Below are 72,089 nucleotides of genomic sequence, written 5' to 3' on the forward strand. Positions count from 1 at the left end.
TTAGAGTCCCTTGGACTGAAAGAAGATCCAACCAGTCCATCCTAAAGGAGATCAGTCCTGGGTGTTCATTGGAAGGACTGATGCAAAAGCTGAAACTCCAGTACTTTGGCCACCTGATGCACAGAACTGACTCATTTGAAAAGATCCTGATTCTGGGAAAGATTGAGGGCAGGAGGAGAAGGGGTCGACAGAGGATGAGATGGTTGGATGGGATCACCAACTCAATGGACATGGGTTTGGGTGGACTCCGGGAGTTGGTGATGGACAGTGAGGCCTGGCGTGCTGCAGTTCATGGTATCTCGAAGAGTTGGACACAACTGTGCGACAGAACTGAACTGAAGTGAACTGAATTTCCAGTTCTCACATGTAAATGTTTAAGGAGAATGCAAAGTAGGTTTCCTTTCCTTTTCTCTGAGAGTACAATGCTTTTCCATTCCTAATTTCATGTAAGCAAGTTCAGGAGCATTAGCTAAGCAGTTATGGCTTTGATATCACCCTTTTCCTAAGCTATACATATATATCCTTGACTAATTTTGTCTGTTACCTTCTTTTTATTTAACCTCATTGTTTTTTTCTAATATTTTATTGGACTTATTCCCTATAAAACCAATTCAAAATAATTTTAAGATAAAAGAATATAAAAATATATTTTTTATTATTCTTTTTTTTAATCAAACTTTAAACTATTTATTTTGTATTGGAGTATAGCCGATCAGGAGGAGAAGGGGATGGCAGAGGATGCAATGGCTGGATGGCATCACCAACTCAATGGACATGAGTTTGAGCAAACTCAAGGAGAAAGTGAAAGACAGGGAAGCCTGGCGTGCTGCAGTCTGTGTGATCACAAAGATTCAGACACAACTGAGAGACTAAACAGCAGCAACAAATAGCCGATCAAGAATGTTGTGGTAGTTTCAGGTGAACAGTGAAAGGACTCAGCCACATATATATATATATATATGTGTGTGTGTGTGTGTATCCATTCTCCCCCAAACTCCTCTCTTATCCAGGGTGGCACATAACACTGAATAGAGTTCCATGTGCAATACAATAGGTTCCCATCAGTTACCCATGTCAACCTAGCAGTGCATACATGACCTTCCCAAAGTCCCTAGCTATCCCTTCCCCCCAACAACCATAAGTTCATTCTCTAAATCTGTATCTCTTTCTGTCCTGCAGGTAAGTTCACTTGTATCATTTCTTTTTAGGTTCCACATATAAGGGATGTCATACAATACTTATTACTTCATACTGAGTGACTTACTTCCCTTAGTATGACACTCTAAGTCCATCCAGGCTGCTGCAAATGGCATTTTTCATTCTTTTTAATGACTGAGTAATACTCCATTGTATGTATGTACCGCATCTTCTTTATCCATTCCTCTGCTGGTGAACATTTAGGTTGCTTCCATGTCTTGGTTATTATAAACAGTGCAGAATATATTTGACAAGCAGGTCTGAGAATGCAGTACCAGACCAGTTACTTGTACATCTCTCAAAAGAAGCCTACATCTGTTGCCTTCACGTCTATTCTTCATTTTTTGTACTCACTGAAGTCTAGTTTTTGTCCACTAATTCACTGATGCTATTTCTAAGTACAACCATCTTTTAAAAATCTTACCCAACTGTATTAAAGCCAAATTCTGATGGCCCTGCCCCAACTGGCTTCTCCTGCGCTTCATCTAAGAAGTACTGTCTTCTCACTCAGCTATTCCTTGAACTCTTCCTTCATTTTCATTTCATTCATTCAGATAACTTTTTGTTATATCAAATCTACTGTTAACCAAATTATCTGGACTTTGTCCCTCTGAACAGCACATTCTCACTTTCTTGGTTCAATCATTTATGATATGTCACCCAGACTATTACAATAATCTTTTAAAATGTCTTCTTGCTTGTCTTCCTCTCAATCCATTGTTCATGTTGTCACATGAGTTATCTTCTTTTAACATGATTATCATCATGCCATGTCCTGAAAACCATCAGTGGCTCCTCATTTAGTACAGAATAAAGTTAAAATGTCTTAGTGAAACAGAAAGTTCTTCTGTGATTTGGACCTGTTACAACTTTCCAGTCTCAGCTTCCCACCTTCTCCTTTTCTATACACCTTACATTCTAATCACACAATTCTACTTTCTATGCCCGGAACACTGCAACTTCTTTAAAGCCTCTTACCTTTGTTAATGCCATTGGAATACCCCTTTACTTGTAATTCTACTTTTCTCTCAAGATTCAGATCAAATTCTTCTTTCTTATGAACTATCCCTACTGTGCTAGTCAGAAATTATCATTCATATTTTTGGTAACATTATGTTAGTACTTTTACTGTTTCATAAACTGACCTCTGCTTGACTACAGTGTTATGATCTTTTGCTTTATTAGAGTATAAGTGTCTTAAAAGAATAGCCTGGGTCTATCCACAAGGGTATCTCGAGTGGTCAGTACTTATGATTCTGACCACTAGTATGATTCATAGAAGACTATCAATGCATGTTTGCTGAAGGCTTCCAATTACTGTTCAAAATCACACTTTTCAAAGGTATCCAATTCTCAATATTCATTAAGCTTTTGATCAGAAATATAGTAAAGAACCACTTTTCTGTTGAAAAGCAGATGCAATAATAAGTTTGGCTTGACCTAAAAGGCTCTGTGAAGGACAAATTATTCCTAGTCTATTGCACTATTGATATTGTTAAGGCAACGGGGGGCCCCAAGGCATAGTTTTAAATTAATTCTGTAGGTTTATATTAGCTCTTGTTTACATATGAATTTTTAGCAAAAATATAGAATACAGAATAAAAAAGTTTACACTGTGAAAACTGGCACTTAACAACTGTTGGTAAAACTTTTGAGTTAGTGGTATTCAGGAATGGTTAAAGAGGACTGTCTTCCCACATTGAAAAGAGGGCATGATTACCATACACCATCTTAATATATCAAAAGAAAAAAAAAATGGCACTTCAAGTCTTTCCTCCTTTTCAGCTTTTCCATTTCCTTACCTCAAAAATGGACTCTGGTAATTTCCTGCCCCCAATATCACATAGCAATATCACAAGCAAAAAGAAGTCAGCTGCCCTTTAGAGCTATCATGCTGACAGATTTCCTCTGCTTGCATTTCCAGATGTGCTTAACCATCAACTGAACTCCATTTGGCTAAAATCTTATTCGAGATCACTTCTAACATGAGACCCAACCTCAGCCAGAAGAACTAATTTGGGATGCTTCCAGGGATTATCTTGTCCTTTGAATATTGAGGAAGGAGAGTTTGGGTGATCCAAGACCCTGGAACTCCTTACTATCTTAGAGCTCACAGTGTCAGAGCTTTTGGCTCAGAATCTCTGCCAGAGTGAGGCTGTGATTCTCCGAGAGATGGGGTCATTGTTATTATTCTTCCAGTCTCCAAGGCAAAATACATTGTGTGACCAACCATGTAGGTAATGCCAAAAACCACCTGGAAAAGACCCACAGTTGTCACTGGGCCATGTTGAAATGTGAATCGCTGGAAGTGCTGACCACTACAAAGCCATGACAATTTTGTTTTCTACCCTTTGCCAGATGATGGTTAAATAAAAGGACCAAAGAGAAGGCAGTTAGAGATAGAATTCAACTTGCTAAAAGTGCCATTTATTTTCTTCTGACTTACTATGGCCCACATGATGTTATTCTAACTGACCTATTTAGAAACGTTTAAGAGTAATATAACAGGCAGTTGGTGGAGGGTTGGCAATTTTCTTAAGCTGGTTCATGCGTCACTCTGCTTTTGTTTGTCCAGCTGCCAGTATAAATTATGATCTGTTGAAGTGGATCTTGCTTGGCGCCCTCTAAAGTTGGCCCAAACATTTGGACAGTCACATGTATCTCTTTCTGAACAAGTGCATCATTCAATGGACTCATGTAGCTCAGATGATGCACAGATATTCTGTAAGCACACAGGCAATCACTATGATGGGAAAGTGGACCAAGGGGAAAATCCAAAGGACATCTGAGTCTGTCCTGTCCTAGCTGTTACTCAATGTGCTGAGATAGTGTGACATCAAGCCTTCTCTCATGTGTTCAGCCATCCAGGCTTTTCCCAGACGTCCTAATGAATTGTATCACTGCCCATTACTACACATTCCTGCTCACTTTCTCCCTATTAGTTCTATCTTTACCTTTCCCATCTCAGTCTTTCTTGAGATTTGGCACATGCTTCATTGGCAGCTGGTCTGAGTACCTCACTCTGAAGCTGAGAATCGCTCTAATGAACAGCTGTGGGAGACTGTGTTCCTTAGTGATAACTGTATCCTTTTGACCCTCTTTCTTTTCTTGCATTAAATTCACACTTCATAGTCACACACATTCAACTCAAGCTTTAATTCTATTATACCCTTTATTATTGTCTTCTCAACTCCATACTATTTGAAGAGATTTAAAAAGAAAAAACTGTTAGAGATGATTCTTTTTTCTTTTAAACAACAGTTTGGGTTTTCTCCTTCCTTTCCTCCCTTGTCCTCTCCACTTGCCCACTCCCTCTTCTCAAGGATCTTGGGCATAAGCAGAAATGCCCTAAATGTGCTATGGTATATGTGTGTGTGCATGTGTATAAAATTGTGTGTTAAATGCTTTCAATAGGTTTCTTCTTTTAATTCTCATAACAACCCCATAAGGTAGATTATTATCCCTCCTTAAGGAGAAAGTCTTAGGAAAACCCAGAGCTGGGAAGTCATACAGCAGGATGTTTCCTGGAGTGTGGCTCTGTATTTCTAGACTGTATGCTCTCAACTGCCTGCTGTATTGTCTAGTTTTTCCCCTCACAATATATGGAAAACTTGTGGTAAATGTGAGCATTGTACAAGGTTGAGTTTTTTTAGAGCTTGAAGAGGAAGAGATAAAAAAGAAGAAGCCTTGCTGCCTGTCTTACTAATTAATTCCCACCACTTTCTGGAACAGTAAAATATAATTTTCTGTGTCACAGGGCTTTCCAACTCTGAGTACCACTTGTTACTTTTCAGATCTTTGAAAATTTGGCTTGAAGATGTGGCCCTAGGCCAAGAACATGAACTTGGAGGAGTTAAGAGATTACATGGCTGACGTTATACTGTAGTCGGAGTATGTACACATAAAAAAAACTGTTTAATAAACAACAGAAAATTGCAGAAAAAGTGGGTATTATGGGATGATTTTCCCACCACAATGTTGGGAAATTGTTCTTTTTGTTTTGGTTACTGTTAGTCAGAGATGGAGACTGCACATAGTAGTTTGTGCAAAACAATTTCATTTCAAATATTAAAGGGCAGTCACTTAAAAAAGAAAGATAACTTTTATTTAGGTTTTAAGGGTGTATATTCATCACAATTTAAAATATTTTACAGTTTTTTATCCCCCACTCATATTAAAATCTGTAATTTTCATTAAGGTAAGACATATTCTTCTTGACTCTCATGTGCTCAGTGCTCAGTCACTTCAGTCGGGTCTGACCTTTAGCAACTGTATGGACTGTAGCCCACCAGGCTCCTCTGTCCATGGGATTCTCCAGGCAAGAATACTGGAGTGGGTTGCCATGCTCTCCTCCAGGGGATCTTCTCAACCCAGGGATGGAAACTGTGTCTCCTACATTGCAGATGGATTCTTTACCATGGAGGCACTGAGTAAGCTCCTTAACTTTCATATGTCTAAACAATTCAACAGCCAAAAAGTATTTGTTAAGTACAAATTATTTTTCTAGGTATTCTAGAGCTACAGATGATATAGTCCTTGTCCATAAGGAATTTATGATTGTGTGGTAGTTAGAACACTAATGTATGTTAGACACAGAAGGAATAATGAAAGAGATGATCTAATACAGAATAAAAATGGCATCAGTTATAGGTGAGGTAAATGTTAGTTTGTACTTCTTTATCTTGTCTCTGGAAGGATCTGAGACAATTTGTTGAAGTACTCTAGAAAGCCTATAGAGAGGATTTGCAGAGGTGATGAGGGAGTGAGTTTATGCCACTGGGGACAAATTCTGAGCAAATCTGCAATGAACACAGGCTTCATTTCATAAGGAAGCAACTGGCTTCACTAACAAAACGCTAATGGTGAATAGGAATAGATAGTACAAAGGAGAAAGACAGATTTATATTCCTAGGGTAAAGGACTTTTGTAATTTTAAATAGGTGAATAATAAGATAGGAATCGGAGAAGGCAATGGCAACCCACTCCAGTACTCTTGCCTGGAAAATCCCATGGACGGAGGAGCCTGGTAGGCTGCAGTCCATGGCGTCGCTAAGAGTCGGGGACTACTGAGCAACTTCACTTTCACTTTTCACTTTCATGCACTGGAGAAGGAAATGGCAACCCACTCCAGTGTTCTTGCCTGGAGAATCTCAGGGACCAGGCAGCCTGGTGGGCTGCCGTCTATGGGGTCACAGAGAGTCGGACACGACTGAAGCGACTTAGCAGCAGCAGCAGCAAGATAGGACTATTTGTGAAATTAATAATAATAATAAATAAAAATGTTTATAAAATTCGGGTAAACAATGGGCTGGTTATATAGGCATTAGGAAAACCTTACGTGAGGTAGTTAAGCGTGTATTTGAGCATCCATATCATGAGTGTGTAAGATGGAGTAATCAAAATTTATAAATAGAGAGGCTGAATTGGTCCATTCAGTCCATGTTTGTTATTGTACTGGGTAGGGTGCCAGCCCAGTGGGAGTGCAGAGATGAACCAGAGACAGGCCTCCCCTTACCTCATTACCCTGTGAGAAAGCTCAACATGAAATTAACTAGCAACTCTAATTATACAAATACCTACAATCTTCTTCTAAGTCAGTGGTTCGCCCAAAAGGCAGAATCAGTATGACTTGAGAATATATTAGAAAAGCAAATTTTTGAGCCTATTCCAGTTGTTCTAAGAAACTCTGTTTCAATATTCTGTGGTTTAACCTGCCTTCTGGGTGATTCTATAATAATATTGGTAAAGCCTGTGAGCCTCCGTTCTGAGAAAATTAGGAATATGCAAATTACAAGCCAGGGGTAGGATGCAGTGAAGGTTGAGAGGTCCTTGTGGCAGAAAATCTACATCTTTCAGGGATTATCTAGCGAAATCAACCTACTGTATGAGTGTGCTGATTGGGAAAGAAGGTTAAATGTTGTTTTTAGGTATCATAAGTGCATGTTACCATGGGCCTATGGAGACATTTGCCTCACATTTGTTACCTAGTTTGTTAGCAACGCCAGTTTGGGTATTATCATAACAGCCAAGAGGTTACCCTGAAGTAGAGAGTAGGGAGATTAAGTGATAAGCAAAGCCTTAAAATTTCTTCAAAATATACTATAATCAGTCTCTATATGTTCATGGAAATCTAGCCCTACCCAATGATTTCTTCAGATTAGTCAAGGCCTTTATTTTCTATTATATTAGCTTGTATATGGACAGCATGATGGACACGGAGGCCTGGCGTGCTGCAGTCCATAGGGTTGCAAAAAGTCAGACACGACTGGGTGACTGAACTGAACTGAACTTAATAAAACACCACTAAGACTTACTGACGGAGAAGGCAATGGCACCCCACTTCAGTACTCTTGCCTGGAAAATCCCATGGACGGAGGAAACTGGTAGGCCCTTTCACTTTTCACTTTCATGCGTTGGAGAAGGAAATGGCAACCCACTCCAGTGTTCTTGCCTGAAGAATCCCAGGGACGGGGAGCCTGGTGGGCTGCCGTCTATGGGGTCACAGAGAGTCAGACACGACTGAAGCGATTTAGCAGCAGTAGCAGCAGTGACTCAGCAGTAAATAATCCACCTGCTAATGCAGGAGATGCAGAGTCAATCCTTGGATTAGGAAAATCTCCTGGAGACGGAAATGGCAACCCACTCCAGTGTTGTTGCCTGGAGAATCCCATGGACAGAGGAGCCTGGTGGTCTACCATCCATGGGGTTGCAAAGAGTCGGACATGACTTGGCGACTAAACAGCAACATTATAGCTTATACTTACTCATGTTCATGTAATCTTTACATGCAGATAATTTAGGGTGAAACGTGTATAACCAGAGTTAAAAGCATCCCAGGATAGTTCCTTCTTCTTGTTGTCTTAACCATTCCCCATCTCTACTCTTTGACTTTCTTCCTTTTACTTCCTAACACCTGTCATTTTCCAAGGACTGTTTTCTGAACTGTATATTTTTTCCCTTTACCATCACTACCTTAAAGAGCTAGTATATTTTCACATATTTCACTCACATCTAGATTTTGAAGATTATATTTATTTCTAGTCTCCTAAGAATATTTTTGAAGCTTAGTAATACTTTTTTTTAATATAATGATAGCTTACTAAGTCTCATGGGACTCAGTCTTAATTTAGTTCCAAATGAACGCACTGTTTTTTAACTACCCATCTATAGCTAGCAACATATAATGGGACCTCACACCAGAGATTGTATATTCTGATTTTGCATTTTTCCCCCTAAATTTATTTTGACTTCTTCCTCTCATTTATATTGACTTATTAAACTTTATTCCTGCTTCCTTGCCTGAACTAAGAAGTTATACTAAAGTACTTAATCACATATTAACTAATTCTCTAGTGTTGATTGGTTTCTGGACAGAACCTGACCCACAATATATTGTAATTCCTACTCCCATTTGTCCCAATGTCATAAATCCTGACCATTACCAAATTCCCAGTACTATGTCTCCAACTCCACAGAATGATATTTCCAACTGAATAGCATTTCAAACTCAACACATGCAAATTAAGCTTTTCATTTTACTCCCCAGATGGGATTTTCTTAACAAATTCTTGGGCAGAGTTTTTTTTTCCCAAGCTTCTAGGATTAGAACTTTTGGGACATTTAAGTTTTATTACTGATTACTTATTAAACCCTATTCCTTGACTACATGTAATTGCTCTGTCCTATAAGAGTGCTATCTTTAATTTTTATCTCTGTGTCTAATTTCTATTCTTTTAATGTGGAAGTCTCTGTCTTCACCGACATCAATTTATTCTTAGTCATCCTTTATACTCAGCCTAATTTTCATCTTTTAATAAGAAATCCACAGTTAACATTTGCAGATTTCTCTCCATTTAAAAGTTTCCAGATAATTTTTTTCTATAATTTTAAATAATTCAGTACATATGTCTTATTTCTGCAACTGACATTTAAGACATTTAAGAGCACAGGGTCATTGAGTTTTTATTAATATTTCCATTGTTATCTTTAGTGCCCCAACAGAGGATAGAAAATTCAGTAAATTTATAATAATTGCTTCATAAATGATATATATTTATATAAATCTCACTTTACTCCAAAATGATTGTGTACTATAGCAACTAGGAAATCATGCTTTGTCTTCAGAAAAATACAGGTTTGTATCTCAACTTTAGCATTTTGTAGCTTAATACTTGAGTAAATTGCCTAATTTAATAAGTCTATTTTCTTTGCAGTGAAATAGAGATGTATGGAAACTTTCTCAAAGGTTATCATTTGTTGTTACAATTTTTTTTGAGTTGACAAGTACCTTATTTTTACGTAAAAATTAAGATTTGCATTTCTTATTTTTCTTTCAAGATACAGTTTACAACTTGTAGAACTATCTTTTAATGTTTAAAAGCTGTTTGCATCTTTAGTTTTATCCATTTGTTCATTTATTCACCCAGTCACTTATTTATTCATTTACTTTTAGTAGTTTTCAAGGAGCACACAATATGGAGTATACTACTAGAAAAAACCATACATCCATAGAAACCAGAAGTTCTAGCTTTGAGTGTGGATCCACCCTTCCATTCTAACTGAGAAATCATAATTAAGTTACTTCTGGGAGAATTAAGTTTTATCTTAAAAAAGTTCCTATCATAGAAAGTCTCAATATATCATGACAACTATTATTTTTATCATTTGTTGTCATTAAAAAATATTCAGTGACATTTTAAAATAGGACTGACATATACACACTGCTATATAACCAACAAAAACCTGCTATATAACACAGGAAACTGCCCAATATTATGTAACAACCCTAATGGGAAAAGAATTTGAAAAAGAATAGATACATGTATATGTATAATTGCTATCCAACTGAAATTATCACAACATTGTTAGTCAACTATATTCCAATATAAAATAAAAAGAAAAAAAAAGAGAACAATATTAAAGGAAAAATAATAATTTAAAATCATGACCACCAAAAACACAAATAGGTAAGGAACATAAAATCAGATGAATTTGTAGTTATGCAAACCTGCAGTCAACATTGGACACTGAAATTGACTATCTGGGTTCTGTTAACCATAGCAAAAAAGAAAATACAATCAGTTATAAGGTTGGAAATGGCCATAAAGGAAAAAGATACAAATTCTGGTAGAGAAATGAAGCTTTTCCTATTACCTATAGGAAATAAACTTTTCATACTCAGACTTCTAAGTGATGTGGAAAACCCTTAACAATATCCCTGGAATTACTGACCCAGCACCACTCCCCTACATCTGAGGCACAGTATCAATGCACAAGTCAGGGAAAGCACTCTTGTAGCACTAAAAGAAATGTGGCCCCAAAGTGTGGCTTTCTGTTCCCATTTGGCTTAATGCAGAGGTAACACCTAAGCAATCTAGATAGGTCCTCCAAACAACTTTATGTAAACATCTATAGGGTATCAGAAAGTTGATACATCACAATTCAGGAGCCCACACACAGCTAGTTGGACTTTGATGTGCATCTAAGCTCTGGATCTAAGTAATAACTGACTCTTTGTGACCCCCAAAGGGACTATAGCCTGCTAGGCTCCTCTGTCCATGGACTTTTCCAGAACACTAGAGTAGGTTGCCATTTCCTCCTCCAGGGGCTGTTGCCAACCCAGGGATCAAACCAGCATCTCTTGTATCTCCTGCAGGCAGTTTATTTACCACTAGTGCCACCTGGGAAGCCGGGATTTGGAGGTGAACATATTCTTATCTGAGTCACTGTTGTATACTGAAACTAACACAATATTGTAAATGAACTTAGTTCAATTTTTTTTAATTTAAATTAATAAAGGAACAAAATATTCCAAGAACAGAAAAAAAAATAATTCCAAAAGAGGGAATCTCAATTCAAGCTGTCTACAGCAAATGTCCAGTAGTTCAGAGTTCTCCTTCACCCTCCTTCTCAAGATGACACTAGAGGGTAGAGAAGATCTTGGATCATTTCATGAGGATAGAGCTTTTTAATTGTGCCTATCACCCCTGGATGTTAATCTGCTCAAGTGTCAACACTGTCTGAGGTGTCTTGTAGATAGGCATTATGTTAACATCTGCTCTTGAAATTGCAGTGCTGAAACTCAGAGTCTCTCACTTAGGATAGTGAGAATCCAGTGGCCCTCCCTTGCTGGCATGCCCTGCTTCCACTCTCACTGGCACTCCAGGGCTTCTGACTTTCAATCAGGGTGTTCTTCCCCAATCTTTCTTTGGGCCCTCCCCCCATCTGCAGCCTCTATTACAAAGGTTATCTCACTCTTTGTTATTGCCCTTCTGTCCCCGATCCTCTCCCCCACTGAAGCATGCTGAAAATTGCTTTCTGAGATACTTGTGATCAGGGAGAGGTTCGGTCTATACTATATCTGCTCTTCTCTCTGCTCAAATATGCCATGTTGCCAATGCCACTACTCCATTCAGCTGTGGGAATGGCATAATGGTATGGAGTACCCTGCAATGGTTCTCCTCCTAGAAATCTTGTTTAGAAGTAAGTTAAAGACCTTCTACTTTTGATTCTCTCTGGTTTGTATACATGAACTATCCAGCCTTTGCCACTCATGCTTCATTTTCTAAAATTGTCACCTGGAATGATGAGTTACTCTATTGTATCTATCTTCCTCTTTCTCTTATTATATTCTCTCGAACAAGGAATCCTTTCTTTTTCTCCCTCTTCTGTCTAGAAGGGACTTGTGCTATGTGATAAGATCTTCATCCCTGAGGTATCATTAACCCGTTCCCTTCCTTGGGGCCATTGTGGCAATCAGACTTTGTGAGGATACGATTTATTTATTTTTATTGGAATGCAATTGCTTTACAATGTTGTGTTACTTTCTGCTGTACAACAGAGTGAATCAGCTACTTGTATACATATATCCCCTCCCTTTTGCACCTTCCTCCACTCTCCCATCCCACCCCTCTAGGTAATCACAGAGGAATGAGCTGAGCTCCCTGTGTTATATAGCAGGTTCCCACTCGCTCTCTGTTTAACACATGGCAATGTATTTATGTCAATCCCAATCTCCCAATTCACCCCACCCTCTCCATCTTCACTGCTGTGTCCACATATCTGTTCTCTATGCCTGCATCTCTATTTCTGCCCTGGAAATAGGTTCATCTGTACCATTTTTCTAGATTCCACATATATCTGTTAATATACAATATTTGTTTTTCTTGTAAGAACATGATTTATGGGAAGCATAATAATGATTTGTTTATTATTTTCAGAATATTAACCCATTATGCATAATTTTGCTCAACAGAATTTTTCATGACTTGATTACCAGATAGTCTGAGAAGGTTACTATCAAATGTCTGGAATGGCACATACTCAAGACATTTAAATGCTCTTACCATTGCCCTTTACAAGGGCCTCTAATCATGCACACCTCTAATCATGGTCATTGTGAATGACAAATGATGGGCTTTGTGATATATAATCTGCCTAACGACTCAAGGCATCCTAATACCACCATCTCATATGCTCATTTCTAAATTTTTACTGGGCAACTAATGAGACTTTCCCACAAAGTTTATCCAGACCTTCTTCACAGCGAAAGGACCAAACAGAATTGATGACTCTGGCCAGAGTGCAGATGGCTTTTGAAGAGTGCAAGTTTTTTCTGGCTGTGTGCTGAGGTCCTGGATTAGAAAAAGACCATGCTGATATAGCATTTGTTTATCAAATTTAACAAACATCTTTCAAATGCCAACTATAGGCAAAGTCTGAAATGATGGCATGAATAAGTACATTAAAATCTCTCAGTGTACTTGACCCACAGCACAGACAGAACTTCTGGCCTTTATTTTGATATATTCTTGGCACATGGAAACAAATGTCCTGCCATTGAATCACTGGGCTGCTCTTTTTTTCTAGAATCAACTTTATCTTAAACATTAGGGAGAAAAATATATAAGCACACAATTTCTGGATGATCCAAGTATTCACGTCATTTTTTTCTTTCATTAAATAACCAATACTCATACCCTAGGGCTTCCCAGGTGGCTTTCCAAGTCTCTAAATTGATGTAGTATAGCTAAGCTATGAGATTCTTCTTGATTCACCGGACACTTTGGGCTTAAGAATTTTGAGATTGTTACTCAAGATTTGTGAAGGATATCTAGAGGAGATAGAGAAAAATATGCACCCATTTCAAGGATTGATTAGAAAATGAAGGGGTGCCTTCCTTTTGTACTGACCCTAGAGAAACCAAGGACTAGAGTTCACACACTTTGTTTTAAAATGACACCACAATCCCTGAGATGAGAGTGACTGTTGCCTCCTCTTTATCCAGGGCCATGAAACATGCACAGTAGCAACTACGACATCTATGTTTTTTCAGGGCCTCATTTTCTGCATTAAAACAAAGACAAAAACACAGCCTCAAACTCAGATAAGAAGGTAGACAAGGACCTACAGGCGAGGTATTTGAGGAGTGGCACTACTGAGTTATTAGGATAAAGGGGTTCAGTAAGTTAGAAGCTCCTGTAACATAACCAAATCCAGAGAGAGAGCCCAGCAAACTCAAACGTGGTTTCACTTTGACCTCCATCTTCAATTTTGTCATCTGTTTATTTGCTCAGTAGATATACTTTAATCTGCACTCTTTACCAAATTAATTTGTGTTAATCAATTAATGTTTACTTTAGGTTATAAATGTATATACTTTAAAAAAGTCTACTAGTTCTATGCTGCTGCTGCTAAGTCACTTCAGTTGTGTCCGACTCTGTGCGACCCCATAGACGGAAGCCCACCAGGCTCCCCGGTCCCTGGGATTCTCCAGGCAAGAACACTGGAGTGGGTTGCCATTTCCTTCTCCAATGCATGAAAGTGAAAAGTGAAAATGAAGTCGCTCGGTCGTGTCCGACTCGTAGCGACCCCATGGACTGCAGCCTACCAGGCTCCTCCGTCCATGGGATTTTCCAGGCAAGAGTACTGGAATGGGGTGCCATTGCCTTCTCTAAGTCAAAATAAAAATATATTAGTCTCAGTACCTCACTTCCGCTATATTTCTGCTCCCCAGGAGCAACCACTTTTACCTCTCTTATAATTTTTTAATTTTTCTTTTATATTGTGGTATAGTTGATTTATAATGTCATGTTAGTTCCAGGCATATAGCAAAGTGGTTCTGTTACACATATATCCAATCCTTTTTATATTCTTTTCCCATATCAGTTACTACAGAATATTGAGTGGAGTTCCCTCTCCTGTTCGGTAGGTCCTTGTTGATTATCTATTTAATATATAGTGGACTTCCCTAGTGGCTTAGACAGTAAGGAATCTGCCTGCAAAGTAGGGGACCTGGGTTCAATTCCTGGGTTGAAAAGAATCCCTGGAGAAGGGAACGGCTACCCACTCCAGTATTCTTGCCCGGTGAATTCCATGGACAGAGGAGCCCAGTGGGCTACAGTGGATGGGATCCCAAAGAGTTGGACATGACTGAGCAACTAACACTCTCACTTTTCATATGTTAATCTCAAACTCCTAATTTATCCCTCCCTGGCCCCCTACCTTTCACCTTTAGTAACCATAAGTTTGAAAACTGTAAGTTTTCTATGTCTGTGGGTCTATTTCTGTTTTGTAAATAAATTCATCTGTACCATTTTTTTTAGATTCCACATAGATAGAATGTAATATTTGTCTTTCTCTGTCTGACTTACTCCACTTAGTATGATGATCTCCATGTTTATGCTGCTGCAAATGGCACTATTTCACTCTTTTTTTATGGCTGAGAAATATTCCATTGTATGTATGAACCACTTATTTTTCCAGTCATCTGTTGATGGACATTTAGGTTGCTTCCCACATTCACCACTTTTAATAGTTTCTTCTTGATAGTTTACTCCATATTTTCAATTAATATACATACTCCTTGATTTAAAAAAAAAAATAGATATTCTCCAAAATTTTCCTGTGGTAGCTAGCCTTCAAGACAACCCTCAATAATTCTCATCTACTGGGTCACGGTCTTGTATAGTCTCCTTCATCCTTGAAGAGGTCTGAGTGGCTCATGTAACCAGCAGGGCATCGTGGAAATGTTGGTGTGGGAGTGCCATAGATAGGTTGTAAAACACACTGGATCTTCTACCTTGCTCACTCAGGGATCACTCACTATGCGGAAACCAGCTTCAATGCTGTGAGGACATTCAGGCAGCTCTGTGCAGTGGTCCATATGGTGAAGTCCATATACGCTGGCCTTCTGCCAACAGCACCAACCTGCCAGACAAGTGAATAAGCCCCTTTGGATGTTAATCCTCCAGCCCCATTTAAGTCTTCCAGCCACATTTGACTACATTTAGTCCCAACATTTTGACTAAAACTTTATGAGAAACCCTGAGCTAGAACAGTAACTAAGCTATTCTCAAATTCCTGACCCACGGAAAAAGTATGAGACCATAAATATTTACTGTTGTTTTAATATCTAAGCTTTGGAATAACTTGTTTTGCAGTAGTTGATATCATATATTTACTGTAATAGAAAGTGAATGTTTAGCTCTCCTTTAAGCCCCAACCTCCTTCCCTATATACATACAAATTCACACTTCTTTCTTCTTCCTTTTGATAACACTATTTGTTGTCCATATTATGTATATATAATTATTCATGGCAGAGTCACACAGCATTAACTTACTGAAGCCAAAAGAGAAAAAAAAAAAAAACAGTGGTTAAGTGTAGTTGGGACATAAAGTGTGGCCAGGGTACAGAAATAGAAACCATTGGTTGAAGAGAATAAAGCTTAAAAGGTAAACTGATTTATATTCTCAAGACCCTGGTGAGGCAGATCAAGTCACTTAAACTTGATTCTGTGGGCAATGAGAACAAAGAGAGAGTTGCATGCAAATGGGTGAAATGATTCAGTTCACTTTTTAAGAAGGCAAAGTTGATAATGAACAACAGGAGTAACACTACAGTAATACTAGGGAAAGACTGTGGAATTAACTTCAAGCAGACATAATAATGATAAAAGGGGAATATATTGGCAGGACCTCTCAGGGATAAAAAATCCACATGTTCTTTTACAAGTGGTTGACCAGTTTTCCCAGCACCACTTGATAAAGAGATTGTCTTTAATCCATTGTATATTCTTGCCTCCTTTGTCAAAGATAAGGTGTCCATATGTGCGTGGATTTATCTCTGGGCTTTCTATTTTGTTCCATTGATCTATATTTCTGTCTTTGTGCTAGTACCATACTGTCTTGATAACTGTGTTTTTGTAGTAGAGCCTGAAGTCAGGTAGGTTGATTCCTCCAGTTCCATTCTTCTTTCTCAAGATCGCTTTGGCTATTCGAGGTTTCTTGTATTTCCATACAAATTGTGAAATTATTTGTTCTAGCTCTGTGAAGAATACTGTTGGTAGCTTGATAGGGATTGCATTGAATCTATAAATTGCTTTGGGTAGTATACTCATTTTCACTATATTGATTCTTCCAATCCATGAACATGGTATATTTCTCCATCTATTAGTGTCCTCTTTGATTTCTTTCACCAGTGTTTTATAGTTTTCTATATATAGGTCTTTAGTTTCTTTAGGTAGATATATTCCTAAGTATTTTATTCTTTCTGTTGCAAAGGTGAATGGAATTGTTTCCTTAATTTCTCTTTCTGTTTTCTCATTATTAGTGTATAGGAATGCAAGGGATTTCTGTGTGTTGATTTATATCCTGCAACTTTACTATAGTCATTGATTACTTCTAGTAATTTTCTGGTGGAGTCTTTAGGGTTTTCTATGTAGAGGATCATGTCATCTGCAAATAGTGAGAGTTTTACTTCTTCTTTTCCAATTTGGATTCCTTTTATTTCTTTTTCTGCTCTGATTGCTGTGGCCAAAACTTCCAAAACTATGTTGAATAGTAATGGTGAAAGTGGGCACCCTTGTCTTGTTCCTGACTTTAGAGGAAATGCTTTCAATTTTTCACCATTGAGGATAATGTTTGCTGTGGAGCCTATTATACAGAGTGAAGTAAGCCAGAAGGAAAAACACCAATACAGTATACTAACGCATATATATGGAATTTAGAAAGATGATAACAATAACCCTGTGTACGAGACAGCAAAAGAGACACTGATGTATGGAACAATCTTATGGACTCTGTGGGAGAGGGAGAGGGTGGGAAGATTTGGGAGAATGGCATTGAAACATGTAAAATATCATGTATGAAACGAGATGCCAGTCCAGGTTCAATGCACGATACTGGATGCTTGGGGCTAGTGCACGGGGATGACCCAAAGGGATGGTATAGGGAGGGAGGAGGGAGGAGGGTTCAGGATGGGGAACACATGTATACCTGTGATGGATTCATTTTGATATTTGGCAAAACTAATACAATTATGTAAAGTTTAAAAATAAAATAAAATTAAAAAAAAAAGAAAAAAAAATCCACATGTTTTGTAAAACTAGTAGATGTACGATGCAAGGTGAGAATGAATAAGGAAAGGATGATTTGGGGTTCTGTCCTGGGGATGACAGAATAAAGCTATAATTTCTATTTATATGGCATGTCACAATTTAAAAAACTCATGTATAGGGCAGTCAGTTATGTCAACTACCTTGTGATAAATTAATATGTATTAAATAACAAATAGGGTTAGTATAGGAATGTTAAAAAGACCCTAATCACTACTAAATCATTTCTTTGTGAAGACACTCTACTTAGTTTTTCCCAGTCAACTTTTTCTCCTGATAAAGTAGAAGTTGACGTGTTCGCCTTTTTAAACATACTTGTCTATATCTATTCTCCCCATGTTACTATTATACATAAATGGATTTTTAAAACAATTTATTCAGTGGGCATAAATGGATTTTTAAAACAGTTTATTCCAGTGGGCTTGAGCCTCTGTGTGTCTGAAAAAAGTAATTTAGATAGTACTTCTGAGATTTGAGTATATGAGTCATCTGAGGATCCTGATAAAGTGCAGATTCTAACTCAACAGGTCTTGGATTGAGCCCCAAATCCTGCATTTCTAACAAGCTCCTGTGATGTCAATGCTACTAGTCTAAGGAATACATTTTGATTAGAAATGTTTTATACTAAAGCCATATGTGTATCTGTACCCCCACACACTCAAAGTGCTTAAGCAGTTGTACCATTTGGGGACATATAATATATCTGATTTCAATTTTAAAACAGCAACAATTTTTGCACAGGTTTCAAGGTAGACAATAGTTGCTGCCAATTGTATATGTGTTTATTCTCAGTAATACAAGTGCATTCCATTTCTGTCTGTGTTGGCAAGCATTCCCCTAAAGGTTTCTAAACACATCAATGATCTTTTTTCAAGAAGAGCTCCATAAAGAACCGCCTCATTGTTAGTTGTTCATTAGTAGTTCTTTTACTGACAACTTGGACATATGCCTCCTAATTTTGCAAGTATTTTAAAATTAAAATTACTTCCAAAGCATTTCAAATACTTCTTCTGGCAATAACATCTGCTTGGAAGCAGAATTCTAACTCTCCTCCCACAGGTCTCTTCTTTTATGATTCCATAGCCTTGTGGGTTCTCTTAATAGTCTGAATTCCACAATACAATTCATGTGTGTTGAAAGACATCTGAAATCATTGACACGCCTCAGGGTCTCAGAATTAAGCAACTATCAGCTCTGTCCTCATGTAATTGGGCATGCTTGGATCCATCTCAGAAATTCCTTCTTTCTCTTTCTCCTTCCGCTTTCGCTTATAGGAAACCCATTTATGGTTCAGACAAGTTTTTCAAAGGGCACATTTTTATCCCTGTAGAAGTACCTCAAGTCAAAGTTCAATGGATGAACAATAGCTCTTTGTATACATGACAAAGAAGTAACCTTGAAGGCAATGATTGATTTTTATGAGATTCTAAGCAAGAACTCAGTCACCCTGGAGAAAGAAAATCTCCTGTCTGCTACTTAGGCATTGTGTGGGTGCATGCATGCTCAGTCATGTCTGACTCTTTGTGACCCTATGGTCTGTAGCCCACCAGGCTCCTCTGTCTGTAGGATTTTCTAGGCAAGAATACTGGAGTGGGCTGCCATTTCCTCCTCCAGGGGTCTTCCCCACCGAGGAATTGAACCCATGACTCCTATATCTCCTGCATTGCAGGCAGATTGGTTACCAATGAGCCATCGGGGGACTTAGGCATTGAACGTCCTTTATCTTCCCCTTTGCCAGATAGCTATAAGAGGTATGTTGAAAAGGATAGGCTAATCAGTGGTGGTACTAATTTCTCAAAAGGTCTTGGGAATCTTTGAGTTGGATGGCCCGCAGAAAATATGTTGCTTAACCTCCTATTTGATTTAGGAATCCTTAACACGGCATCTTTGAGATTCAGTCAAGGTGCCACGAGTACTTTCTGTAGGGGTGAGATCCTAGCTGGACAGCTCCAGTTGTTAAACTTCTGCAGCTGGGAGCAGTCATGAGCATTTCCTGAAGCTGCTCTGATGTTTCATACTATTCTGCTCTCACCTTCTGTGCTCGTTTTAGATGTTTTTGTCTTTTCAATTTTGCCATGTTAATTCCTATTTACTGCTTTTAGTATTGCACCTTAAAGTCTTCTCAAATTACTCAAATTTAGTTAGGAACTTAATACCAAAATAGAGCAAAACCTGAACTTTGACTCATGCTATCAACATCAAAGAGTATATCTCACCACTGAATTTTGAACTTCAGAAGCACTCCCAGTTTCTAACATTGTACTGCTCTTGTAAGGAAGTGGTGTGCATCCAGCGGTGATGAAGTTCATCTCACCATTGGACGCACACCTTTGCTCTCCCATTTTTAGATGCACCCATGAAGAGTTAAACTATGTGCATCAGGCCACACGTACTGGTAGAGACCCAGCTGGGAGTATAGCCCAGGAAACTTGGCTCGCAGTCGTGGTGTGCTTCTTACCACATGACCATCATTTCTGACAAATATAAAATCACGTAGTACTCTTCCTGCTGAAACATGCAGGAGACAACACACGTTGGCAAAGTAGACTAGTCAGTGTATGTTAAGCAAATTATTTAGCTGAATAATGTGCGGTTTACAAGATTCCTGTTGCTATGGACTGAATGGTCCACATTTTGTTAATGTTATCATGACACAGGGTATTTGTGAGGGTCTTTTTAAAACAAATCGCCTTAATAGTCACATTCTTGGCTCTTGTCTTGCCAGACATAGATTTTGCTCCAATGGCATCTTTCTAAGAAGGCACTACTGACTGTTGGCAGCAGCTACTGCTGCATTTAAATTCTTCATGGCCTCTAAGCTGTGCCCTCCAATATGTTTCCTGAGAAGCTAAGCTACTCTTAGCTTAAAATTTCAACTATATGCTTCTAAACCTGAAACAGATGTTATCTTGGCTGCTGTCATTTGTCATGAGCGTCTCTCTTTGTATTATATACAAGATAGATAAAAGGCAGGTAATTTGTTGCCTCACTTTGTAGAGAAAGGAAAAAAGGGAGAGAGAGTGAAACAAGAGAAAGAGATAGAGAGAGACTAAATATATAAATTAGAGGAATGAAGCCACATGGAGACAGAAAAGTACAACCACTTGAGCATCTATTATCCTAATATCATATGCTATAGTTTGGCTACTACCGACTTGCCTGGCATCTCTTTTGAATCATATTTGTGGCCACCCAGATTAACTCTGTGAGCTGTTCTTTTGATTTAATATCAGCTTGCTCTTTTCAGCTCCCATGTCATTTACTGTTTTTAAAAGAAATGTACTGCTTGTTACTCAACCTTCTGTGTTTTCAAGAACTCACAGTCCCCTTTTTTTTCTCCTTTTTGTATGGGAACCAGGAACTAGAAAGCATTAAATGAGGAAAATTAACCACTCAGAAAAGGTGGAAGCCCAGAGAAAAAAAGGCTTGTCTTTTATGGTTTGTACTTGGTAAGCTGTGGGTGTGACTCAATTTCCTCACCACCCACATAAAAAGGTTGCCACCCAATCACTGTTTTTTCTATCCAAAACCCCTCCCCTTTGATTTTGGCTAGGAGAGACCCTAAGAAAGACTGCCCTTTCTGGACTGCTGCAGACTGTGACATATAAAAGCTGTTAGCTGCTCCTGTAGCCAGCAGCACTCAAACCTTGTAGAGTTTTGCTCTCTGAGATTTGTAATAAGACACACTCCTCTCACAAGAGTTCATGCTACAACCTAGCAAAGAACTTTACATTTTTGGAAGAATACTATATTCATTTTGGCTTTGTGCAGAGGTAAGCTATTTAGCTCAACAAGTTTATTTTGCATGCATTGTTTTTAAAGTAGCTCACATTTTTACTTTTTTAGAAGTGAGATTGGGTTATTATAACTTTTTTTGTATCTATTCTATTACTGGGTGTCCATATATGTTTGGGGGACATTATCAGCACATTCTCTGTTATTACCTGTGATGCAGTTTTCCTTTCACTCTCAAGATGAGTTTCAATTCCTTAAGTTTTCCCTCTGAAAATAAATATGCAGTAATGCATTCTGTGACTCAGGCATTTGGGGTAAATGGCTCACATTCAGTTTAGGGTGAGTAGTCATGCTGTTTATTTTTCTCTAGCTAGAGGAAGTTCCTCTTAGGGGTTTGCCTCATAACACCAAGTAAAATGTATAGAGACCACTACAGGTTGTCTCCTAGGCTTGACTTCAACATTTGTTTGGATTTTTTGAAGACAGTCAAATCAAGCACTGATTTTGTAAATTCATACCCTCTGGCCCTATTGTTGTTGTTGTGTTTTTTTTTTTCCTTTATAGACCCTAACTCTACTTTTCCGCTTTAAGGCAAAGTAAACTCCTGGCCTCTTCCTCTCCACCTCTCAAAATGATAGCAATCTCTGCCGTCAGCAGTGCACTCCTGTTCTCCCTTCTCTGTGAAGCCAGTGCCGTCGTCTTACTCAATTCCACTGACTCATCCCCGCCAACCAATAATTTCACTGATATTGAAGCAGCCCTGGAAGCACAACTAGACTCTGCGGATATCCCCAAAACCAGGCGGAAGCGCTACATTTCGCAGAATGACATGATCGCCATTCTTGATTATCATAACCAAGTTCGGGGCAAAGTGTTCCCACCAGCAGCAAACATGGAATATATGGTAAGAGAAATGTGTTTTCTTTGAATTCTGAGGGAGGGCACTTTGTTTAAGGTGTATGTTGAGAGGATCCAAAGAGTTTGTGTGTTAAAGGATATGGGGTTTTTTGCACCTTTTATCTTAGGGAAGGTTCTGAAGTGCCTGGTAAATTAAAGACTGTTCTATCATAGAATTAAAAGGGAAGGAAAGTATCTAATATTTTTGTGTGAGTTCCATAACCCTTGATGAAACAGGTCTTATATGAGAAAGAGATAAAGGGTGGGGTATGATGACTGATCACATTTGGAAGGTCCTCCTTAAAAAAAAAAAAAAAGTCACAGGGAACTTTTTCTGTGCTTTGTTGGTCTAATAGTCATATTTATCAACTAAAATATTTCTTGAAAATAATTTTTTTAAATTATAGGTTTTGTGTGCATGATTTATTCTCTGGGTAGGTGTCTCTTCCCTTTCTTGGACAAAGCTGCTTCTGACACTAATCTATTTGTATTCTCAGAGAACATGCTGACTTTTTCCTCCCTGTGATTTAATGCTTTGTCGTTCAGATAACAGTGAAGCCAGCACATTTGTGCACTGTTCCAACTTGCCTTGAACACATTCTTTGCTCTCTCTTAAAAACAAAACAAAACAAAACAAAAAATAGGCTCTCTGTGTTTAAGTTGTTTTACTTAGAAAGTAACTTTTTTTTAAGTTGATATTAAAAGAGTAGATGTCTTTTTAAAGTTTCTTAATATTTGGTTTTGAATTTATACAAGGTTATGGTTAAACTTCCAGCACCTCCCAAGAGCACAGCTTGGAGCCTGTTTAAGGCAATGAAGACCACCAATATGGTATTTCTAAGCTGGGGTGGGGGAGGTGGTATCACTAACCACTTTTTATAAGTGCTGACCTAAATTTAGGGATTTCTGTCAGTTTTTAAATTTCTTTCTTTTATTTAACTAAGCTTTTTAATTGTAGATATCATTGTCACAAGAAAAATAAAGACTTGCCAAATGTAAGAGAGTCATGGTTCATAGAAGTACAATTCAGACTTTACTCAAAGGCATTTTTCTAGGATTTCTTAATGAAACTGGAAAAGAAGATATCATTCCTTGTGTGTGAGGGGCAGTACAGTCTCATAATTAAGACTGTGGAGCCTGGAATTTAAATGCTTGGGTTCAAACCTCAGTCCTGGAATTATAAGTTGAATGAGTTCATTACCTAATTCTGTTTTATTTTCATCATCTCTAACATGAAGATAAAAGTATTATCTGCCACAAGGGGTTATTATGGGGAATGTATGAGCTGAGGGGTAGGACAATTAGACTAGATCCTACAGAAAAATAATGTGCAAGAAACGTCAGTTTTTATGCATGCCTGTGAACTTACTGAGAAACATGCCCAGTGAAAACCTGTTCAAGATCTAAAAATAGGAGCAGTTACTCACATTGAACAGGTGTTTCTAGAAGTGATGCCCAGATACAGAAAGGAGAGTAATAACCATGTTTTCAAGCATCATACATTTTATGATACATAAGATTCTGTGCAAGCTCAAAAAGGTACGCTCTCCAGACTGCAGGTTTAGGGAGTACTACTTGATGGTGATCACATCACTATGCAGACTAAGGTGAGGATCAAGACAAATGAACTGGCTTTGGAGAGAAACTCATCTTGGTTGAAATCCTAACTATGCTGCTTGTTTTGTGGCCTTGTGCAAGTTGCTTAATATACATAAGATTGAACTTCCTTCTCTGTAAAATGGGAACAACAATTTATATAATAGCCAATCAATATGTAGTGTAATTTATTATTTCAATAATATGGAGGGAAGAGGGATGATCATGAATAATATGTAGGGTACAACACAGTGGAAATGCATTTTAAAAAGCCATATTTTTCCAGTTATGTTTTTCCCCACTGATCACAAATTGATTCCACATGCAATTATTAAATTGCTTCTATAAGCCGAAGATTTGGTTAATTGTTTCCATAGATGATCTCATTTGATAGCTCACAGTCTCCCTATGAGGTTAAGATTATGATCCTCATTTTACAAATGAGATCATTTAGGCCCAGAAAAGTTAATGACTAGGCAAAGGTGGTTTGGAAAATGAATAGTATCACCGGAATTATAATTTAGGTCTGTGCAATTTCAAAGCCTATGCTTGTATTGGGGGGCATCTTTCCATTTGTTAGATTGAGCAAATACTACATTGGGGGAACTGCTGGAGATGCTAGGATATCTGTTTCTTCCTTTATGGTGCCAGCTGAAATCATATAGTTTTTGTATTCTGCTTGACATCCCTTTCTTATTATTTGCTTTTGAACTATGGGAGCCACTATATATGATTTATTTTTTAAGAACCAGATACAATGCTAGTTGTATGGTAAATGCTTTATAAATCTTCCTCCACTTAGTAAGGGTGCCCCTGGTGCCTCAGATGGTAAAGAATCTGCCTGCAATTCAGGAGACCCAGGTTTGATCCCTGGACTGGGAAGATTTTCTGGAGAAGGGAATGGAAACCCACTCCAGTATTCTTGCCTGAAGAATTCCATGGACAGAGGAGCCTGGTAGGCTATAGTCTACCAAAGGGGTACAAAGAGTCAGACACATCTAACACTTCCACTTCTTCTTCACTTAGTAAAGAATGAAAAACAGTAGTATAGTACTATACTATAAAGTAACATTGTCTCAAGTTGTCATGTAAATACTCCATATAGTTCATCACACATATATTTACTCAGTTACTGTTTATTGAGCATTTACTATATGTGAGACACTATTCTAAACACCCAGCATAAATTTGTGAATAAAATAGATATTCCTTGGCCCCCTGGGTGAGGATTCAGACAATAAACAAGATCAACAAATTACATAGTATGTCAGAAAGTGATAAGTTTATGAAGAAAAATAAAGCAGGTTGAGGTTTGGATATTTCATAGTGTAATCATGAAGGCCCTTAGAATGTCCTAGAGTAAGGGGAGGGAGGGAGCCACATGGATAGATGAGGGAAGACTCTTCCAGACAGAGGGAAGAGCCTGAGTAAAGCCTCTAAGGTGGGCGGGAGGGGAGCAGATCAGTTCAGTTAGAAAAACATGGTCGGTTTAGTGAATTCCTGTCTCTGTGGGGCTTCCCAGGTGGCTCAGGGTTAAAGAATCCACTGCCAACACAGGAGACGTGGGCTTGATCCTTGGGTTGGGAAGATCTCCTGGAGAAGGAAATGGCAACCCACTCCAGTATTCTTGCCTGGAAAATCCCATGAGCAGAGGAGCCTGGTGGGCTGGTCAGAGGAGCATGGACCCTGGTCCATGGAGTCGCAAAAGAATCAGACATGACTTAGCAACTAAATAACAACAAAAGTCTCTATGAGTAAATGGACCAGCTGAAATAATTCACTGGATCCCTCTGGCAGACTCAGAGAAACTTTGAGGGAAGTAAAACTTTGAGGTCAGAGCAGGAATGTTCAGTTCAGCTAGTTCAGTTCAGTCGCTCAGTCATGTCCGACTCTTTGCGACCCCATGAATCGCAGCACGCCAGGCCTCCCTGTCCATCACCAACTCCCGGAGTTCACTCAGACTCACGTCCATTGAGTCGGTGATGCCATCCAGCCATCTCATCCTCTGTCGTCCCCTTCTCCTCCTGCCCCCAATCCCTCCCAGCATCAGGGTCTTTTTCAGTGAGTCAACTCTTCTCATGAGGGGGCCAAAGTACTGGAGTTTCAGCTTTAGAATCATTCCTTCCAAAGAACACCCAGGACTGATCTCCTTTAGAATGAAAAAATGGACTGGTTGGATCTCCTTGCAGTCCAAGAGACTCTCAAGAGTCTTCTCCAACACCACAGTTCAAAAGCATCAATTCTTCGGTGCTCAGCTTTCTTCACAGTCCAACTCTCACATCAAGCGACTTTAACCCCCAGGTCAGGTGAAAAATACAAATCTCAGTTGAACACACCTACTTTTAATTTGTTTAACATTGCTTTGGATTGTGAACAATTTGAAAGTAAGTTCCATTCCTAACCTCAAATATGGGCCTCAGAAACTGAGGATACTTATCTCACTGTTGCTCCAAGCTCTGTGTTCAAACTGTCCCCTCGGTGGATGATAGCACCGTGGGACCCTCACAGAGGATGTTCTTCAGCTCAAGGTTCTTTCTAATTGCACCAGCCTGACCTGAAATCACCTTCATTCACAACTTTTCTAAAACTTTCCCCATGCTATTTCCTCACCTTCTACTGTCTTCTTAACTTGTGTGTGTGTGCTCAGCTGTGTCCTCTTTGCGACCCCATACACTGTAGCTTACCAGGCTCCTCTGTCCATGGGATTTCCCAGGCAAGAATACTGGAGTGGGTTGCCATTTCCTTCTTCAGGGGATCTTACTGACCCAGGAATCAAACCCAAATCTCCTGTGTTCTTTAAGAATGTTTTGTTCTTTACTGACACTTCCTATAATCACAGCCACATTTGATCTCTCCTTTGAGTCACTGTAACCTATTATGTCTATCATACTGCTCTCATCAAAATCAGATCCAATTTATAGTCATTTGTATATTTCCTGCAAACTTCCTAATTTTAAGCTTTTATTTTCTTGGGAAATTTCTTGTGTACAAACAGTAATCAAGCATTATTTGGTGAATTTATTTGAAATCCCTATGAATTGTTATATGTTTAACATGGATCAATTTTGATATTATTATTTATAATTAGAGTTCACTCATCATTTATAATAATATTTTATCTTGTGCACCTAAAATACAAAAGTTTTTCAAAATTTGAAAAAAGAAATCCCCTTAAAATTAACTGATTTTTTTCTTCTTCAAGTACTGGATTATGTTCATATATGCTTGAGTGAATTAAGTGGACACAATTTGAACATGAGATTGGTGACATTCATATTATAGTGTATAATATTTTCTTTGGGTATATTGGCCATGATTTTAGTGGAAAGCACATACTTAGAAATATTTAATTTTCCAAACACTGTATCCTGTTAAAAAATAATAGATAGAGTTTAAGATATGCAAGTCAAACTCTTGGCTTCTATTCTACAATTAGTTTCTTGACAAATTTCCAGAGCTGCTTGGATACCAGCTGTTTTTCATTCTTCCTAAGGGCAACTTAAACTATGACTCTAAACCACAAACCACACTAGTTTCTCAGAATACGAGTCATCCTTAAAAGAATAAGATTATAAGACTCATACATGAAGTAAAACTTGTAGGATATTTCTTGAATTTAAGTCAGTTGAATGAATTTTTAAAAATGTGAAGTCCTTTTGTGAGAGGATAAGAGCCAAAGATAACAGAAAACCTTGTATTTGAAGTGTAAACAAAACAGGAGAAACAAGCAGGGAGAAAAAAAAACCCTAAGCACACTGTAAGACGCAATATGAAGTGAAGTAAAGTGAAGTCACTCAGTCGTGTCCGACTCTTTGCGACCCCATGGACTGTAGCCTACCAGGTTCCTCCCTCCATGGGATTCTCCAGGCAAGAGTACTGGAGTGGGTTGCCATTTCCTTCTCCAGGGGATCTTCCCGACCCAGGGATCGAACCTGGGTCTCCCGCATTCCAGGCAGACGTTTTAACCTCTGAGCCACCCGTGTAAGACACTGCTGTGTAATAAAACAGTACAGACAAATACCAAAATACCATGGAGAAATCACAGAAAGAGGAGGTAATCCATAGTTGCAAAATCATGAAAGGCTCTTTGGAGGAAGGGTATTTAAAATAGATGCTCAGGAAGGGGCAGGATTGACTGTTACAGTAAGTAAATCAGTACATGAACAAAATCACCAAGAGAGAAAAAGCATAGCACATTATCCATGTTGTCAAGGATTTTGAGAACAGGTTGAGGATCACTTAATACAAGAGCAATTAGGAAGGCCATGGAGGCTTTATATCCGGGTCAAAGGTGCAGAGAAAAGTGGCACCTGGCAATTGAGGGAGTTTAGATTGGCTGTGAAGATGGGCCAAGAATTAGCAACGATTGAATCAGTGGGGCCATTCTTTTAGCAAAGGTAAGGAGGAGCTGGGCTTCCCTGGTGGCTCAGTGGTAAAGAATACACCTGCTAAGGCAGGATACACAGGTTCGATCCCTGGGTCAGGAAAATCCCCTGGAGAAGGAGATGGTAGCCCACTCCAGTATTCTTTTTGCTTGGGAAATCCCATGGACAGAAGAGCCTGGCAGACTACAGTCCATGGGGTTGCAAAAGAATCCTACACCACTTAGTGACTAAAACAACAACAAAGGAGAAGCCAGACACCTACACCTACATGCTTTGACAGATATGAACAGCTAATGGAAATAGTTCATAGGCACATGTGATAGCAGACTTCATAGATGAGAGAATGGTGGAAAGACAGGTAGGGGACAGCATGAAGATAATGATGGATATGAGCTAAAACCTTAAAACTAAAAATGCATAATGTAATTTCAAGAAGCCAAAGTTGTTAAATTGATAATATGGCCAATTTTGTTTGTTTGGTGCCTGCAAATATTACTTGCAGAGCTAAGGGAGTAAGTCTTCCTATATTTTTCTGGAGAAGAGAAAAATACTAGTTTCCAAGTCACAGCAGGTGGTAAAGTTACAGAAAGCATGACTCAAACGAGTGAATGGAGAAGAGATTAATCTGTCCTCAGAAACAGCACAATAAAGTATTGGCCTACAGTAATTTATGTCTTGAGAATAAGGAAAAACTCAAGTTTTGTTTATTTGGGCTTCATGTGGAAGAAAATGTAGATAATATAAATGACTTTTTTCCCTTTATTCAATAGTTGACTAAACATCTGTGATGTCTATCCTTATCTTTTTTTTTTTTTAATGAAATCATATACTGTACTAGATGGCACATTTCCTCTCATTTGGGAAGGATAACTCAATTTCCCTTTTATAAACATGAGTAACTTGATGTATCTAACCAATTTTTTTTTTCCAATGAGTGCTTTTCTGACCACTAGAAAGCCTCCTGAGAATGTTGCCAGCCAACAGGGAAGTGAGAAAGGCTGCTGACAGGAAGGCATTTGTCCAGCACATTTGAAACTCCACATTCCTGTTCTCCTACATGTAGAACCTTTTAAGTGTCTTGGCTTCAAACAGAGACCAGGCACATTTTACAGGAATTTTCTCCCCAGGTGCGTGTTGCGTAGCATTTCTAAGTTAGTATTGCTTACATATGAATGTTCAGCTCTCCACTTGTGTAGCCAGCTAAAGGCAAGGACATTTTTGTTTGTGATTGTTTTGAATACAGGCTCCAAGAAGTGCAAATGTGAAAATGTTATCAAGCTGTGATTCAGAGCCCCACCATGCTTGCTAGAAGAGCTTTGAATCACACATAGGCTATATATGTGTGGACCATATTTCCTAGTACTCAACATTGCTTTTTCTGGTGGCAAATAATATTTGACCACATGCCATGGTATAGGAAATAATTTTATTATATTTCTGCTATTCGTTGGTGGTGTTCAGTCGCTAAGTTGTGTCTGACTCTTTGCGACCCCATGGACTATAGCATGCCAGTCTCCTCTGCCCTTCACTACCTCCTGGGGTTTGCTCAGGCTCATGTCCATTGAGTTGGTGATTCTATCTAAACACCTCATCCTCTGCTGCTCCCTTCTCCTTTTGCCTTTTGACTATTTGTAGAACCTAGAATCATTTCTGTCTCACAGAGAACACTCAGTCAAAATGTGTGGAACAACTGAATGACATCTTCTAATTTTTGCTGGGCATTCCAGGTAAAGAGCGTGTAAGTATAGGACTCACAGTCTGCTGGGCAGGAATCACTCAGTCCTGACAGGCTGAGGGATTCAATGGGGAGCAAAAAGGCACTTTTTTTATAGGAAGTACTGTGAAAACAGACAAGCAAGTGGGCAAAGCAGCGAGCTGAGTGCTAAAGTAGAATAAATAAAGGGTACTTGGGATCACAAGGCACATACCTAGCCCAAACTTGGACTGGGCTAGAGAGGCAGGGAAGACTTCCAAGAGGAAATGATTTCAAATATTAAATATGAAAATAAATAAAAGTTGTGCAGGCAGGAGTGGGAAAAAGGGAATTGGGTGGTAGGTGAGGAAGGGTGCTCTGAGAAGGTGCACATACATTGAAGGATAAAATTCAGTGTGGCTTGGACATAGAGGATAAAAGAAAAAGTGGTATTTGATGGGGCTGGGAAGGTAAGCAGAAATTTGAATTTTATTCTAAGATCAAGGCAAGTGGTTGAGGGTTTTAAGTTAGGGAATTAATTTGCCTTTCAGAAGGGTCATTCTGGCTTTAGGTTGAGAGAGGGATTGGAGAGAGGCAGAAGTAACAGCATAGTCAAGAGACCATTATAATCGCCTGGGGAAGGGAGAATTGGCCTTAGTGATGCTTAAGGGCATAGGGACAAAATGAATTTGGGCCTTGAATCAGTAGGGGTGAGGGATTTATATGAAGAAGTAGCATGAGGATTTATATTGGGGGGCAGCCACAGAGGATACCTCTGTTTTTGACTAAGACAATTAAGTTTCCCTGAGCTGGAGAAAACAAAGTGCAGGTTTCTGGGAGTCATTAGGTAGCTGGAGGTTTGTCATCCAGGGTGCACATCTAGAGAGGTTGAAAATAGTAGCTAGTGTGTGGGAGGGAACATTCTTTCAAAACAAAGAATTTGGGATGGGAATTATGCTTTAGTAATCAGAATGGACCACTTTACATAATGGGGGTAGGGTAGTGTCATGGAGACAGCATGGATGGATGATTTTATGTCTGGGAATCTACTCAAGAATTTTTGCAAGAAAGTTTCATGTATCTTTATTTATTTATTTATTTTATTTTTTAGAATCAGTGCTGAGCCTTAAATCAACATGAATCCAAATCTATTTCAGAGGGCTGCATAGCGCCAGGTCCATCTAGTCTTTCTGACCTATTCAGCATAAGGTTTCGGGGGAAAATTAATCAAAGGACTTCAGAAAAATAGAAGTTGACTCGTCTGACTAGTCTGGTGTGCTGAATTTAATGTATCTGAAAACGATTTAATAGTCAGTCAATGACCATTAAATAGTTATACTTGAGATGTTTAATTGTCTATGAGAATTTCTAAAGAATGATGTGGGAGGAGGTCAGGGAAGATAAAGACTAACAGTTTAAAGTGGTCAAGAGAAATGTCTGGCATAGAATACATCATGGACTGAGGTTTGGAGGGATATGATTTGAATGTTTCCAGTCCATGTAACCCATGGTGTCTAAAATCAGATAGATTTTAGCGTCCAAAAGCATATTTTTTGACACAAATATGGAAGAATGCCCCCAAAGTTGTGTGTTTAGACTAGACTTTTCATGACTCTTAAAATTTCACATCACATACTCCCAACTGAAACAGTCCAGAAATGTTGCTTAAGGGCACAATCTTTTTTTTTTTTATCCTGCAAAGTGCATCAAATTCACATTTCATAATTTCATTAAATATGAGCATTCTACCCAATCTGCCTCTGCATTCCAGGGAGAGCATGTTTTCAGCAGGCAGTAGGTAGGCGGAAAGGCATTTGAATTCTTCTGACTAAGTGGGCAAAAGCAAGATACAGGGTTTACGTGAGTATCATAAGATCGTTTAACAGTGAAGAAGTCAGGTTTTAGATGATTATAACACTGAGTTGGTAAAAAAAAATTAACCACACATGAAAATGTCTTCCTGGCATATAAGCACAGTATTCAATGATAGCTGGTAGGTAGTAGCTTCCTGCAAAAGGAGGACTATTGCTAGAATCCATCAATAAGTGGTCTTAAAATTTAAAGATAAATCATATGTTAAAGGGGGATTTAAGGAAGGGACTTATTATATTTTAAAACTCTGAAACGTTCTCTAATTTTTATCTTCCACTGTTTGATGTTATTTTCCTGGAAGCAAGGTCCTTATTATCTATACACAATTCTGTTTCTGATTAGTTAGTTGCTTCAGGGTTTATCTGTTTTCACCTTATCTGATTGCTTGCTAAATTTAAGGTTTCATGTCTCTTAAACTTCAGGCTGCCAGATATCGTGATTGAAAATGCACCTCACCTTGTCTCCCATTTTAGGCAGCTTTCTAGCTCACAGACCACAACTCTTCCAGTGTCTGATCTTCCGACAATAATATTTACCATTCTGTACAACCTGCCCTGCTAAAACTGTGCTAAATTCTTCTTAGTCACTATCTCGCCTAACCTTCACAGCAGTCTTGTGAAATGGGAACAATTTTCTTTATTTAGAGACAGGAAATTTGAAGTTTGGACAGCGTAAGTAGCTTCCCCAAGGTCACAGAGCAAGTAAATCAAAATGATGAGAGCGCAGTTCTGTCTGACGGCAAAGCCCATGCTTTAAGAGACTATACAGTGCACACTCCCCTCCATGTGTTCATCTCCTGCTCTTGAGCCCACTGGCTTGGGAATGTCTCCACATGCATTTTATCTGAGGACATCACTGAATATTAGAAAGTATTTCTTCATGTGGAATCAAATCTTGCTTCCTGTACTCTTTCTAACCTTGGCAGCCACATAGGAAAAGTCTGTATTATGATACTGTTTCAAGTCTTTGAAGGCTATGAGCATCCATGCATTAGACCTTGACCCCCAATCACCCAGCTCTTTCTAACCCTCCAGCCTTTTTGTGCTAAATACCTATACACACTACCTCTTTCACCCAGAGTATGGCCAGCATCGGGAAGGCGGCATAAAGATATTTGCCTTTTGAAAATCCTGGAAAAGGTAAGAAGTTGTGCCATTAAGGAAATGGAAAATCAAGTCTCCCCCGCTCCCCTCCACCCTTTATGTTACACATACACACAGGAATGCTGCCAGTTAGATCATCTTGGGGTCTGCGAGCAGCTTGGCTCTGAGCAAGGAATGCCTTTTACTAGGCTGTTGTCCTTGGTTGGGTTCCAACATGTGTGTTCTCTATTTTTTCTGTAAGAGATGTATCTATTTGCATAATAAACATGTCTGAATAAATAGTTGGCCTTTTTCATGACGGGTGACTTTCTTTTTGTTTACTTCTTTTTAAATTAGTTTTTATTGGAGTATAGTTGCTTTACAATGTTGTGTGCTTTTCTGGCAATGAGGTGCATAGAAGTGACATGACCCGACCTGCACAGAGTAGCGATGACAAGTTAGTCTTCATTCATTCTACTTCTGTGGCTGCATCCTTTCACATTAGGCTGGCAGATGAGGTAGAACATGCTCCTGCTGAGTCATCTCATATCCTCATGAACCAAACTGCTTATAGATCAAATGTGTATTTTAAATACAGAGTCAACATTATTATCATGGAAAAGGATCGCCTTACCTTTAAAATTTTTTATCTGTTCTTTCTCTAAGATTTCGGGTTCTCAGAATGTTACGTGTGTGTCACTTCTGATATATCATTTAGTAAAGGCATTTAGAGTTCCCTCCGATTTCCGAATAAGCCGCATGAGCCTCATCTGTTCTCTCTGTTCATATCCGTGTCACCACAGACTATGTTCCCTCCTCCTGGAACTGTCATGCTCAGAATGAATGATGTTGTCTTATTTGCATAGCAGCAAACAGGATGATTTCATTACCTCTCTCATTCGTAATTCTGTCTTTCACGAAGGTACAGAGCAAACCGCCTCACAGAGCTTAGCAGTCAGTATCAGTGACAACCAGTCATTTTCCTGATGAAAGGCTATGTTTATTTTTTATCAACTCTTGGATCAATAATGTACAAGAGCTGAGAGGAAGGAGGGCTTCCCTCATAGCTCAGTTGGTAAAGAATCCACCTGCAGTGTGAGAGACCCCAGTTCGATTCCTGGATGAGGAAGATCTGCTGGAGAAGGGATAGGCTACTCACTCCAGTATTCTTGAGCTTCCCTTGTGGCTCAGTTGGTAAAGAGTCCACCTGCAATGCAGAAGACCTGGGTTCGATCCCTGGGTTGGGAAGATCCCCTGGAGAAGGGAAAGGCTATCCACTCTAGTATTCTGGCCTGGAGAATTCCATGGACTGTATAGTCCATGGGGTTGCAAAGAGAGGAAGGACACTGTTCTAAGTCCTTTTAAGTGAAAACTAACTTCTAGAAATGCCCCCCTTTTCCCAAACCTCTTCTGTGGTGTGTGTATGGGGGTGCAGGAGCAGGGTGTGGTGAGTAGGAGTGAGATAGAAGAGGGGAGGCCCAAAGTCCTCTGCAATCAGAATGGCACTTCACTGAATAAGCTTTAAACTATCATTTCTAACTGGAAGAACACAGAACAACTTTGTAAGCACACATTCAAAGTCTCCAACTTGAAATGTTGATTCACTGGGTCCAGGATTGGGCTGGGGATCTGCTTTCTCAAAAAGTTTCCATTGGAGGCCCTGGAGTGATTTCCCAGGTGAGAGAAAATATCTGAGATTATGATTTAGGACATAAAACTGAGCTGAGAAAAATATTTTGTGGCTCAAATATCCATTTATTTATCAAGAGACTATATACTAGAAGAATAAGAAAGAATTATTCCAGTGATAATTTCTATATTATCACAAAATTTCACTTGAATACTCACTCAGCACTCATTTTCATAAGACATCCTGTGGTCATTGTGGGTGAGCTACAGATGTCTGCAGTGTGGAATGACACTTATTTGGGAATATACATGATTGACTAAGGATGCTTCTAAAGAAGCAGACTTTTAAGTAGCACGTTTTTTGGAAGTGGCTTTATAACATACATTGCATATAGATAATGGGTAATGTATTATATTACATACTAATTAATTTATATAATGTATTGTAATTTATGATTTTTCACTTATTTGTTTGGCAGGGCTTCCCAGGTGGCTTAGTGGTAAAGAATCTGTCTGCCAATGCAGGAGACGCAGGAGATGTAGATTCAATCTCTGGGTCGGGAAGATCCCCTGGAATGGGAAATGGCAACCCACTCTAGTATTCTTGCCTAGAGAATTCCACGGACAGAGGAGCCTGGCAGGCTACAGTCCATGGGGTTGCAAAGAGTTGGACACAACTTAGAAACTAAACAAGTAATTCTTTAACTTGCCTATCTCTTCCCTAAACTATAAGGCAGAGTCCATATCAGTCTTGCTGACTGTTCAATTCACATTACCCGGTGCATCCCAATATATACTCAATTACTAGCTGCCTAGATCAATGAATTTTGGCTCAGACGGTACAGTGTCTGCCTGCAGTGTGGGAGATCTGGTTTTATTCCCTGGGTTGGGAAGATTCCCTGGAAAAGGAAATGGCAACCCACTCCAGTATTCTTGCCTGGGAAATCCCATGGACAGAGGAGCCTGGTGGGCTACAGTCCATGAAGTTGCAAAGAGTTGGACATGACTGAGCAACTAATACTATTGGTTGATCTGGAAATTTGCATTTCTTACATTTTCCACTGTTGATTAAAACACAGCATCCCCATCTGGGAAGTTTGGTATAAGGGGGTTTGGGGCCAAGGTATCTCCAAGGTCATTGTTTCTTGCCACCATTCATGTGTACTAAGATCACTTATCTACAGAAGTGTGTTGGTGACAATGATAATTCCCATTGGAGTTCACAAACTACAGGCCCATCAACCATTCCAATTAGTAGTCATGTTTAACTTGCTCTGCAAGTGTTGAACTGTAGAGAAATTTACATTTTAAAAAGCTATTTGGGAACAAGAATCCACCTGCAATGTGGGAGGCCTGGGTTTAATCCCTGGGTTGGAAAGGTCTCCTGGAGGAGGACATGGCAACCCACTCCATTATTCTTGCCTGGAAAATCCCCACGGACAGAGGAGCCTGTCGGGCAACAGTCCATGGGATCCCAGAGTTGAACACAACTTAGTGACTAAGCGCAGCACAGAGGTGGGTACATTTCACATACACATCAGGATTTCTACATTATCCTGGAAAGTTGCAACATTTACAGCCATTATTCCCTCCCTCTACGTGTCAGCATTCGGTTAAAAAGAATAGCATGTTTGGGTATAGGAAAATTCACTCATTTCCAAGTGTCTCTGTCTTTCAAATAATTGTCCAGACATCAAGCAACAGTTGTACTTTTTCATCTTATACCCAATATTTCTTTACTCATTTTCATTACTGGAACAACCCTGAAACCAATCATTGCGGTTGATTACATTTAAACAGCACTTTGGCATTTTCAAAGCACTTGACTGAAGTATAGATTGAGCCATGCATAAATTAAAGCACTGAAAAATTCTTTCCTTTATTTCCTAATCACCAATCCTGTTTAAGTAGTCTTACCTCAAATTCTGAATGTTTTTATTTTATCCATGCCTTCATTAATTTATATATTAAGGCTTTATGTGTATGAAACATTCTCTGAGCTAGGAGTCTTTTTCAATAATTCAGATAACAAAATGATGGTGACTTCACTCAAGGTGGTGCCAATAATGGTGATAATCAGTGGGTATAATCTGGATAGACAGGATCTTGATGGTAAGATCAACAAGATTTGCTGACAGAGCATATAAAGATTATTAAGCAAACAAAGAGTAAAGACAGCTATGGATTTTTTGGCCTGAGCAACTATAACAGCAGTTGGTAAACTTTTTCTGTAAAGGACTGGAAGATAAATATGTTTAACTTTGTAGGCCTTGTGGTCTATGCTGCCACTATAACACAGAAACAGCATAGATAATATATAAGCACGCAGTGGTTCAGATTTGGTGACCCCTGAACTGGAAGAAATAGGGTTACACCATTCACTGATGGGAGGAAGACTGCCTGTGTTGTTTAGGGAGTAGAGAGTAGGGATAGGATTGAGAATATTGGAACTCAATTTTGGACTTGTTAAGTAAAGATTTAAAGTGGGTAGATTAGCTTGGAATTCAGTGGAGAAGGATAAAGATATAATTTGGAATAATACCACTAGCTTATAAACAGTATTTCAATGCATGAGACTGGATGTGATTAGCTAAGCAGTGAGTGTAGATGAAACAGGGAAGAGAGGTGGAGAGAGACAGAGACAGAGAGCGAGACAGAGAGGGACATGGCTTGAGCCCTGGGAATCCTTCAGCATGTAGAGGTTAGGGAGATGAGGAAGAAGCAGCAAAGATATGGAGACACAGCAGTCAGAGAAAAACAAGGCAAGTGTGGGGTCATGAAACCAAGGAATGGATGTGAGTCCAGAAGGAGCAGGTGGTTAGATACTCTAAAAGCTGCTGGTTAACCAAATAAGATGGTGACTGGGGAATGACCATTGATGATATCGATGAGATCAGTTTGAGTAGAGTAGACACAGAGGGAAACCTGCCTGCGGGTGTGGGCTTGAGTGTGGAAGAGCAAAAATCGAGAATTCTCTGTTAAGACAACACTCAAGAAATTTCATTGTAAGAGGAATAAGAGGAATGATACATTGGAATATGAAGATGGAGAGGGGTCAAGAAAAGGCCTTTTTTGTTAGTTTTTAAGAAATTTATGCTGCTGCCAATGATTGCCTCAGAGTTCTTCTAAAAAAGTATACTTTTACATCATCTCTTTATAGAAATTTACCTTCCCAACCTATGTGAAAGGGAGCACTCATCTTACCTGAGGAAAGTCCTTGTTATCCTTGTTTAAACACTTAAAAAACACTCAGGACCCCACTTTGATATTTTATGTTATAATGCCATCCCATATCTGTATTCATTTTTGAGGCTTGAGGGAATTTTTTTTAAATCAAGTTCCTTTAACTACTTCTCTTTTAAAGTTCAATCAGTTTAATAGCATTTAATTAATCTAACTAGTGCCAAAAATTCCCCATGTGAAAGCCTTTTCTCTTCCTCTGCCCACTCCACCCCCTCCAGGTTAACCAAGGCTCATTCTTAACACTGGGTCTCAGTTTCCTTCATTGGCCACCTCACAAGCATTTCCACCTAAGGGGAATAAACCCATCAATTCAAAACAGAACCACAACCATGCCCATGAAGTGTTTTTTAAAAACTTTTGGCTGCCCTCAGGGGAAATAATTTTTTCATCACTTAATATCTTTTCAATGGCTCTTCCTCACTTCTGTAAGTCATCTCTCCTTTCCCAATCTAACCCAGGAAAAGAACAAAGAACCCCAGTTGAATATTTTTAAACACCAAAAGCTTGTCTATCTAAACTGCCTTTATGTTTTATCTAAGTATATGAGAAATGACTGCTTAAAAGTCCAAGAAAACAAGTATCTGTAGGACATGCCATACTGTTTCCAGTGTTGCTATCATAGTATCCTTGACAATAACTGATTTAGAAATATGTCTTCAAAAATTCAGTGTGGTATTTTTATTTTTAGTATTTTATGTCTTTGAAGATGGTTGCCATGTGCAGAGTAGATTTTTTAAGAGGTCATTTTCAAATTTAATATTTATGGTTTTCTACTTTAGCCTCACTTATACATATTTTTGTTCTATGCATAAATCTAGCAAGTTTTGGCAACCACACTTGTTTAATGTTTGTTACTATTTACAAATCTAATTAATTTAAATTTTAAGTTACATTTATAGATTTAACATATTTGACCTTTAGTATTTCACTTGGTTTATTGAAAATCATTTCCATATATTTAAAAGTCTTAAGAGGCTAAGACATTCAGTGACTTTTAAGTTCTAAATTTTGCAATACTGTTTAAAAATTATATCAAGATAGTCTTACAATTTTTAACTTAAAACCACAAATATAAATAATTATTCATGAATGCATTTTATATTGCAATTACAAGGCTAACTAGTTGCTTTAACAACCTGTTGCCACATTCTTTTAACCACTATAAATAATATCAAATATGTATAGATTCCTTACCCAGAAATAGTTATTCTTTTTAGCAACTTATATTTAACTCTTTCAAATGCTTCTACATTTAATTCTTATGCTTGGAATTAAAATATGTTACCCACTTGAAAAAAAAAAACAAACCAGTATGCCATCTCTAACAATGCTGGGTATACATTCTGAAGTAATTTTTAGGGTTGTCTTTCAGTTGGTCTACATTTCTTATTGTACAGCAATAATGACTGGGGTTTAAGGAGGGAGCTTTGGATGTCCTGGTGGCCACTGTGTCATGAGTACCATAACTTAAGGAAATGGCTTATAAAATGACCCCATCTTTGGGCTGGATCATATCATTCTCTAATTCTTCTATTTGTGAAAGTTAGTGTGTCATGTTGAGACACTCTTTGACTCAATTTTTTATTTCTTTGACCCAAGCTCTGAAGACCCCTGGACTGATAAGGATCTGCATTCTTTTCCTGTCTCTCCTATCTCTTGGAGCCACACTCTTCTAGCAATTAAATAACATCAATTTGAATTCTGGATGTCTCTCATGGCTTAATCAGACTATGTGGTTTCCACAGACAAGGTGCTAAATTTATTTATAAGCACAGTAGCTTATGGTAAACATTTTAGTTCAAAGCTTTATCAATCAATTTACAAGCTGACCAACTAAATAGTTTGTAACACAAAGAATGGAAGAAAGCCATGCAGGGCAGTAGTGCCCGTATATACAGGCTTGTGCATGCTCTGACACCGTTTCAAACCATCTTTACTTTGTGAATTATTTAATCATAATATCTAACTTCTACTAGCTCCTGTAAATATTTTTGTGTCTCCATGCATAATTTTCTTAATTTTTGCCTCATTTTTAGAAGGCAAGATAAGAGTTTAAGTGTTGGCAACTCAGTTATCTATGACATTATTTTATCCATGTAGAGGAACAAAGGGCTCCCCTTGTGGCACAGATGTTAAAGAAAATGTCTGCAATGTGGGAGACCCAAGTTTAATCCCTGGGTCAGGAAGATCCTCCGGAGGAGGGGCATGGCAACCCACTTCAGTATCCTTGCCTGGAGAATTCCATGGACAGAGGAGCCTGGTGTCTACAGTCCATGGGTCACAAAGAGTCAATGCCAAGAGACTGACACATTCACTTTCAGAGGGACAAGACCTAGAAATACAGAATTTGAGGCTGGCTCCATAAAAGCTAAATAAATATCAGGTGTTTAGTTTAACACCTGATAATCACATGTTGCATATTTGCTAGTTATTTCGTAGAATGTTAAAAAAGTGCACATTTGTGGCCTTTTTTCTTTTGCAAATTTATAGGGTATGATACTAAAACTATTTCAAATAAATATCACAGATGCTTAATGAAATTCAGCAGATTGATTACCCATTTAGCATCCAGAAATGTACATATTACTCAAATGCTTAGGTGATTATAACTTCATTCCTGAAACTTGTAAGTTGTTAGAATTCTTTCACGTGATTAAACTGACAACATTAATCACAGTTTAGAGCCTCTGGATAGGAAAGAGGCTATCTTGATTTGCTGTTTTCAAAACTCAAAGACCTCTCATCATATTAATAAATTTAAGTGACAATGTAGATTGAAGGGATACATTGCTTACCCGTATTCTCCTGGGAGTTGTAACCAATGGACAAAGAGACAGCAAAATACAGTAGATAAATAGTTCCTAAGTTGAAGACCTGGATCTTCGTTTCTCTACAGGATGAATGTGAGAAGTGGGCATCTCTGCAGTGGGCCTCAGAAAGATGATTGATCTCCCATGGGAAGGCAAAGTGACCCCATTTTCTGTGTGGGACCTGGCCAGTCTGCCAGGCTCTCCAGCATCTTCCTTTAGGGGCAGACAGAAATCCCTCCCATCAGTTCCCTAAAAGCAAACATGAAAAAACATGGTTATCCCTCTTCCCTCACAACTATCATCTCAAAAATTTTAATTATGATATCTGTACATAGAAACATATAAAAATGTGGGCATCAGTAATGCCAAATACATGATCTTCCTATTAGAATCCTTTATAATAATTTTAAAGTGGTGGTCATGTAAGATATTTTTGAGGCATGAACTCTTTGGTTTATCTCTTTGATATACACAATACATTTTAAGTATGTGAAGTAAGCACATAGAATTATTATATGCTAAATTAAATTTGTTCACTACCTTAAATATTTTAAATTATTTTGTGAAGAATCTAGCTTTATTCTGTCTGTGGTGTGCAAAAGGCTAGAACTGAACAATTCATAAGCCAATATAATAGATCTTCTTGGTCCTGATGCCGGGGCTACTCAGGTATATTAAATCGTAAGATGCTGAAGAGGAAAGAGACTGTAGAGATGGCTTCATCTACTCTCCTTATTTATAGATGAGTTAACTGGGAGACAGTTATATGTCTATAACTGGGAGACAGAATAACTGATATGTCCTCAGTTGCAGATGGTCTTAACAGTAGACTTAGAATGCAGAATATTTTCTTTTTCAGTATTATTTGTTCTATGCAGTCCTGATACTTTAGACAAGACTATAAGAAAGGGACTTCCCTGGCAGTCCAGTGGTTAAGACTTCACCTTCCACACTATAGGGGGGCATGGGTTCAATCTCTCTCAGGGAGTTAAGCTTCCACATGACTCAAGGCCAGAAAAATCCCAACATAAAACAGAAGCAATATTACAACAAATTCAATAAAGACTACAAAAAAATTGTCCACATGAAAAAAAAATCTTTAAAAAGAAAGACTGTAAGAAAGGTTATTTCTCAAATGACTGTATAAAAACACAGAAAAATTGTGTTTTTGGCAGTTATTATTCTGAGTGCACTATACTGCAATGTGTAAACAATACTTAGATGTGTTTTTTTCCCCCAGAGTCATTATAATTAGTTCATGGGACATAATTTGTTGATGCTATTCCATTTAAAATTCATTTGTGAGGTAAATATGCTATTCTGCATTTTGATGAACTGTAATCCACATTTTATAAATTCATATTTCATTAAAAATATCAGAAGAATAAATACTCAAATCCTTTATTAGAGAAACAAAATACTTTTAAAAGTTAATTTCAGTCCTAGAATACTATGATTTTCAATATAAATTTATTTTATATTATTGATATTTTGTGGAGATTTTTGCAGATAAAACAAAGAAATTTGAAGTAATAATTTATCAGTTCAGTTCAGTTCACTTCAGTTGCTCAGTCATGTCCAACTCTTTGTGACCCCATGAACTGCAGCACACCCGGCTTCCCTGTCCATCACCAACTCCTGGAGCCTGCTCAAACTCATGTCCATTGTGTCGGTGATGCCATCCAACTATCTCATCCTCTGTCGTCCCCTTCTCCTGCCTTCAATCTTTTCCAGCATCAAGGTCCTTATAATAATTTACAGAGCTAAATAACAATGAAAAACATAATACAAAATATTTTTTGTAATTGTAAAAGAATGTTATATCAAAGAAAAACAAAGTACATTAAGAAACAGACACTAACTTTTTATTAAAATATTATAGAATGAACATGTTCCATTTAATATACCATATTTAACATAGATTGTATGTATGTGTTTAGTCACTAAGTTGTGTCCAATTCTTTTGCAACCTCATGGACTGTAGCCTGTCGGGCTTCTCTGTCCTTAGGATTTCCCAGGCAACAATGTGGGATTGGGTTGACATTTACTTTTCCAGGGGATCTTCCTGACCCAGGGATTGAACCTACATTTCCTGCGTTGGCAGACAGATTCTTTAGCACCAAACCACCTAGGGAGCCCTTAACATTGATTCAGTTCAGTTCAGTCACTCAGTCGTGTCCAGCTCTTTGTGACCCTATGGACTACAGCATGCCAGGGCTCCCTGTTCATCACGAACTCTGGGAGTCTACCCAAACTCATGTCTATTGAGTTGGTGATGCTATCCAACCATCTCATCCTTTGTCGTTCCCTTCTCCTGCCTTCAATCTTTCCTAGCATCAGGGTCTTTTCCAATGAGTCAGTTCTTCACATCAGGTGGCCAAAGTACTGGAGTTTCAGCTTCAACATCAGTCCTTCCAATGAACACTCAGGACTGATCTCCTTTAGAATGGACTGGTTGGATCTCCTTGCAGTCCAAGGGACTCTCAAGAGTCTTCTCCAACACCACAGTTCAAAAGCATCAATTCTTCAGTGGTCAGCTTTCTTTATAGTCCAACTCTCACATCCATACATGACTACTGGAAAAACCATAGCCTTGACTAGACAGACCTTTGTTGGCAAAGTAATCTCTTTTGCTTTTTAATATGCTGTCTAGGTTGGACATAACTTTCCTTCCAAAGGGTATGCATCTTTTAATTTCATGGCTGCAGTCACCATCTGCAGTGATTTTGGAGCCCAGACAAATAAAGTCTGACACTGTTTCCACTTTTCCCCCATCTATTTGCCACGAAGTGATGGAACTAGATGCCATGATCTTAGTTTTCTGAATGTTGAGCTTTAAGCCAACTTTTCCACTCTCCTCTTTCACTTTCATCAAGAGGCTCTTTAGTTCTTCTTCACTTTCTGCCATAAGGGCTGTGTCATCTGCATATCTGAGGTTATTGATATTTCTCCTGGCAATCCTGATTCCAGCTTGTGCTTCTTCCAGCCCAGTGTTTCTCCTGATGTACTCTGCATATAAGTTAAATAAGCAGGGTGACAATATACAGCCTTGATGTACTCTTTTCCCGATTTGCAACCAGTCTGTTGTTCCATGTCCAGTTCTAACTGTTGCTTCCTGATCTGCATACAGATTTCTCAAGAGGCAGGTCAGGTGGTCTGGTATTCCCATCTCTTGAAGAATTTTCCACAGTTTGCTGTGATCCACACAGTCAAAGGCTTTGGCATAGTCAAGAAAACAGAAATAGATGTTTTTCTGGAACTCTCTTGCTTTTTCCATCATCCAGCTAATGTTGGCAATTTGATCTCTGGTTTCTCTGCCTTTTCTAAAACTAGCTTGAACATCAGGAAGTTCACGGTTCACGTATTGCTGAAGCCTGGCTTGGAGAATTTTGAACATTACTTTACTAGCATGTGAGATGAGTGTAATTGTGTGGTAGTTTGAGCATTCTTTGGCATTGCCTTTCTTTGGGATTGGAATGAAAACTGACCTTTTCCAGTCCTGTGGCCACTGCTGAGTTTTCCAAATTTGCTGGCGTATTGAGTGCAGCACTTTCACAGCATCATCTTTTAGGATTTGAAATAGCTCAACTGGAATTCCATCACCTCCACTAGCTTTGTTTGTGGTGATGCTTCCTAAGGCCCACTTGACTTCACTTTCCAGGATATCTGACTCTAGGTGAGTGATAACACCATCATGATTATCTGGGTCATGAAGATCTTTTTTGTACTTCTGTGTATTCTTGCCACCTCTTCTTAGTATCTTTTGCTTCTGTTAGGTCCATACCATTTCTGTCCTTTATTGAGCCCATCTTTGCATAAAATTTTCCCTTGGTATCTCTAATTTTCTTGAAGAGATCTCTAGTCTTTCCCATCCTATTGTTTTCCTCTATTTCTTTGCACTGATTACTGAGGAAGGCTTTCTTATCTCTCCTTGCTATTTGTTGGAACTCTGCATTCAAACAGGTATATCTTTCCGTTTCTCCTGTGTTTTTTGCTTCTCTTCTTTTCACACCTATTTGTAAGGCCTCCTCAGGCAGCCATTTTGCCTTTTTGCATTTCTTTTTCTTGGGGATGGTCTTGATCACTGCCTCCAGTATAATGTCACGAACCTCTATCCATAGTTCATCAGGTACTCTATAACATTGATTACTCATCTATTAAAAGGTTGTTTTTCAGTCACTAAGTCATGTCTGACTCTTTGCCACCCAATGAATAGCAGCACACCAAGATTCCCTGTCCTTCACTATCTCTCAGAGTTTGCTCAATCTCATGTCCGTTGAGTCGATGATGCCATCCAATCATGTCATCCTTTGTTGCCCTCTTCTCCTCCTCCCCTCAATCTTTCCCAACATCAGCATCTTTTCAAATGAGTTGGCTCTTCCCATTAGGTAGCCAAAGTATTAAAAGGGTATTATGTGATATCTTGCCATATTTAACTTCATCCTCAAATGGGAAGATTATAGTCTAGATAATTAAAAGAAAGTTGTTTCTGAATGATCTTTCTTTCTACATAGACAGTGGAGATGTGGCCACTGTCACCATAGAATTACTCAAGATCCTTTCTCGATAGTTCTGATTTACGTAACTTTGTGAGTGAATATATTTTAGTATAATTCTAGATAGATTTATGTAACATAACTTCATTTTTCTAATTTAAGACAATTTTTGAACTAACAAATCTTTTTTGAGGGTGGGTGTCATGGTTTCCTAGGATGAAAGTGTCTCTTGAAGGGTTCACCAGTTGTTGTTTTTCCTATTTTATTTCAAAGTCACTAAATTAATTTCCTTTCAGTTAAATACATCTATGTTTCCAGTTCATGACAATTCTAATATTATTATAAAATATTCAAATGACACAACATATCAAATTATATCATATTATACTTAGATGTAGTTTGACCTTTAAAAATTAGCATAAATGCAAATCCAAACTACAATGAGACATCATCTCATACCTGTTAGGATGGCTATTGTCAAAGACTCAAGACATAAAAAATGTTGGAGCAGATATGGAGAAAGGGAGTCTTGTGCACTGTAGATGGAAATGGAAATTGGTGCCAACACTGTGGAAAACAGTATAGAATGTCTCCCCCAAAATAAAAATAGAACTACTATCAGATCAGATCAGATCAGTCTCTCAGTCATGTCTGACTCTTTGTGACCCCATGAATTGTAGCACGCCAGGCTTCCCTGTCCATCACCAACTCCCGGAGTTCACTCAGACTCACGTCCATCGAGTCAGTGATGCCATCCAGCCATCTCATCCTCTGTTGTCCCTTTCTCCTCCTGCCCCCAGTCCCTCCCAGCATCAGGGTCTTTTCCAATGAGTCAACACTTCGCATGAGGTGGCCAAAGTACTGGAGTTTCAGCTTTAGCATCATTCCTGCCAAAGAAATCCCAGGGCTGATCTCCTTCAGAATGGACTGGTTGGATCTCCTTGCAGTCCAAGGGACTCTCAAGAGTCTTCTCCAACACCACAGTTCAAAAGCATCAATTCTTCGGCGCTCAGCCTTCTTCACAGTCCAACTCTCACATCCATACATGACCACAGGAAAAACCATAGCCTTGACTAGACAGACCTTTGTTGGCCAAGTAATCTCTCTGCTTTTTAATATGCTGTCTAGGTTGGACATAAGATATAGCAATTCTACTTCTAGGTATTCATCTGAAGGAAACTAAAATACTAACTCAAAAGGATACATTCACCCCCGTGTTCATAGTGGCACTGTTTACAATAGCCAAGACATAGAAGCAGCTTAAATTATCATCAACAGATAAGTGGATAAGTGGAATATTATTCAGGTATAAGAAACAAGGAAATCTTGCCATTGTGACAGCATCGATGGAACTTAAAGGCATTATGCTAAGTGAAATAAATCAGAAAAAGACAACATATGATGTCACATAAATGTGAAATCTAAAAACAAAAACAACACTGAATTCCTAGATCTAGAGAACAGATAGGTGGTTGCCAGAGATGAGGTTGGGGGTGGCTGAAAGGTACAAACTTGCAGTTATAAAATAATTCCTGGGGATGTAATATACAGCATGGTGACTATATGTATAGTACTGTATTATATATTTGAATGTTGCTAAAAAATAGAATTTAAAAGTTCTCTTCACAAGAAAAAAAATTTGAACTGTGTGTGGTGATGAATGTTAATTAGACTTCTTGTGATGATAATTTCACAATATATACATATATAAAAATCATTAAGTTGTACATTTGAAGCATATATTGTTACATATCAATTATATCTCAATAAAAGTTATAATATTTTACATTGTCAGTTTTGGTTCATTATTTGAATAAATTTGATCATATTAATTTTTGAGATATATTAATAGCTCTGAATAAACTCCAGGGAAATCATTTGACGCTGGTAGATTCAAACTTTAGTGGTCAGTAGGAGTTGTCTCCAAGTTACATCTAGACACGATATTTTACTTAACCTATCCTTTACTAAAATTGATGTCTGGACTTTGGGTCTAGATGACAGTGTTAAAACAATAAAGATTTTTGAGGAATAACCATACTGTATTGTAGAACTTTAAATAACAATGGTCTAATCTTGCTTTCTTTTAGTCAGGAAGTAGAAGAGGAAGAACTTTAGGAAATGGTAGCATTCTTTCTTGCCTCTTTTTGTTTGTTACTAGCAAACTCAGTAAGCTGAAGGTTTTTTTTTTTTTTTCCCTTACACAGGTTTGGGATGAAAATCTTGCAAAGTCTGCAGAGGCTTGGGCAGCTACCTGCATTTGGGACCATGGACCTTCTTACTTATTGAGATTTTTGGGTCAAAATCTATCTGTACGAACTGGAAGGTAAGAAATAGTTTCACTGATACTGTTTATCCAGATAACTTTATTGATAACTTTATTGCCTATGGACTCCAAGTGTTAGTAGCGTCAATTTCAAGTAACGTCTACAGGTATTTATTGAGAACTCACTATATGCCAGTCACTGATGCTTGGCCTATGACTGTTTTAGATGTCTTAAAAAATTATTTAAATTTTTAAAAAAGCCTTAAAAAACCCCCAGTTTTCTCTTTCACCCTTGGAACACCATCCCTTAATCTATTCTACACTGCTGCTGCTGCTGCTAAGTCACTTCAGTCGTGTCCGACTCTGTGCGACCCATAGACCGCAGCCCACCAGGCTCCCACGTCCCAGGGATTCTCCAGGCAAGAACACTGGAGTGGGTTGCCATTTCCTTCTCCAATGCATGAAAGTGAAAAGTGAATTCTACACTAATCTCACAGAATCTTTGAAAGAATCAGGTTGTATCCTTATCCTATCGCTTCTAGTTCAGAAAAATCCCTTGATAGTGGCAGGAGCCATTATTATATATGCAGCTTTCCCATGTTTGCATATTCCTATATATGTGTTATACAAATTCAATGTATTTACATGCATATGTACATATACATATGCACATATATATATATGCAAGTATATGCAACTGTGAATGAAGCTGCTTCCGGTAACAGGATAATTTTTCTGCACTGTGAGAGGTCATCATCCAACATTCAAAGACTCATTCCCTTCCATAGAGGGGAGAAAAATCGGGTGAATTCTCACTAAATTAAAATGATACAACTTTAAGGGGGGAAATCACTCTGAGTCTAGTATCACAGTTTTTTTTAATATCTAATTTTTAATTATGTATAAGATTCCAATGGAAGACATTTCTGACATTGGTAAATATAAGGTAAAGATGATAATTCCCAAAAGATTTGCATTTCTCTTTTTGAAACAACCAGACTCATACTTAAACAAATATAGGATCACTTGCTCCAGGCCTGAACATTTTCATGCTTGGCTCTACTGGGAGGAACAGAGGATTCTGCTGGGTGGTGATGGTTATTGTGAGGGGGTGGATATGCTCTTGATTTGCCATTAATAGCCTGCAAAAGAACAATTAACTTGTAATTTAGTGTGAGTCCACTACATATTGCCACTGCTGAACTGTGAGTTCTCATTGTGTTTCTTGATATTTAGATACCGCTCTATTCTCCAGTTGGTCAAGCCATGGTATGATGAAGTGAAAGACTACGCCTTTCCATATCCCCAGGATTGCAATCCCCGATGTCCTATGAGATGTTTCGGCCCCATGTGCACACATTATACACAGGTTATTTTGTCTTGTTCAGTTCTGATTCATTCTTTTTTAAAAAACGCTCTTTCGATTTTGGTGAACCTGCGTTTTCTTAACTCCTGATCCTAATAATGGTATATTGGTTTACTTTCTCAGATGGTTTGGGCCACCTCCAATCGAATAGGATGTGCAATTCATACTTGTCAGAACATGAATGTTTGGGGAGCTGTATGGCGCCGTGCAGTTTATTTGGTATGCAACTATGCCCCAAAGTAAGTATCTGGTTGGCTTCTACTTCCTGAAATCCTTAATGATGTTAAATATCTTCAGTCTGATAGATATTTTTAACAGGTAAATAATATGAGTAAGACTTAACTAACAAGCTCAGATCCTCAAATCTTCCATCTTCTCATATATCAAAAAAGTTAAAAGCTGAAAGATTTCTTTTCACAAGGATTCTAGATTAACATTTTGGACAAGACAATTTGTGATTTGGAGATTCACTAAATTCTCCTCCTCATCTTTCTTTAGACCTGGTAATTATAAAATAAACATGTGATTCCAGGCTTTCGATAGCTTATATAAAAGTCTTAGGCAAAGATCTTCTAGGGAATTTATCAACACCACAGTATTCTCATCAATCATTCCTAGAATGTTGGCTTAACTTTTTCACTAGGAAAAGAAAACAAGCACTTCTTTTTTCTTTTAAGGGTAGAATTAAAATCACAGTTTATTTTTTCCATAGGTGGTTAAGGAGGCATTCAGAATCAGAAGGGAAAATTTAAATGCTATGACATCTTTTTAATGAAAGCTGTGCCATAATTTAAACTATATAAAATAAAAAATTCAGTAATTTCATCCTGTGGCACACATTAAAATTATATATTTCATATTGTGAAAATTGATCAAATATTGTAAAATATAGTTGTATTTTATATTTATGAGCATTCTTTTGTATTATGAAGATAAACAAGCATTTGTTGACATTTGATAAAATGCCTTTTTGATAACAATGACTCTTTGGATAAAGTGTTCCAGTATTTATACATGAGTCTTTTCCCTTTTGGAGTAAATACTAAAATGTGCAAAGGATTTATGACACGCCTGGTGTCTTCCAAAGTAAGTCCCAAACAAAGATTTTTCTCCAGCTTTGCCAGTATGGGGAGGGAATGAGAAAACGTTTCACAAATAACTGCATTACTCATTTATATGGTTGTATGCCAGGGGCAGTGTTTTTGCAAAGTTAGAAAAATAGCGATTTTCCCAATGGTCTCCTCTCCACAGTTATTAGAATAGTAAGATTTGGAAAGTAAAATGTGACTGCATCATGAAAAGCATTAAAACTGTGCATTTGTTTGATATTTTCAGTTACGCACCTTATATTTTCCTATTAAGACTCTAACTCTTCTTTCTGACATAAATAGGCCAGGCAGTTCTCTAGTGAAAGAGGCTTTTATTACATTCATTTGGCTATTCTGTTTTTGGCCAATGATGGGATTTTTGCAATATTATTGATGAGATGTCTGATTGTTTTATGTCTAAGAGATTAAGATATTGTGTTAGTATGGTGTATTTGCTGTAACAGAGAACCATTTTTTGAAACAGGCAGTGAAGAAAGTTTAAAAATTCCGACTGATAGTTGAATAGCAGCATAAAGTTATCTCAAGCCAAACTGTTTATCAGGGAAAAAAGAAATACAGGGTTGGGTGGTGGTTGGTGGTCGGGTGGTTGGAGAGAAAGAGAGAGAAATGAGAGAATGAAAATGAATTAGCCTGAAAGGATAAAAATTAAAATATGTTTATCCACTGACTGATTTACTATTGAATATGGGGCTTCCCCGATGGCTCAATATTTTAGCTTTTCCACTGTTGTTTTATCTTCAACCCACCACACACCACATTTTCTCCTGACCATTCGGTTTCCTTCACACTTCTGGCTCTGTGGTTATCTGTTAGTACTGTAGTTACTAATCACCATGCTACTGTAAATAAATCCATTGCTTCCTCCATCATAGCTAAAAGAGCTTAGTAACAGTAAGACATTGTGACTGTTTTTATCCTAAATGCTGAATTTGGTGTATCATTATGGCCATCAAGATGAAGGAAAATATTGACAACATTCAGTTAAATGTGTTCAGCATTATTTTAAAAAATTAACAGTATTGCTAAAAATTATAACCGTGAGTTTACATATGGGAAAATGTTTTGGAATCATCTTTAATGGCTGCTTCTGTAAGCCACTCTTCTCTGAGTTTTCCATGTCTCATTTTATGAATACTGAGAATCTAAACTATTCAACTTTAGAAAGAAATCCTTTGAACTCTTAAAACCTATTTTTTGTGCTTATGACAACTTCTTGCTCATGTCACCATTTCTAAGCCTCCCCGAATTGTATATATGCTGTATATGGGCTTCCCAGGCGGCACTAGTGGTAAAGAACCCACCTGCCAATGCAAGAGACGTAAGAGAGGAAGCTTTGATCCCTGGATCGGGAAGATCCCCTGGAGAAGGAAATGACAACCTGTTCCAGTTTTCTTGCCTGGAAAATCTCATGGACTGGGCTACAGTCCATGGGGTCCTAAAGAACTGAACACAACAGTGACTGAGCACATACACACTTATATATATATATATATATATATATATATATATATATATGTATTTGTTTATATTTTACTATCTTTATAATAGCATTAGCATGACTTTTTAAAAAGTACATTTAAGAGGACACAGCGTATGTGTTCTGGAAGGCTGCAGTAGGAAAGAGGCAGCTGTGGTGGATAGAGCATCAAGTCAGATGTGGGTTGACTAATAATGTCACCATGCATTGTAAATTATTGTAAATTAACATGATATTAACTTACTCAGAAAGAAAGTATTTTTAAAGTAAGATATATAGAATAAATTGCTACAGAAATAAGAAATGGATGTAACTTTCAGTGCTTTTCTAAAAATGACACACTTCTGAAAGTTTCATCACATGTCAATGTGTGATCATGTGCTTAAGGGCAATCAGATTTTAAAAAATGAGCAAGTAACACTTATGCTCTCTTCTTTTTTTTCCTAGGGGCAACTGGATCGGAGAAGCACCATATAAAGTAGGGGTACCATGTTCAGCTTGCCCTCCAAGTTATGGAGGGTCTTGTACTGACAATCTCTGCTTTCCAGGTGTAACGTCAAACTACCTGTATTGGTTTAAATAAGCTTATCTTTTCCTCCAGGAAATATAGTGGTTTCTGGGAATCATAGGCATATATATATATTGAGTTTTGCACATACTATACATATTTTATCATAATCTTGTTTTCCTTTTATTATTCATTGTAAAGATTAGTGTTTATCTTATATGTTTGTTTAATCCTTTGAGGTAATCAAACATCCATTTCTATTTTCTGACCTCTAAGTCTAAATTAAAATACTCTGTATGTAGTATTGACATAGTTGATGCATCCAATTCCAAAGCTTGTTTTCCAAAGAAATTATGTTACATTCCTAACAAATAGAACATATATTTGGCCTATAAATACACATACATACATAATTTGATTTTGTAGTTAGCTTGGAGGAATTTTTTAAAAATCCTATTGTAAACAATATGTTAGGTGGTAGGACATCTCCTGCACCCATTTCTTTAATATCCCAAAACTGATCATTAGCAAACTACTAATAAAACTCCATGATATCTAGATATAATAATTTAATTAAGAACCACAGATTTCATTATGGAAATATTTTGTTTTATTTGGGTCCACCAAAAGATATTCTCAATTTATGTAAGGTTGAACACATTTATTTTGCTTAACCTCTTTTATTGAACCAGTAATCATGTGTGGAGTGGTTATGATGGGCAAGGCACTCTGCTAGTTATGTTCTGATCATGCAAGGATAACAAGACATAATTCCTGTCTTCAAGAAGCTCACAAAAATATTCAGGAAATAATGCAGCCTAATTATTGGGTTGCCCAAAAAGTTTGTTCGGGTTTTTCTGTGATGTTACGGGGAAACAAATGAACTTTTTGGCCAACTCAATATCTTGCTGTAAAAATGTTATTTTGTTAACAAATTGATTTTTCATGTAAATTTGAGGAAGTGAACCCAACGATGTCCACATGTAAGTGGAATAGATGATAGGCCACGCCGTGTAATATGTAAGTCTCCTGGTTAGCATGAAAATGTAGCTATAGTACTTGGAACTAAATGAGGCAGGGAAGAACGAACAACCGTGAGTGTAAATAGTTGTTTTGGAAGGTGGAAAACAAGACCTAAGTGAACTGACGAGTCCAAGAGAAGTAAGATTCAGGAGACAGGCATGCAAACCCACGGAAATAGGGTTACCACACACGCGCGCGCGCGCACACACACACACACGGAGAGCCTCAGAAAGGCATATCCTGAAGGTTTAGTATACCTTGAAGCCTGTGAGCAGGAGGTGAGGGATACCAGAAAGAAACATGCAGGTGCCAAGGATATTTCCTGCTCTTCATTGTTCTGCTTGTCCTTATTTGATGAGAATTATTCAGCATGAGGGTCCTTGAGTATCATGTGAAAATCTCATGTACACACCACAGACAGCTATGATTTTGTGAAAGGGGCCTCTTCAGATGATTTTCTAAGCACTAAGTACCAAATTTTATTACCATATCTAAGGAGAATATTTTTCAGTTCTGCATTAAGTTTGCGTGTGTGCATGCTCAGTTGCTTCAGTGGTGTCTGACTCTTTGCAATCCTGTGGACTGTAGCCCACCAGCCTCCTTTGTCCATAGGATTCTCCAGGCAAGAATACTGGAGTGGGTTGCCATTTCCTTCTCCAGGGGATCTTTCTGAATTAGAGATTGAACTTGCATCTCCTGTGTCTCCTGCATTGGCAGGTGGATTCTTTACCACTGAACAAACTGGGAAGCCCCAAAAGTGAAGCATGGTGGAAAGCAAATCACTGTGAAAGTTTCACTCATGTGATTTTGGAAATGTTTATTTCCAAATCACTTTCAGAGAGGAGAAAGTCAACACATGGATCAAGACACTTAACACATTACATTTTACATGTGCATGCGTGTGTGTGTGTGTGTGTGTGTGGTTCAAGTTATATAATGCTGCAGTAGAATTACAGAATCAGTAAACACAATTAGTTCCAGAGTACAAATAACAGAAGGAAGCTACTTGTTTAAAATTCTCTACACATTTGCAGTTTCTTAGTTTAGATTCATTGAAAGATGACAGATAGTTAATTAAATCCAATGGGGGATTATCCAGCATCTGGAGTTCAGGTTTTCATGATGACAAATAATTGGCCAGATTTCTTTCACACATTGAATCTGACCAAATGTTTTCCTATCAAATGACTTTGCTTTTGTGGGAACATATATAGACTTTATTAAAAATAAGTATTTTTGGAGACTAATATGAAGAACAGAAATAACAGTAAAAGTCAGGTCTCAAATCAACTTTTAGCTAATATATACAGGCAATTGGAGAGAAAACTCATTAGTGGAATATTTGTTTCCTTTATCTAGATAGTCTTTCTTGAGTTTCCTAAACTAGTTCTACAGAAGTAGTAAAATAACTATTAAACCAAAAAAATGGTTTTAATCAGTTCCATCCTATTGCTGGTTTACTTGTGTGGCTTGATTTCTCAGGTCTCAAAAAGAATAATGCTATTTGCCACATGATTCACAGAGGTTCATTTGAAGGTAAAATTATCATATTAATAGAAAATCATGAATATTAAAATGATCATTAATGTTGTGAAGCTTTTATTTGAGATAAAATTAAGTCTTTCATGAGCTCCTCTTTGGCAGAAATTCTGTCTTATCTTTGTGTATTTATACCAGCTTCTTATATAATGGCTATAGTGTAATAAGTTTTTATATGAATGGTTTTTAGAATTAACTCAACAGTCTAGTATTGCAAGAATTAGAGGAACCTCACCTTTCCATATTTCATTAAGACAAAAATGTCTTAAATACAAAGCTTTGAGTGCATCAACAATCCAGATAAAGCACCAAATATATCAGATTAAGACTAGGAACCACATACTCATAAACTTGTACACAACAGTCCTTTCCAAATATAAGTTTATTTATAACTTAACAACTGAGCTGAAAATGTAACGGGTATATTTGTTATTCTATCTGTGCTTCTTAAAGTTAGTAATATAAAGTGGCCATGTGAAATGTTTTATTTTCTAGGCTAAACCAAATGAACGTTTGCTTGAATCAACCCAGAGGGTCATACTTTTCACAGCATGCAACAGTGGTGCTAGGGTAGCTGTTTCTCACTGTAACTCCCAAAGGGAAAAAGGGTCTGGGCATAAGCTATTTCATAAAAGCAGCTTTAAATAGTATTGAGGTTTTCATTTCAATAGGTTTCATTCGACATGGTGATTGGCATACATATTCTACAGCGTTGAATTTTATCTTTGGTATGGATTTTTCATTACATCCTTTATTCAGTAGAAAAATTAAAAAAATTCTGTCATAACATCAATTTTTTTGGCTTCCATGTCATCAAAAGACTGGAAAAATTACAAGTTGATCTGTTAAACTGATGGATTCCTTTACAGAATTGTATTTGAGTTGGGTAGGCATACTCTTAATGTTCCTGGTTATGGTAGGTAAGTTTGCTTTTAAAATGTGGCAGAAACGATTTTCATTGTTATCATGTTTTGTTGGTTTTTTTCCCCGTCCTGTAGTCTAAGCAGCATCACTTCCGTGGTCCATTAGGACTTCCCTACCAAGTTCACTTGGCAGTTCATTCGAAACTTTTGTGGAAATACTCATTTGAAAGTTCCATGAAGTTTTAGCACAGAACTGACCAAACAGTAGGGAAAATTCAATCAGTATAATTTACTCAGAATATTTGAATTGAAACAATATATATTTTTCTCATTAGTATATGCTTGTGTTAGATCAACTTACAACATCTACATAAGCAATCAAAAACATATTTAGGCCAGTTCAAGTGTTCTGTGTTCATATCCTGCTTATTAAGTGAATACATAAGTTAAACAGATCATTTGAATGTGTTCAGGAAGGAAAAGTCATGCTTAAACTGGGGTCTGTTTTCTCCCCCTTGTATAACAACATTCCCAATGTTCTGCAGTAGCATAGGACACCAATCTTGGATTCCTATTCCATAGGAAGCCGTTTCCTATGGAAGTGTTTAGGAAGAGTAAAATTAGATTTCTATCAATGTCTAAAATTATCTTTGTTTTATATTTGCATTTTTTTGTATTGTTATATGTGTGAGGAAAGACATTTAAACACATGCAAAATGATTTTTTAAAATTCTTTCATCTTCTAACTTTGACTTGTGAGAGGTCAGTCAACAACTTAGAAAGTTACACAGTTCACTGGTTAATGGACTGGTTAATGGTGCTGAAAATTCATTACAACCACCATATACTTGCTTTAATTTTGAAGTTTCTTTGCAATTAATGTTTTTAATAAGTGTGAACTATCAGTATCTATTCTGGTGCTATATATGTGGTGCTAAATGAATTGTTAGTGTTAGTAGGTTAAGAAGTCTCTTTTTATTCATAGTTACAAATGATGTCCTTTCAATTTCTGAGATAGAAATCTTAATAACGTCCTGTTAAATGAATCTTAACCAAAATAAGCCAGTGTGATCTATTTTTATATAATAATCCAACATTATTTGGGTGTTACAAAATGTAAATATATTTCTTAGAAGTTATTCATCTTTTTAAATAGCATTTTTAAACTTGGAATGTAAAATTCAAGTTATCAACTAAAGGTTAGAGTACACCTACACCAACCGTGCTTCAGGCACTGGCGCCCTCTGGTGGTTGTAAGAACAAATTCTTGATGGCAACTTGGCCTGCCAATAAAACCATTTCTTCAGTTCAATGAAAATTTAAGTTGCATAATACTAAATTCTTGGATACTCTGTAACTCTGATGACATTAAAGATGCTTGATTCTATTTAAATAATTTTCTAGGAGGGTAATACATATATCTTGACATCCATTTTCCTAAATAATAATTTTTTATGGCATTCTAGTCCTGAGGTGCTTATTAACAGTGTTCTTTTTTTGAACTAGGTATTAATAAAATATATTTTTAATTTTGTTTACATCATAAATACGATAAGAGGTAAAAGTAATGAAGAGAACTTTTTCACTTTAAGTGATCATTTATTTTTATATATTAAAACAATTTTCATATACCAAAAGATTCTCCATTTTTACTTGTTGATCTATAATTTGATAATGCTCTTTGGTCATACTATTGAGCTAATTATGACATTTTATTGTTCTATTCAAATTCCTTCTGGACTTAAAAATATACATAAAAATTTAGGATTATATCCTCTGTAACTAATGAAAGCAACATTTTTAGATAACCTTTCACTTGAGTTGTGCAGTTCACTAAGTGTGATAATCTGTTTCAACAAAGATATTTCTTAAACTGTGTTAGCATAACCAAATGAAATATACTTTAAAGCAGTTTCCCATGTTAGTATTTTCAAATGTATTTTAAAGCAATAAACCCTTTGTATGATCTCATCTTATACAAAGCTCCAATATATAATATGCATAACATGGACTAAACCTTCTCCAGTGCCTTGGAAGTTTCTTCTAAGAGCCCTAGGATTCCATAAAACCACTAGGAAAACATTGATCAAAGTCATCCAGTTCTCCCCATTTTCTCAAAAGAAATCAACTAATTAAAGACCAAAAAAAAAAAAAAATGGAGACCCTAAAAGTTTTGCAATGGTTATCTTAAATTCTTAAGTACCCACTTCACTTTGCATGTGTTAGAAGTCAAACTAATTGATGGAGCATTTAACACTGATTTTAACTGGTGCTTGGTTATAGATTACAGCATCTTGTGCTTTGTTATTTGACAAACAGAATTTTGGTATCATAATATTTTGAGAATTAGAGATAATTGTAATGCACATAGAACATGTTTAAAAATATCTGAATGCTTCAAATATGTACATAATCCTAAAATAGATTGTATCATTTTAGATTTTTTAAAAGATTAATTTGATATTTTTTATTCATTACCTAATACTGTAGCAGTAAAAGGTGCCTTTGATGTTGTGATATAATGTCATGAATGTGTACATACATAAAACCTGTGTAAACCTCTGACTTTATAAAGCATAACAAGTGTAGCTTTTTGAGCCCCACTATATTATTTTTCCTTCAATAAAATATTATAATTAATTGTTTTGTGTTTAAGATTTTAATTCATAATTGATGAATTTAATTGTTTCCTGATTTTCAATAGTTTTACAATAGTAAAACTTTCTTGCCTTCCCTGCCTCCTTCCTTCCTTCTTCCATTCTTTTTTTATTTAATTCCACAAAATATTTTGAGACCCCAATGCAAAAGACATTTCCATGGAGAAAGAGGAGAAGAACATTATGTTAAGAAGTTCTGAAAAAAAAAAAAAAAAAGAAGTTCTGGCTGAGAAAAACTGCAGTAGTTGAACATAAATATTTCCATGTTTCATACTGAGGGCAAGAAGAGAAACCATAGGCATTCCTATGGGGGGATGCACCATGTCTGGTCACTAGTTGGACCAAGAAGGCTGGTGTTTTACAGATGGTTCTGCCTTGCAGCAGGCAAATTTTCCCTCTGGTGAGACAGGAGAGCTCCCAGGCCAGTTCACCACTGATGTTCAGTTGCCAAGTCTGCAACCTGAACTGTAGCATGCCAGGCTTCCCTGACCTTCACTATCTCCCGGAGTTTGCTCTAACTCAGGTTCATTGAGTCAGTGATGCTATCTACTCATCTCATCCTCTGCCGCCCCCTTCTCCTCTTGCTCTCAATCTTTCCCAGCATCAGAGTCTTTTCCAATGAGTTGGCTCTTCTCATCAGGTGGTCAAAGTATTTGAGCTTAGGCTTCAGCATCAGTCCTTTCAATGATTATTCAGGTTGATTTCCTTTAGGATTGACTGGTTTGATCTCCTTGCAGTCCAAGGGACTCTCAGGAGTCTTCTCCAGCACCACAGTTTGAAGGCATCAATTTTTCAGCACTCAACCTTCTTTATGGTCCAACACTCACATCCATACATGACTACTGGGAAACCCATAGCTTTGACTGTTTGGACCTCCGTCAGCAGAGTGATGTCTCTGCTTCTTAGTATGCTGTCTAGGTTTTTCCTAGCTTTCCTTCCAAGGAGCAAATGTGTTAATTTTATGGCCACAGTCAACATCCACAGAGATTTAGGAGTCTAAGAAAATAAAATCTGTCACTCCTTCCACTTTTCCCCCTTCTATTTGCCTTGAAGTGGTGGTACCGGATGCCATGATCTTAGTTTTTTGAATGATGAATTTTAAGCCAGGTTTTCCACTTCCCTCTTTCACCCTCATGAAGAGGCTCTTTAGGTCCTCTTCACTTTCTGCCATTAGAGTGGTATCATCTGCATATCTGAGGTGGTTATTTCTCCCAGCAATCTTAATTGCCGCTTGTGATTCATGATTCATCCAGCCCAGCATTTCACATGATGTACTCTGCATATAAGTTATTAATAAATAAACAGGGTGACAGTATACAACCTTGTACTCTTTCCCAATTATGAACCGGTTGTTCCATGTTCAGTTCTAACTGTTGCTTCTTGATCCACATATGGGAGACAGGTAAGGTGATCGGGCATTCCCATCTCTTTAAGAATTTTCCACAGTTTCTTGTGATCCACACAATCAAAGGCTTTAGTGTAGTCAATAAAGCAGAAGTAGATGTTTTTCTGGAATTCCTTTGCTTTCTCCATGATACAGCAAATGTTGGCAATTTGATTTCTGGTTCCTACATTTGTTTAAATATTTTACTTATCTCTATTTCATAGTGCACACATACTAGTGCATAGAAAACTGTCTAGTATATATTAGCATGTGGTATATTTATATTGTATATAGTGGGAGTCAAGATCTAGAACTTTCTACAAATAAGGGTGCACAACCAACAGTTTGGAGGAAACAGGTCTAAAGCCTGGCAGCTTCTCAGCATGTTTCTCTGCTTCCCACCACAATATGGCATCTGCATCGCTCTTTTTGAAAATAAAGCACATCTAATGACTCTCCTACACAACACCTTCCAAAGACATCCCCAAGCATTTAATAAAACACAGTGCTTTATCACCACTTATGGCTTGGCTGGCTTCTACCTCGTTCTCCAACATCCTTCTCTCCCATTCTCCCTGCAGCTCACTCTGCACCGACTTCTCTTCTTCCCTTTTGCCAAGTTCATCCCCACCTCAGACTTTTCTCTTGTTCTACAAACAGACTGGGACATTATTCTCCCAGACAGTCACAACGGTTTCTTTCTCTCTCACTTCAATATGGGCCCCCTTCCAATTGACACTTTTCTGCCCTCCATATCTCTCCCGCCAGAATGTAAGCCTCTTTGAAGGAAGGAAACTTGCTTGTTTATTGCTATATTTATTGATGTATGTCCAGACCCTAGTTAAGTGCCCAATAAATATGTGTTAGGCAGACCAATGAATGAATGCAGTTGTAAAGGTTAAATGAAGTAATTATGTAAAGCACTGCATGCACACTCTTCCTGATAAGGAATAAACAAAAAAAATTCATTATTTTTACCGTCACTATAATTTTTTCATGGTGTTCTTAAATATGACAAGGGATCTATGGGTTCTCTATCCCTAGAGAGTATGTGCTAACATAATTAGTTTACCACAAAAGCGATTAAACAACCTTATTTTCTCAGAAAAACAGTATCTTTTATCCTTTAAATGACTTTAAAAAAATCTGAAGCTAAAATCAGATTTTTATTAAATTAATGTCTTTTGAGGAACAGGTCCATGCAGTCTAAATGGTTAACTTAAGATATGGATTGCTTGAAGAGACATTTTTATGTTGGCCCCTGATTTCACCCTCATATGTCAAATGAATGTGGCAACCACTACACTGCAGAAATAGATAAGACTTCATTTTTATTTGAAGAAGAATGAGGCAAACTATGCAGGTTTTGAGAAAAGAGCAAGGAGTTCTTCAGCCTTTCCTCCATCATTTGTGCTGAAGAATGAGGGTAGGCCAGAGAGGGAAAAAAAAAAGAACAACAAGTGAGAAGTATGTGAAGGGCTGCATTTGCTCAGTGATTCCATTTGAATCAAATCAGTAAATAATAAAATTGATTGCTATGTTTGAAATCTGGGTCTTTTCCCTGTAGCTTTAGTGAGGTGCTGAACACATAACACAGAGGAAGTAAGAATTCTATTTCAACTGGATTCATGAACTTGAGACATTAAACCAATTTAAACAGTCATACAGAAAAAAAAATCTAAGAACATGAGACACCTTTTTGGAGATAGAAAACAAAATGACAAATCATATTATATAGTATAATAATGATATCAATAGTATTTATATTAATGTTTTCAGGTAAATTATAAATAATTCTTAAAATATAATGTCTATGTATTTTTAATATTTTCCCTAGTTATTAAAAAGCAGCCTCATTATAGTAACAGGTAGACCTTTGTTATCTTTATGCATAAGGAAACATGATTTTTCAGTAGTGCTTCTCAATAGGAATGATGTTGACATTTGGGTGGGAAAATATTTTGTCCTGAGGGACTCCCATTCCCAATAGGTATTTATCACGCCTGAATCCTCAAAACACAAAATGCCTTATAGAATCTTCTCCAGTTTCCACAAAATGTGACAACCAAATTACCTGTACACATTCTTAAGCACCTTCCTGGGGGTGTAAGGGTGGAGTAATACCCCTAAGTAAGCATCATTGATAGAGACATTCATGAGTGAAAAATCAAAACCAAACAAGTCTGACTGATGCATCAAACTCCTTATATAGGCTGCTCATTCCTGTATGTTGTAATTATGCACAGTCACACATGTTCTTCATGGTGTATTTTATTTTCAACTATGCCTCATACTCTTTGAGAGCTACGCACTGAAAAAAAGAGATAAAAATCCATGCCTCATGGAATTTACATTCTGGAGAGGAGGATCAATAATGAGCAAATACATAAGACATGGAATGTTCAGATCAGATCAGATCAGATCAGTTGTTCAGTCGTGTCCGACTTTTGCGACCCCATGAATCGAGCACGCCAGGCCTCCCTGTCCATCACCAACTCCTGGAGTCCACTCAGACTCACGTCCATTGAGTCAGTGATGCCATCCAGCCATCTCATCCTCTGTCGTCCCCTTCTACTCTTGCCCCCAATCCCTCCCAGCATCAGGGTCTTTTCCAATGAGTCAACACTTCGCATGAGGTGGCCAAAGTACTGGAGTTTCAGCTTTAGCATCATTCCTTCCAAAGAAATCCCAGTAAAGTTTAAAAAAAAAAAAAAAGAACAAAGAAATCCCAGGGCTGATCTCCTTCAGAATGGACTGGTTGGATCTCCTTGCAGTCCAAGGGACTCTCAAGAGTCTTCTCCAACACCACAGTTCAAAAGCATCAATTCTTCGGTGCTCAGCCTTCTTCACAGTCCAACTCTCACATCCATACATGACCACAGGAAAAACCATAGCCTTGACTAGACGAACCTTTGTTGGCCAAGTAATGTCTCTGCTTTTGAATATGCTATCAAGGAGTAAGCGTCTTAATTTCATGGCTGCTGTCACCATCTGCAGTGATTTTGGAGCCCCCAAAAATAAAGTCTGACACTGTTTCCACTGTTTCCCCATCTATTTCCCATGAAGTGGTGGGACCAGATGCCAGGATCTTCGTTTTCACTCTCCACTTCCACTTTCATCAAGAGGCTTTTTAGTTCCTCTTCACTTTCTGCCATAAGGGTGGTGTCATCTGCATATCTGAGGTTATTGATATTTCTCCCGGCAATCTTGATTCCAGCTTGTGCTTCTTCCAGTCCAGCGTTTCTCATGATGTACTCTGCATAGAAGTTAAATAAACAGGGTGACAATATATAGCCTTGACGTACTCCTTTTCCTATTTGGAACCAGTCTGTTGTTCCATGTCCAGTTCTAACTGTTGCTTCCTGGCCTGCATACAAATTTCTCAAGAGGCAGATCAGGTGGTCTGGTATTCCCATCTCTTTCAGAATTTTCCACAGTTTATTGTGATCCACACAGTCAAAGGCTTTGGCATAGTCAATAAAGCAGAAATAGATGTTTTTCTGGAACTCTCTTGCTTTTTCCATGATCCAGCAGATGTTGGCAATTTGATCTTTGGTTCCTCTGCCTTTTCTAAAACCAGCTTGAATCAGGAGTTCATCCTTCACATATTGCTGAAGCCTGGCTTGGAGAATTTTGAGCATTACTTTACTAGCGTGTGAGATGAGTGCAATTGTGTGGTAGTTTGAGCATTCTTTGGCATTGCCTTTCTTTGGAGTTGGAATGAAAAGTGACCTTTTCCAGTTCTGTGGCCACTGCTGAATTTTCCAAATTTGCTGGCATATTGAGTGCAGCACTTTCACAGCATCATCTTTCAGGATTTGGAATAGTTCAATTGGAATTCTATCACCTCCACTAGCTTTATTCGTAGTGATGCTTTCTAAGGCCCACTTGACTTCACATTCCAGGATGTCTGGCTCTAGGTCAGTGATCACACCATCGTGATTATCTGGGTCGTGAAGATCTTTTTTGTACAGTTCTTCTGTGTATTCTTGCCATCTCTTCTTAATATCTTCTGCTTCTGTTAGGTCCATACAATGTTTGTCCTTTATCGAGCCCATCTTTGCATGAAATGTTCCTTTGGTATCTCTGATTTTCTTGAAGAGATACCTAGTCTTTCCCATTCTGTTGTTTTCCTCTATTTCTTTGCATTGATCGCTGAAGATGGCTTTCTTATCTCTTCTTGCTATTCTTTGGAACTCTGCATTCAGATGTTTATATCTTTCCTTTTCTCCTTTGCTTTTTGCTTCTCTTCTTTTCACAAGTATTTGTAAGGCCTCCCCAGACAGCCATTTTGCTCTTTTGCATTTCTTTTCCATGGGAATGGTCTTGATCCCTGTCTCCTGTACAATATCACGAACCTCATTCCATAGTTCATCAGGTACTCTGCCTATCAGATCTAGTCCCTTAAATCTATTTCTCACTTCCACTGTATAATCATAAGGGATTTGATTTAGGTCATACCTGAATGGTCAAGTGGTTTTCCCTACTTTCTTCAATTTAAGTCTGAATTTGGCAATAAGGAGTTCATGGTCTGAGCCACAGTCAGCTCCTGGTCTTGTTTTTGCTAACTGTATAGAGCTTATCCATCTTTGGCTGCAAAGAATATAATCAATCTGATTTCGCTGTTGACCATCTGGTGATGTCCATGTACAGAGTGTTCTCTTGTGTTGCCGGAAGAGGGTGTTTGTTATGACCAGTGCATTTTCTTGGCAAAACTCTATTAGTCTTTGCCCTGCTTCATTCCGTATTCCAAGGTTAAATTTGCCTGTTACTCCAGGTGTTTCTTGACTTCCTACTTTTGCATTCCAGTCCCCTATAATGAAAAGGACATCTTTTTTGGATGTTAGTTCTAAAAGGTCTTGTAGGTCTTCATAGAACCATTCAACTTCAGCTTCTTCAGCATTACTGGTTGGGGCATTGCCTTGGATTACTGTGATATTGAATGGTTTGCCTTGGAAACGAACAGAGATCATTCTGTCATTTTTGAGATTGCATCCAAGTACTGCATTTTGGACTCTTTTGTTGACCATGATGGCTATTCCATTTCTTCTGAGGGATTCCTGCCCGCAGTAGATATAATGGTCATTTGAGTTAAATTCACCCATTCCAGTCCATTTCAGTTCGCTGATTCCTAGAATATCAACATTCACTCTTGCCATCTCTTGTTTGACCACTTCCAATTTGCCTTGATTCATGGACCTGATATTCCAGATTCCTATGCAATATTGCTCTTTACAGCATCGGACCTTGCTTCTATCACCAGTCACATCCACAGTGGGTATTCTTTTTGCTTTGGCTCCATCCCTTCATTCTTTCTGGAGTTATTTCTCCACTGATCTCCATGGAATTATCAGAGGTCAATAAATGCTATGGAGAAAAGAGCCGGAAGGATGAGTCATGGAAAATGTGGGAAGGGCGGGGACTAAGTTTCACACATGGGGTCTGGAAAGGCCAAACTAAGGTAACATTTAAGCAAAGATGTAAAAGATGTGAGGGAGATAGCCATGTGGAATCTATTCCTGGGTACATACCACGTGGACCTCTGGGGGAAAAGTTTCCAGGCAGAGGAAGAAGGCAGCCCTGAGGCCTGCTGTGTCCACAGACTCAGTGGCGTGAGGAAAGAAAGCAGTATTGGATTGGAAGAAGGGCAAAGAGGTCATGGAGTCCCTGGTTTGGTGGGCCAGACCATTGCAAGGACTTTAGTTTTTATTCTGAATGAAATGGAAAGTCATTGACAGTGTCATAATCTGACACATTCAGAAGGACCTCTCTCACTACTATGTTTGAATAAGCCATATAGAGTCAGAGAGACAGAGAGAACATTCATCCTTTCTTTTTCTTGTATTTTCGTTCTTCTTCCAAGCCCAGGATAATACAACAAATAGTTACTATCTTATCACTTTTTAGACCCTTATTACTCAGAATCATAAATATGCCATTTATATTCACTGACTTCAGATCCTGGTTATCCACTTAATCCTTGAAAAAAAAGTGTTAGTCAGGCAATCGTGTCCAACTCTTTGCAATCCCATGGACTGTAGCCCACTAGGCTCCTCTGTCCATGGAATTCTTCAGGCAAGAATACTGGAGTGGGTAGTCATTCCCTTCACCATGGGATCTTCCCAATCCAGGGATCAAACCCAAGTCTACTGCATTGCAGCAGATTCTTTTACCATCTGAGTCACCAGGAAAGCCTAGACTTAATCCTTGAGGTCTTTTACTTCATTTATTCCACAAATATTTATCAGGCACATTTTACATGTCAGGTACTATTAAAGGTAAATGTCAGACTAAGTCCAGCACACCAGAAGCTTACATTGAAGTGACAAGGGGAAAAATAAACAAACCAATAAATACATAATTAAAATCCCAGTGGAGATAATTATTATGAAGAAAAATAAACAGGGGAATGAGGGAGAGGATGGAGATGTTTTTAGATAATGATGGTCAGGAAAGACCTCACTGAGGAGGTGAAATGTAAGGAAATACAATAATTATGTTTGTTCTTCATCAGATGAAACTGCCCGGGGAAGATTTCTGTGATACACTTATTGAAAAATAGCTAGCATGTATTTTCTTCAACCTTTCTGCTGCATCCAAAATAGTAATTCATTCCATTTTTTAAAACTCTTCTCCTTGGGTTCTGAGGCCAGAAGAGAAGTACAGAATGGCCAAGGAGAGTACAGAATGGGATATTCAGTGGTTCAGTTGAGAAATAATGAAGTTCTAAACTGAGTTTATAAAATTAAATTTATTACTAAATGAGTCTTTCTGAGGCCAGCCTTGACATGTAACTCCCCTGTTAGAATACTTTCCTTTGCATCTTACCCATTATCGAATAAATGCAAACAACATTTCCTTCATTTAACTTCTCTTATGCAGAGGAGAAGGTTTATATTTACGGTTTCTTCCTGCTATGTTTTACACACCTTTTCTAAGGGACATCACTCATACCCTAACCTACACCTGCCAACATATCTTTCTGGTCTTAGGTGGTTTACATTGTCTGGATGGGTATGCACGTGTGTTACATGTGTGTCCTTCGTAACACAAACTGCTCTCATATGGCTTTAATTTTACCTCGTTTGGAGATCTTTGGTTTCCCACAGTTGAAACCTTGTACTGTCTCCTTTGAGCACCAATAGCACTTGATCTGTATTTCTATTGTTGCACTTAACCTCCCACCCTCCCTTGCTGTATATTTATAAACCTTCTAAAAACCTTTTCATTTTACTCCAAGGTCTATGCTAGGGTCACTTTGGTATTCACTCATGAAGTAGTCAATGCTTTTAAGCAAGGCTGTGGTCAAGTCAATTGCCGCAGTATATCTGCTGTAGTCACAGATCCGCAGGTACATGAGTGACCAACAGAGGCCACTCTTGTAACTATCTGTAGCAGCACACTTCTGTAGAAAACTTACGGGAAATTAGAAGGCTTATATCATAGGAACAATTAGTATTTCTTTTGCATTACTTATATTAAATACAGAAGTGACAGTCAGGGCATGTTACAGAAACTATGTGAATGATTTTAGGTTTCCCAACCTTTGAGAAAGTAATGCAATTCATTCTTCAGGTGTACTGGCAAGTGGGTGGCAATTTTCTGAAAGATATTTCAGAATAAAGTTGAAGAGAAACACTGACTAATTAAGACTTTGAATAATGGACATAGAATTGTGAATATTAAAAATGGTTCAATACTACGTTGTTATTGTTCAGTTACCCAGTCATGTCCGACTCTTTGCAACCCCATGGACTGCAGCACACCAGGCCTCCTTGTCCCTCACCATCTCCCGAAGTTTGCCCAAGGTCATGTCCATTGCATCGGTGATACCATCCAGCCATCTCATCCTCTGACGCCCTCTTCTCCTTCTGCCCTCAATCTTCCCCAGCATCAGGAACTTTTCTAATGAGCCATCTGTTCACATCAGATGACCAAAATACTGGATGGAGCTTCAGCTATAGCATCAGTCCTTCCACTGAGTATTCAGGGTTGATTTCCCTTAGGATTGACTGGGTTGATCTCCTTGCTGTCCAAGGGGCTCTCAGGAGTATTCTCCAGCGTCACAGTTCAAAGGCATCAATTCCCTGGCGTTCTGCCTTCTTAAGGTTCAGCTCTTACAACCATACGTGACCCCTGCTATACTTTATGTTTATTAAGAAGTATTTTTAAAGCTGAATCAGATACAGGTAATTTTTATTTAGTAAAAATTTAGAAACTGATTGTAATGTAAGAGTTGGTCCCCTTAAGAAAATTTAATGATTTTTGGCAAAATATAACTTCATAATGTAAATAATTATATCTTATTCAACTGTAGTATTTAAATATCATTGAGGGCAACAACAACAACATACCACTAAATACCATTATATTATAATGTAACAAATTATAATATATATTAATGCCAGTGAGAATTTCTTTTTAGCAACAAATACTAAATGAAATTTTTAAAAGTTACTTATAATTGTATCAAATTACTAAGTAGCTATAAATTTAATGAAACATGTGTAAGACCTTTAGTGTAAAAAAATATATACAAAAAACAAATGCTGAACAAAGTTTGATTCAATCGTTGATTGAAAGGTACATATCTTTTTCATGTATTGGAAAACTTAATGTTTTAAAGATGCTGATACCCTCCAAATTGATCTACAAATTCAATGCAATCCCTATTAAAGTTCCAGTGTGTTTTTCTGTGAAAGTCTATCAGCTGAATTGAAAATTTATATGAAAAAGCAAAAAATCCAGAATACTCGAGAAAATCTTGAATGCTTGCAGAAGCAATGACATGGAGGAAATACATTACCCAATCTCAGGACTAATTTTATAACTACTCTAAAGTCAGAGTGATTTTGGCATAAGGATACACAAATCAAAATGAATGGAGTGTCCAGAAATAAATTCCTACATGTATGGTTCCTGATGTATGACATAGGCACCTCTGTAGTTCACTGGGGAAAGGTTGATATTTTCTGTAAGTGGCTCCTTGTCAAACTGAAATCCATTTGAAAACATACTAAACCCTACCTTACATAATACACAAAAATTAATTTGAGATAGATTCATAGATACATAAGTGGAAAGTATAACAATAGACTTTCTAGAAGAAAATCTAATACAGTATCTTCATGACTTTGGGGTAGATAAACATTTCTTAAACATGGCACAATAAATGTTAAACCTAAAATGATAGATTAATAAATTGAATTTCATTAAAAGTAAGACCTTCTTGTCAAAAGATGGCATCAAGAGAATGAAAAGGCAAAACACAAAGACAGTCTCTTCAATAAATTGTGCTGGAAAAGGTGGACAGCTACACATGAAAGAATGGCATTAGAACATTTCCTCACACCACATAGAAAATAAACCCAAAATGGATTAAAGACCTAAATGTAAGGACTGAAACTATCAAGTTCCTAGAAGAGAACATATGCAGAACACTCTGACATACACCAGAGTCAGATTTTTTTTTTGTATCTGTCTTGTAAAGCAGAAGAAAGAAAAGTTAAAATAAACAAGTGGGACATAATTAAACTTAAAATATTTTGCATCACAATAGAATCACCGACAAGATGAAAGTTAACCTATGAAATGGGAGAAAATATTTACAAATGATATCAAAAGTTTAAAACCCAAAATATATAAATAGCTCATATATCAACTCAATATCAAAAAAAACCAAGCAATCCAACTAAAAAATGGACAAAAGACTTGGATAGACATCTTTTCCAAGGAAGACATACAGATGGCTAAAAAGCACATGAAAAGATGTTTAACATGACTAATGATTAGAGGTCTGAAAATCAAAGCCACAAGATACCACTTCACAGCTGTCAGGATGGCTATCAGCAAAAAGTCTACAAATGACAAATATTGAGAAGGATGTAGAGAATGGGCACCTCTGAACACTATTGATGGGAATATACAACAAATTGGTGAATCCACTATGGAAGTTCCTCAAAAAGCTAAAAATAGAACTACTGTATGATCTAGCAATTCCACCCCTGGGTATACATCTGAAAAAAGCAAAAACACTAATTTGAAAAGATACATGCACCATAATATTCATAGCAGCATTATTTAGAATAGCCAAGATATGGAAACAAGCCAAGGGTCCATCAATAAATGAATGAAGAAAAAATTAAATATATATTAAATATATATATAACATATATTATTCAGTTATTATTCAATTATTATATATTATTCAATATATATGTATTTAATATGGAATAACACTCAGCCATAAAAAAAGAATGAAATTTTCCCACTTGCAGCAAACAGCACAGAAGGACCTGGAAGGTACTATGCTTAGTGAAATGTCAGACAAAGGAAGACTAATACAGTATATTATCATTTATATGTGGGAACTAAAAAATAAAACAAACATATATATATATATATATATACACAAAACAAGATGGCTCAGATGGTAAAGAATCTGTCTGCAATGCAGGAGACAGGGCTTCAATCCCTGGATTAGAAAGATCCCCTGGAGAAGGAAATGGCAACCCACTCCAGTATTCTTGCCTGGAGAATTCCACGTACAGTGGAGCCTGGTGGGCTACAGTCCACGGGGTCACAAAGAGTCAGACATAACTGAGTGACTCACACACACATATATAACAAAACAGAAAGAGACTTACGGAGAACAACCAGTGATTACCAGTGGAGACAGGAAATGAGGGAGGGGCAAAATAGCTACTGGGGATTAGGGGTACAAACTGCTGCTGCTGCTGCTGCTGCTAAGTCACTTCAGTCGTGCCCGACTCTGTGCGACCCCATAGACGGCAGCCCACCAGGCTCCCCCATCTCTGGGATTCTAGGTATCAAATATATAACCTATGGGGATATATTGTATAGCATAGGGAAATACAGCTATTATACTGTAAAAACTTTAAATGGAATATAATCTAAAATATTGAAATACTACGTTTTATACCTGAAACTAATATAATACTGTAAATCAACTTCAATTATTAAAAAAAGAACAGGCAAAGCACGAACTGGAAGAAACAGTCTGTAATGCACTTCTGAAAGTTTTTATATCCAGAATTATTGAATAAATCAATTAGAAAAAGACAGGCATAATACTAAAAAATGATGATATATTTTGTATTTTTGTTTTTCAAGATGTAATTGGTTTTTATTCAGAATTGCTTAGTCACTGTTTATAACATCTTATTCCCTTTATACATTTATGGGCTTTTATTTCTTAAAGAAATTATAGTTATCTTGGACTCTCTATCTGCTAATTTGAATATCTGAATTTCTTACTGGTTTGTTTTTGCGGTGATGTTGCCAAAGCTCTCTTTCCCTTCCCCCTACCTCACACAACCAGGAAGGTTATCTGTAGATTATTGACGCCTGGGCTGAAGCCCAGTCCCACTAAGATGAGTTTCTTTACTCCAGTTAGTCCCACAGGGACACTACCAATCTGAAACTACTGTAAATGAAGTTTCTTGATTCAGATTTTTCAGACCACAAAGACAGAGTGGATTTGGACTAGAAACATCTGTCATGTAAGGGCTAGGTTGTGGTTACAAACTCTCCAGGAGGATTTTATGTTTTTATCACCTAGCGCCAAGATCAAGGCAGGCAAGTTTTCCAGCTGTCCCCTCATGTGGTGGGTTCATTTCTCCCTTCTCTCTTAGGGGTCCAGCTTTATGTGAAGTCCCCTGTGAGACAATCTGCTTCCTCTTTTATTATAACATTCCTCATATTTTTCCTTTTGTGTCAGCTCAGTAATGAATTAAGACAAATAAATATTCTATGCAGGATTGTAATAATTTCAAGTAGCATGGGTTTTTAAAGCATGTCTTTTACCACACTATTAGAAACAGAGTTGTAACTTTGCATAATCTGAATAGGATTTGAACCAGTAGTTACACAACATGAGCAAGGGGATCTTCAGCCAGTAAGTGGCAAAGCCAGGATTTGATAAGTGGCAAAGCCAAGATTTGAACCCAGACAAGTTAACTTCAGACTGTGCTCTCAACCACTATTCAATTTTGTATATAGATTTCTTGATATGGTTACTAATGAATTAGTGGAAAGTTGATAAATATTGAACAGTGGCATTATTCCTAATAAGGATCAAATAACTGGTTATAAATAATAGCAATAATTATCATAAGTAAAAACATGCGAGTGATTATAGATGTGAAAGCACTTGAAGAAAACCAAAGAACTATGTCTTATGGATTTTGCATGTGTTCACCCAAAATTGCATCAAGAGAAATGATCTTGCTTTTGGATCCACCATCTGACAGTAAATCATCGAATATTTATGCCTTGATATGTTTTTGATCCTTCTCTGAAATTAGGCACTGTGTATAATTTAACTTCTTACATACTCATATTTTTTGTAGAATAAAATGTCTTTTACATTTTGACTTTCCTTCTCCTAAGTCAAACTAAATCTTTCACTTTTGCAATTTGAATTTTGTAAAACATTAATGAAATTTCCATAACTTGCCTACATTCTCCATTTCAATATTGGTAGGTAATTCTACTGTTCACACTTTTCCCTTTTAGAGAGCTCATCAGATTTTTAATAGTCTTGTCAAAGAGAGATTTTCTCCACTGGTTAAAAGAGTACTATATGTTCCAGTAATTTGAGCTTTCATGGACTGATGGTGGAGAAAAAAATCCCAATACACAATACTTTAATATGATAATTAAAGTGCACTTGTGTCAGTTTAAAAACCTTTAGCACATAACTAAAATTTGGTTTCAGTTGTTTTGAATATATTTTTTGATTCTAAAATTTTAAAAGAATAGAAACAATTGCCCAACCTACAACTGTAAATGCTGAAACTCACCAGATTTCAATAAGAACATAGAAATGGGAATAATATGTAATT

General features: G+C 37.6%; 1 protein-coding gene across 2 annotated transcripts; it reads left to right on the forward strand.

The window, feature by feature from the left end:
• Positions 1–21,160: 21,160 nt before the first annotated feature.
• Positions 21,161–57,822, forward strand: PI15 (peptidase inhibitor 15). Of its 2 annotated transcripts, none has more exons than XM_061439035.1 (6): positions 21,161–21,366; positions 21,893–22,232; positions 47,239–47,357; positions 48,534–48,666; positions 48,787–48,902; positions 51,697–57,822. In XM_061439035.1, exons 2-6 carry the CDS (start codon positions 21,960–21,962, stop codon positions 51,830–51,832), a joined length of 777 nt encoding a protein of 258 aa, XP_061295019.1. In that variant the 5' UTR covers positions 21,161–21,366; positions 21,893–21,959; the 3' UTR covers positions 51,833–57,822. The 2 variants fall into 2 exon arrangements, with proteins under 2 accessions (XP_061295019.1, XP_061295018.1); XM_061439034.1 differs by having other exon boundaries at positions 21,162–21,366; positions 21,920–22,232.
• The last annotated feature ends 14,267 nt before the right edge of the window (positions 57,823–72,089 follow it).

Source organism: Bos javanicus, chromosome 14 (genome assembly GCF_032452875.1).
Source record: "Bos javanicus breed banteng chromosome 14, ARS-OSU_banteng_1.0, whole genome shotgun sequence".
Classification (NCBI taxonomy): Eukaryota; Metazoa; Chordata; class Mammalia; order Artiodactyla; family Bovidae; genus Bos; species Bos javanicus.

Coding starts and splice junctions, on each gene's coding strand:
- PI15 (XM_061439035.1), top strand. CDS start 21,960: ATGATAGCAATCTCTGCCGTCAGCAGTGCACTCCTGTTCTCCCTTCTC. Junction 48,667..48,786: donor TGTGCACACATTATACACAG/GTTATTTTGTCT, acceptor TTACTTTCTCAG/ATGGTTTGGGCCACCTCCAA. Junction 48,903..51,696: donor GTATGCAACTATGCCCCAAA/GTAAGTATCTGG, acceptor TTTTTTTCCTAG/GGGCAACTGGATCGGAGAAG.